Raw genomic sequence first — 67,069 nt, 5'->3', positions numbered from 1 at the left:
CTGGGTTTCGCGGGTGCGGGATGGCACGGCTTTCCTGTGCGGCGTGGACGGCAGTCCCTCGCGGTCGTCGGCGGCGCCGGCACCGTCTGTCTTCAGCAGGGTGGCGATTGGATCCCGCGTGGTTTTGTTCTCCCTATAGAAGCTTTTTCACTTGAGGTCATCCCGATTGTTTATTTTTGGTTTTACTCCCCTTGCCAGGGGCTGAGTTACCAAAAATATCTTTATTACTGATCTAGAGAAAGAATCACCCATGGCTGATTCTGGGGCCTGGTGTTAGCGAGGGGCCCGCTGCGTCGTCTGTGCAGCTTATGTAGAAATTCCTCAACTTTCCCTGGATCATTAGTGAAGAGCCTGGCTTTTCCCCGCTTTACGGCCCGCACGTCTTATCGCAGATGGGCGCTGGGGCCGGTGCAGACGTCCTCCCGGCCTGGCGCTTCCGCTGGTCCGTGGATCTACTTTTGTGCCAATACCATATAGTTCTTTTTTTAATTCTTTTTTTCATTTATGCATGCATGCAAGAGCTGGGGTGCAAGCCAGAGGTGCAGGGGTGAGAGGATTCCCCAGACACAGAGTGGGGGGCAGAACAGGCGGATCCACTGAAATCCACTGCTGAGGGGAGCAGCGAGCGAGGGGAGCGCCCAGGGGGCGGAGAGGGCAGGTCTGTACGGTGTGAAAGCCCCTGCTGGGGAGGCCTTGGGGCACCCAAATGACACATGGATGTGGGTGGAGGAGCACGCCCCACAGGTGTGGTGAGACTGGGTGGGGCCACAGCTCTGTGGCAGAGCCCACGGCCCCGCCCCAGCACCGCCCTGCCAGACCCTCCGAGGAGGCCCGTGCGCCGGCTCCCGCTCACCTGCCCCGCAGGCTGGGCCCACAGGAAGAGACGCCCACTCTCTCCAGCCAGGGCCTGTTCTGTTCTGTCTGCGTCCTGTGGACGAAGGTCGGCCACAGGGCCCTGGGCAGGGGCCAGCACTTTCCGGACTGAGGGACACTGAGGGGGTGGTGCCCCATTGACACCCCCTCTGTCCTGCGCCCTCAGGAGTGAGCTGTGTCTTGGGGCCACCACTGCCCTGTTCACAGGCTCAGGATGGTGCAGACACCCAGCTGCGTGGCTGTGAGACGCTAGGAGGGCCCGGGCCTGCCGGGATCGGGGCCGCCAGCACCGTAGCCCCTCAGAGGGGGGTGGTTACACTCTGGTCTCTGTCCCTTCAGGTGTGCGTGATTCAGGGAGGCCTGGGCCCGCACGGTGTGTGTAGTGTCGGCCAAGACCGGAGGAGGCAGAGCTGCAGAGCTGCAGGGCTGTGCGGCGGGGGCACCCTGAGATGCACGGGCTGGGCTGCCACGGTCGTCAGCAACTGACCTGATGAAAAAAGGCGGCCCACAGCAAATCGCCGTCCACACTCAGGCACACATGGGTGAACTTGTGACGTCACCTGGAGCCCCCCCCGTGCGTGAGGGGTACCCCAACTCCCCCTGCCAGCTGCTGCTCTGCAGACTGAAGCTTTTCTTCTTTCCTCATCTAGAAAATTCCCAGCATTCTGCCTTGGCCTATGAGTCAGGGCTCCCCAGAGAAGCAGAACCCAAACACGGTGACTCGACAAGGAGAGATTTCTTACAAGGAATCGGTTCATGCACTGTGGAGGCTGTGCCCCAAATCTGCAGCTGGGAAGAGCTGAAGCTGCTGTCCAAATTCCAAGAGGTTGCTGCAGACCCCTCCCTGCCCTGGCGGATGCGCCTTTGGCTCCACCCAGGCCTTCACCTGATTGGGTGCGGCCCACCTGGCCAGGGAGGGCAAGCTGCTTCTCTGAAACTCCTGACACAGGTGTTTATGTCACCCTCCAAGACTCACAGAAGCACCCAGAGTCATCGCTATCGCACAGGCGGGTGGTGCAGCACAGTCCAGAGGACCCAGCAATGCCCCATCTGGCTGGTCTCTGGCTGGGGTCTGGCTGTCTGACTTTGTTCAGTCGGGAATCCCGTGTCCAACCCAGTGGCAGGACAGGGTGTCTGGGGGTGGGGGCTCTCCGTCCCTCTTGCTGCTCCCCCAGCCTCAGAACTACCTTCAGAGTCAGGGCCACTCAGGAACCCCAGGGGTGCAGTCTCTACTGGTCTCACCTGCATGAGATCCCTCCACTGCCCCACCTTGGGCTCCCACGCAGCTCTCAGCCTGCAGCACCCCAGCTGCAGCTCCCCCCCGGACTCCTGGCCCCACTTCACCCCTCTACCCCCTGGCCCCATGTGGCCTCACTGACTGAGCTGCACCTTTACTGTGTATCTTCCATGCCCTCCTGACCCCAATCTCAAGGGTGGCACTGGCCAGATCGCCCACAACTGCGTCCCCACCTGTTCCCAGGCAGGCATGCAGTAGGTGCCCAGGGAACACGGCTGAGAGGGCTGAGAGGCCATCGACGTTCTGGCCTGGGCCTGTCAGCTGAGGCCCCACAAACCCTGGGTCTGAGCCCACTTCACTGCTGGCTCTGCCCTGGGGCCCCCAGACGTCTCTGGAAGCCTGGACAGCAGGGGGAGCAGAAGGGGGTGGCCCTATGTAATGGTCTGGCCTAGCATGGGGGCTCGGCGCAGGCCCCCCAGGTAAGGAAAGTGAATCTTTGAGGCAACATCTAGAGTCCAGAAGATTCTGGCAGCGTGTGCATGGGACCCGCCTCTACCCACCCCCACAGGGTCTGCACCAGGGCCCAGGGCCATGTTTCTTACCCCAACCAGCTGGGCCGGGAGCTCGGAAGTGAGGGTCCAGCTGCCAGAGGCATGAACTGGGAGCTGTGGGGGTCTGGTCACAGAGATGGTGTAGGGCGTACGGGAGAGATTTGGGGAGGAGCATCTGAACTGAGAATGGAAATTCACCCTCAGGGAGCTAAGAAGAGTGGAGGTTCAGCCCAGGGGCTGAGAACCCAGGGGCTGGCACTGGAACCCCGTGTCAGCCCCCAGAGCAAAGCAGCTTCATCTCTCTGCCACGCGGGGCGCGGGGTGCAGAGCTGGTGACAGCATCACGAGCCGGGACAGCAGAGCAGTGAGGCCCACGCCCGGGAGTCCTGGGCCCGCGAAGCGAGGGTGGCCGTGCCTGCCAGCACGACCTTCCTCCCGGGGCGAGCCCACAGGCAGGCTGGGGACAGCTCTGGGCACTCTGGCCAGCCAGAACCCTCCGGAAGCCGCAGCTCCATCCCCGTGGGCGCCAGGGCCGCCGTTCTCTGAGCAGGGGCACCCGGCCACGTCTGTTTGCTGGGCCAGCAGCTGGCGAGGGAGCGGGCAGAGCACCGAGTGTTGGGCTCCCTCAGGCAGACAGGCTGCGCTGGGCACTGCCCGCTTCTTCTAGGCCCCTGAGGCCCAGGCACCCCGCAGCCTGTTCCCGGAGGCACCTGTGTCTGGGAGGACCACTCTGCTCCGTGAGGGGCACGCGAGCCAGGTGACCAGCCGGGGCTGCGCGGTCAGTTACAGCTGTCTCTCTGCCTGGGTGATCAAAGATTCAGGGTACAGACCCCAGCGTGAGGTTAGGGGTGCAAGAAACACGGAGACCGAGCATGGGGGGGCTATCTGGGGAGAACAGGGTTGAGTCAAAGGTAAGAGGAAGGAGAAGCGGGGAGAAAGCAAGAGAAGTCGGGTAGCTGGACTGGCCAGACACAGCCTCGGGGAGACAGACGGGCACAGGCCCCGGGAGTCAGACAGACACGCGGACACACGCCCGGGCCAAGTCGCCCCGAGCCACCTTTCCGCCGCAGGATCGTGCTTTCTGGAAGAGTCCAGGGGAGCGTGGGCTCAGGAAAGGGGGGAGTTACACCTCCAGGTGGCGGCGCGCAGGGCAGGCGGGGAGAGCAGCCTGGCCCCCAGGGGAGGACCTCCCTCCTGGGGGCTCCCTGAAGACCCGAGAGGCACAGGGAGGGTCCCCCTGGTCAGCGGTCATTGCTTGAGGGAAAGGCAGACCCGGGGAGCAGCGGCAGAAGTGCCCAGGCTCCAGGGCCCCCCAGCAGGCCGCCTTGGGGGTCACAACAGAGGGGGTGGTATCCCGGGGCAGGTGAGAGTCAGGCCGGGCTCTCCTGGTGGCAACAGGGCAGGTGAGGCCCCGGGCCGAGCGCCCGCCCTGCTGGCAGCTGCTGTTCTCATGACACATTTATAATTCGTTGATTTTGTGCCAAGGCGCTGGGGACCAAGGAGCCCCGGACACGCGTTTCTAAAGCAGGAACCGCTGCTCCCTCCAGCGGCCAGGAGACTCTGAGGGTCCTTAGAGAGGGGCCGCCTTCTCTGCCCCCGCCCGCCCGCAGCCCCTGGACTCCGGGCCGCAGGGCCAGGGTGGCGCAAACGCAGCCAACCGCATCTCCGGTCTCATCCTGCCCCCTGGTGTCAGGCCGAGACTCCCGGCTCCGCGAGGACCCAGCAAGGACTCGGCAACCCCACTCAAGGCGCAGGGACCCCCACACACACACCATGTGGGGGTGAAGCAGGGCAGGTGCCCCAAATCCTGATGCCCCCACCTCCCTGCTATGGGCTCAAAGCAAGTCATGGCCCCTCTTGTGCCCCTCTTGTGCGGCAGGAGCCCCATCTGCTGGAGGCTGCAGGCATCAGGTGAGCTCCCAAAACCCAGAGCGCCCTGGGCTGCGCCATCCGGGCTCAGACTGCATCCTGGCTACTCAGCAGGCAGCCGGGGCCTGCTCGGACATGGGTCCTGCCCCCACCGCCACCCCCCTGCGCCGGCCGCTGGGCAGGCTGAGGGCCTCGTCCCTGCAGTCCCTGGTGCTGGCCCTCACGGAGCAGAGTGGTCCTCCCAGACACAGGCGCCTCCGGGAACAGGCTGCGGGGTGCCTGGGCCTCAGGGGCCTAGAAGAAGCGGGCAGTGCCCAGCGCAGCCTGTCTGCCTGAGGGAGCCCAACACTCGGTGCTCTGCCCGCTCCCTCGCCAGCTGCTGGCCCAGCAAACAGACGTGGCCGGGTGCCCCTGCTCAGAGAACGGCGGCCCTGGCGCCCACGGGGATGGAGCTGCGGCTTCCGGAGGCTTCTGGCTGGCCAGAGTGCCCAGAGCTGTCCCCAGCCTGCCTGTGGGCTCGCCCCGGGAGGAAGGTCGTGCTGGCAGGCACGGCCACCCTCGCCTCGCGGGCCCTGCCTTTTCTCAGCGAGAGAGAAATGTTCTTTCGACTAATTTTTAATTCACTAACATTTTTTGCTTTTCTCGCTGCGCGGCTGCAGGCTGGGGGCTGCTGGTGCTGGGGTTCTGATATCGCGCTGCTCCAAAGGGGGCGGCGAGAGGCCGGGGCGCCCCCCCACATGGCGGGGAACAGCCCCCCACTGTCCTGCAGTGACTGGAGTGCCCGGCCCGGCCCCCAGCCCCGTCCCTCGCAGGCCAGTGGGGACCCCTGGCAGGCCCCCGCCCCGGGCCACACGGGGTCTGCCCCGCGCAGAGATGCTGGCCCCTCACAAGCCGACGCTGTCCCCCCGCTTGGCACCCAGCCTCGGGAAAGGCGTCTGTCGAGGTCAGCCGGCTTTGATGGCCCCCGCGTGGGCGGGAGGCCTTGGGGCGGTAGGCGTGTCCACGCGGGGACAGCTGCCGCCTGAGCTTCCCAGCCCGGCCTTTCCAGCCGTCTGTGGAAACTGCCGCAGGAGGCGGTGCCGGCGCGGGAACAGCGGGGCGCTGCTGAGGCCTGTGGCCCAGCCCCAGGGACGCGCCCCTCCTGGCCTTCACCCCTGCCCGGTGGCTTTTACTGCGGACACTTTGAACATGGGTCAGGGGCACGGCACCGCGCCTGGGGGCCGGCCAGGTGGGCAGAGTGGGCTGAGCTGCCGGATGGGGGTCTTCTGAGGGGGCCGGGCCAGCACATCAGAAGAGATATGGCTCCCTGACTTTGCAGGCTCCACCACCCCAGCTTCTGCTCCCCGCAGCCAGGGCGGGGGGAGGGGGGTGTGGGCGAAGGGCCGAGCAGCCCAGACAACGCTGCCAGCCTGTTCCCTCCTTCGTGTGCACATGGGGCGACCTGGCCCTGCCCCCATGGAGCCTGGGTCGCCTGCTGGGTCCCAGACTGTGCTGGGTGCCCAGGGAGGGCTGGCTCCAAGCGAAGGGGGCCGCCCAGGGGCTGCCTCCATGGTCATCAGTCAATCGCCTGCCCCGCCTCTGCGAATGCGCCCCAAGGAGACGCAGGCCCCAGGCTCAGGAGCGCCCTGGCAGACGTCACCTGTCTGGGAGAACGAGGCTCAGCCTCGGGCAGCTCCACACTCCCCCCAGCCTGCGGCCGCGGCTCCCCTGTGGCTGGCCCATCTGCCCTTCCCCAGAGGAGGCCCCGAGCGAAGACCACAGCTCTCCCCAGTGCCCGCCAGAGTCCCCAGGGCACCCAGACATGCGCTGGTCTCAGGGGTGAGGCTGTGCAGGCTGAGTCATAAGGTCTTGTGTGTGTGTGTGTGTAGTGTGTGTGTAGTGTGTGAGGGGTAGGTCTTTATCCTCCTCCCATACCTTGAGCACTCATTTCTTTTCAGTGCTGCATATTACTCCTCCGTCCGGTTAGGCCCATTTATCCACTTGCCTGTGATGGGCATCTTGGCAGCTCCCAGGCGCCGGGAATTGGGAACGAAGCTGCTCTTGACACCCGAGCGCCAGGAAGAGTCGGCCTCAGATCAGCTCTGGGGATCGATGTGTGAGCACATGGGTGCCCCCAAAGCAGGGCCCCATCCCTAGCTGGAATCTGAAGCAAAACCCCTTTGGGTGACATTGGGGCAGAGCGAGGCAGGACCAGTGGAAGATTCCCGCCCACCTCCAGCGAGGGAGCACCCGCTGCTCTCGCCCCGGGCCTTCTTGCTTTCTCTCTCCCTTTAAAAAGCCCCCCTTGGGCCTCCCCTCAGGGCTCAGTGGTTGAGCGCTGGGCTGCGAAGCTGCCTGCAGCCTCTGCAGCACCAGTTCGATCCGCAGCCACGGGGTGAGGGTCCCCCATGGCGCACAGACCTCTCCTGCCGCCCGCTGCTCCCCTCAGCAGTGTCCTTCGGTCCTTCTGCCTGCTCTGCTCCCCGCTCTGGCTCTGGTGGATTCTCTCACCCTCCCGCGCTTCTGACTGTATCCAGTGCTTGTATAAATAAATAAATCTTTAAAAATAAATAAATAAAATAAAAAGCCCCCTTTTCCTTTAACCCTGACGAGGGTCGAGCGTGGGGCCATCCCTAAGCCCCCAGGCCCCCATGTTCCGGCTGGGGTCCACCTGCTCGCGCCGGGCAGCACCTACTAGCCTCCCCTCGAGGTGGGCCTCCCAGCTATATTACACTCTCGATCTTGATCCCAGAAGCCTGGGACAAACGCAAGCACCAGGACCGCAGAACAGCCACCACCGACGGTCACAGCCCAGCTGCTGTGGCAACAGGCCGCGGGGGACCAGTGTGGGGTGCTGCAGCCTGGAATTCGCAGGACCTGGGCACTGCCTGGGTGTGGGCAGGGATAGGGCAGCTGTCAAGGATGCCGGCCTGGGCAGCGGGGCTGCAGAGACCACACACATAGACAGGGGAGCAAGGAAAGGCCAAGGGCTCTCCTGGGGCGCTAAGCCCCAGGTGGCAGCAAGAGGCCGAGCCACCGTCGGCAGGCGCCGGCCACGCAGAGTACGTGAGTTGACACTGGCACAAATGGCTGGAGCCAGATGGACTCGTGGCAGTCGAGTTCCAATTAATGAGGACTCGGAGCTGGGAAGTTTCTGAAATAAAGCTACTGAACCCACCTTATTACGAAGCCAATTCCAGGGGCAACGGGACCACGTCGGTGTTTCATACAGCGTGACTTTGCTTCTACAGCCGGCAGCGAGTCCACCAGTTGCTTTTTCAAACCGTTCCCTGCCGGTCACACACGTGTCTTTTCCCTCCCGGTAGACCTTGTGGATTGCACGGGGAGACGCACAAACTGGGGTGGGAAGGAGGCTAGGACAGCCAGGCAGGTGCGTGTGCACTTGTGCGCACATGCATAAATGTGTGTGTGCGTGTATGTGCGTGCACTGTGTACCTGCATGCAATTGTGCATGTGTGATCCTGAGCATGTGTGTGCACGGTGTGTATATACATGTGAGGGGGTGCGCGTGTGTGCATGTGCACACTAGCTCGGCCAAAAGCACAGCCTCCGCCGGGAAGCACTTTCCTCAGGACAGAAGCGTGCTGGGCACAGGAGCCCAGGGGGACTGCAGAGCTCTCACTTTTGCGCACTCAAAAGAGGCATTGACTGTACTTTCAGGCTATGGGGGTGTCGCCGCACAGGAGCAGAGCACAGGGGCACTCTCTGAGGAGAATGTGGGCCACCTCCACCGGGGAAGGCTGCGGGGAGGCCCCCAGGCCCGTGAGGACAGGGTCAAGAGTCCACTTTTCAGCGGGCACGGTTGAGCTGGGAGACCTCATGCTGGTGGTGAGCGGCCTGGTGTAAGGATGCCCACCTGTTAAAAAGCAGCTATGATGTTTAAACAAGGGGCTCCAAGCACACACACGGGCTGCACGGCGTCCACGCGAAGCAGCTCCAGGTGCGGAGTCAGGCTGCTCCTGGACAGGTGGCCGGCGGCTGGGTCACAGAGGACAGCCCTGGGTCCTTAGGCCAATGTTCTTTCCTGAGGCTCCCGCCAGAGCCCTGGGAGTTGGCGCGCGCAATGTTTAAGGTCAAGGCTGGACTGCACTGTGACTTTCTAAACTCTTAAAGCTGAAAAAGGGGGCACCTCCTTTCATGCACCTCCCAGAGCTGCCGAGGGTCAGCAGGGGGCGAGGAGCTTTGGAAAGGGGACCAGGCTGAGCCCCCGTGACCCCCGAGTATGAGCAAGCTGCTACCCAGCCAGGGTGGGGACTGATGAACAGGCTGACGTTTGTACTTGGGGTTGGTCGAGTCCTCCTCAGCCTCCTATCTGAGACGCCATCTTTAGCAGCGTACCTGGAGTGGTGGAGAGCTGGCGTGAGCATGAGGGGAGCAGCTTCACCTCAGCACGAGGCCTGGTGGTAGTAGGACTCTAGGGTGGAACCAGGGGCACGCAGGCTCCCCACTATTATGACTGACGCTGTTGAATTAAAGGGGTTTGTAATTGCTCACCGGTGAGCATTTATTAGGCTAATAGTGAACCTGTTAGCAGAAGCATAGCCTGGTGGCCCATGTTAGAGTATTTAGTAGACGTTTCCATGTGCCATGGAATAATAGTTTTTTAATTAAAACTGGAATGGCGGCTAATCTATTGCTAAGACTATCCAGCTTATTAATCAGTGTGAGTTTATTGTACTAATAGATATATATTCGTATACTTAATACTTCCTGAAATAATAGTAAGATGATAACAAAAATAATAGGAAAAACATAGACCAACATTTTAAAGGAATGGGACTCAGGGTCAGGGAGGCCTGGCAAGGGCGCTCACACATTCTCTCCCACCATTTGCACCCACCTTCAGGCTGCCCCACCCCTATACCCCCAAAGGAAGATGTATCTGGCCCTGCCACAGCCCCGAGCCACCGCCCTGATGCTGCCCTTCCTGCCTTCCTGCCACGCTCTCCTCCAGGGAGCGCCCGGTAGGAGGAACAGTGAGGAGCAACCCTGCGCCAGCAGGTGGGAGATGGTGGACCTTTCCAGACTCTGCCCCTCAGCAGGGGCTGATGGAGAAGGGCTGGGGCTTTGGCAGTTAGACCAGGGGTATCTGTGGAGAAGCCACCATCTTGCCACCCACAACTTCAGCTTGCACCTCAGTCTCTGCTCAGCGGACACTCTCTGGTAGTACAGACAGCTTCGGGCCATGCGCTGGCCTGTGAGTCCTCTCCCCCTGTCTCCCCCTCCCCGTCCCGCTGGCACCTCTCCTGTTTCTCACTGTCTGTGTAAAGAAATCCCGTGACTGTTGTTTCTGCCCATGTGTCTGATTTGGGTTGTGTCTGCGTAAGTATGTGGGTGAGCGCCCACCAGCTGGACCAACCTGGAGGCCCCCAGTTTGCTGTTTCAGTTTGGTGCCAAAAAAAGAGAAGTAAAATTACACCCAACGTGCAACGCAAACCTTCATCTTCCCATCACACGTCCGAGCCCAACATTTCCACGGGCACCATCTGTACCCATTTCTGCATCCTCCAGAGCCCCAACAGCACCACAAACAGGAAGCCCAGGGGCACAAACAGCCCCCTTAGCTTTTCTTGTGACTTAACCCCCATGGGGGCCCGCGTGCACGGGCAGCTGTGCTCCTCGCTGCTCCCCCTGGACCGGTTCTCCCCTCCGGGCCTGGTGAGGCGCCTGCACCCACCGCGAAGTGGCCAGGCTGTGGTTCGCCTGCGCAGGCGAGCAGCTGCCAAGCTGCCCGCACAAAGGGGAAATTAAATGTAGGCTCAGATTTAAAAAAAAATTTTTTTTCCACAAAAATTAAAATTGTGAAAATCAAAAATTAAAAGCCAAACTCGAAACCAAGTTTGTTTCTCCTCCGCTGCACGGACTCAGTCAAATTCCCAGCGCGGGGAGCGACGCGGGCTGACACCGCCCGGCACCTCGGGCTCCGGGGGAGGAGGCGACGCAAGGGCCCCCCTAAACCCTCCCTGGCGCCCGCGGAGGTCTCCCCTTCCCTCTCGGGACTAGGGGCTCCCGGCGGGAGGGGCTCCTCCTCGGCACCCCCGGCGGTGCGCACTTCAGGGCCCGAGACGCGGCCCGGCCTTCAGCGGGCGGGGGCGACGAGGCAACCGGGGGGCCCCGCTGGGAGACCCCGCCTTGGCCGGGGCTGCGCGGCCTCTTCCGCCGCGGCTCGGAGCGGCCCCAGCGCCGCCCAAGGCTCCTCCCCGCGGCCCGCACCCCGGGCCTCAGGCCTTGTGTGGCCGCCGCCTCCGGGACGCGCGCCAGCCCCGGGCGACCTCCCGCCAAGCCCCCACGGACAGGGCGGCCCACGGACAGACGGCGGCCTCGCGGCCCGCGAAGCGCCCCGCACGGCCCCGGCCGCCGGCCCCGCTCCAAGATGGCGCCCCGCACGGCCAGGGCCGCCCGCGCGCCGCGCCCGCAGAGCCGCTTTGTTGGGTCACGTGAGGGCCGCGCGCGGCGATTGGCCGCCCGCTGGTGACGTCAGACGCCCGCGCGGCGGCCTCGGCCCGGCTCGCGGCGGTGCGGGCGCGCGTCCGGCCTGGCGCGGGGCCTCGGCGGCGGCGCGGGCGGCGGCGCCGCTCACACCCATGAGGAGCCGCAAGGTGAGCGCCGGGGCCGGGGCCGCCCGCGAGGTGGGCTCGCGCCGCGGGGCCGGGGAGCGGACGAGCCGCGTCGGGCCGAGGGCGGCCGCCGCCCGGGCCTCTGCGCTGGGATGGGGCCGCGGGCCCCGCCCCGCCACCCCGACCCCGCCCCGCGACCCCGACCCCGCCCCGCGACCCCGACCCCCGCCGACCCCCGGCCCCGACCCCGACCCCCCCCGACCCCCGACCCCGGCCCGCGACCCCGCCCCGGCCCCGGCCCTCCAGCCCTCAGCTCCGCCCCGCGACCCCGGCTCGCCCCGCGCGGGGAGAGGGTCGGGCTGCGGGGCGCGGCGCGGCGGGCCCCCTGCCCCGGGCCCTGACACCCCGACACCACGGGGGCGGCGGGGCCCCTCGGGAGTCGGCGAAGCGCGCGGCGCGCGTGGGGGCCCCGCACCCCGGGGTGGCGGAGGGCCGGGCGGCCGGGGCGGGGTCTCACCGCGCGCCCCAGCTCGCAGGTGCCGTGCGCTCCTCGGCGCGCCTGCGGGCCCGCAGCTGCTCCGCCAGGTTGGCCTCCGCCCCGGACGTCGCGGCCGCCGCGCCCGCCAGGCCCGCATGCCAGGTGAGGGGGCGGGGGGGGGCGGGGGGGCGGGACTCGCTCACCCCGCGACGGCTGGGCCGGGCTGGGCTCTGCTCCCCGCGCTGCGCGGGTGCCCTCCCTGGGCCGCGTATCGCGGGGGACGCGAGCGGGCGGGACTGGAGGCAGGGGGTGCCCTCCGCCCCCGGCAGGCAACGCAGCGCCCAGGGGCGGGGTGGCCTCTGGCTGCTCTCCTGGCCCTGGAGCCGGCTGGCTCTTCCTCATGGCCCCCTCCCCGCAGCCCTCTTCCTCACACAGAGCTGCCGACCGGCGGGCCTCCAAGAAGTTCAAGTGCGACAGAGGCCACCTGGCCAGATCGGAGTTACCGGAGCCGGTGCCTAAGGGTGCTGGTGCTGCTCTGCCTGAAGTGTCCCCAGACACCCCTTGTAAGAATGAGCCCCTGGAGCTTGCAGAAGACAGGGCACTGCCCCCCCAAAATGGAGCCGACCCCTCCGCACAGCAGGAGGCCAGTGGCCTTCCCCTGGGCAGCAGCCGAGCCAGCAGCGAGGCCAGCGCCACAGGGACTGAGGACGGCCCAGCCCCGCCAGCGACCGATGCCGAGTCTGGAGAGGTCGAGAGCGGCTGCCTCTCGGGGGACGACCCGGTGCCGGAGGCCCCACCCCAGGGGTCCCCGCTGCAGATGGACAACAGCGTCTTTCTGGACGACGACAGCAATCAGCCCATGCCCGTGAGCCGCTTCTTCGGAAACGTGGAGCTCATGCAGGTAGGCGGTGCCGTCGGGGCTTCCGCCTCACTCCAGCGGGTCCCCCAGCTCACGGAGCTCGAGCCTCCACCCAAGGGCGAGTGCACTGGTGCATGCAGGGCCCCGCGGGAGAGGGAGGCCTCTGCCGATGTGGGGCACCCAGCTGGGGGTCAGGCCGGAGCGAGGCTTTCCTTGTGGACGCCCCTTTCCTTGTTGACCCACCGTCTGCTCCTTCTTACTCGTGAGCCCGATGGGGACGAGCGCACAGATGTTGGGGCCCGACCTGGGCGGCGGGGCAGGGCTGGCTGTGAACGGGCGCCTTCTCCCCAGGACCTGCCACCGGCCGCCTCTTCGTGCCCCTCCATGAGCAGGCGCGAGTTCAGGAAAATGCACTTCAGAGCCAAGGACGACGACGAGGACGAGGACGGCGCCGAGGTGTGAGGTGCGGCGGCAGGGACAGGACTGTGGGGCCTGAACCCCAGATGGAGGACTGTGGGGCCTGAACCCCAGATGGCGTGTCCCTGCTCAGGCCGCGCCGGCCGTGGAAGCCGGGGTGCAGACAGGGCGGCGCGACGGCTCGGCCGCGGTGGCGGGGTCACGAGGCCTCGGAAGGAAACTAGAGCGGTCTGGTTTTGACGGCAGCAGGTTTAGTTTCCATTATCAAAACTTGATCATTCTTGTGATTAATTCGATGCCAGTTCTTAAAGAACTCACTTTTATTTCTGTACCTGAAGCTAATGTTTACCTTGGAAACTTTGCAAAGTACAGACGAGAAAGAAATAAAATATATTTTAAAAATGTTTTCTAAGAAGTCTCCTGCCCTGAACCGTTCCTTTCTAAAGGGGAGAGCGCGGCCCGCCTGTGGGGCCGGGTCTGCCTTTGCAGCCCGGGGCAACCAGAGAGGCGCGGTGAGCAGAGCGCGGGACGCCCTGTGGCTCCCAGGGAGGTGTTACCCCACGAGCTGCTCTCCAGGGACTAGCCCTTTCAGCCCCCCACGCACACAGGAGCATCTGGGGGTGCACTTGTGCCTGTGGAGTGGGGTGCTCACCTCCAGGTCCACAGTCACACCTGGCAGCCCCGACACCTGTTTAGTCTTCCCAGAAGTAGGCCCTGGCTCCTCTGCAGCAGCAGCTGGAGGGAGTGGGGCTGAATTCCAAGGACTCCTCACGCCCATCCCGAGGGGCTGCCACAGTGAAAGATGCCCCTGGTGTGTCCTCAGTGCTTGCCACAGTGACAGGAGCCGGTGTCAGGGATGGCAGAGACCAGGTACGCACATCTCCAGAGGAGCATCCCGGAGGGGCCTGCCCCAGGGGCGGTGGGAGAGCTGTGGGGAGCAGGAAGGGGGCCGCTTAACGGGCCGGCAGCGCCTCAGCCACAGGCGTGTCTCAGGAGGCAGAGACGCGTGTCACAGAGCAGGTAATTTGGGGGCACCATGCGGTGAGGTGCCCAAGTAGAGGTTTTGGGTCTGGCCCCTGGACAGTGAGTTCCCAGCAGCCACCCTGCCGACAGCTGACCCTGCCTAAGTGGCCTTGGGCCTAGGGACCCGGCTGACCTGTTGGAGCGTGCTTGTGGAGGCTGGGGCGGGCCAGCGGCCCTCTGCCAGGTGAGGTGACTAGGCAACCACTACCCGTCCTGCACCCAATTGGGAGGGGGCGCCTGGGGCCAGGCTCTGCAGGAAGCACCCAGGGGAGTAGTGCGGGGCCTCCTGTGAGCTCCAGCCCCCACGCCCCAGGGCTGGGCCTGCTGGGCACTGTCCAGTGTGAGACGTGCAGGCCCCACCCCACTTTCTCCGGGCCCCTCGCAACTCAGCTGGGAACGAGATTTTTGGCTTCTGGCCTCTTGGAGAAGTGAAGCCAGAAGAAATCAGGTGGGGGGAAGGTGGGCAGGAGCTGAGAGCCCTGCAGGCAGCGGCCACAGAGAAGGACCAGTGCCGTGTGCACAGAAGCCCATCCGCCCCCCGTGGAGCGGGAGGGTCCCTCACCATCCCTGGGACCGAACAACCTTTCTTACTCCACACATGGAGTGGGCCGAGCTCCAGAGTTCCTGGGCCCGTGTGGGAGCCGCTGAGAGGAAGCAGGCGCCCTGACAGCTGCGTCCACACCCCCTCTGGCCTAGCAGACGCCACACACCTGAGCCCCGACGGCGGGCTTCCCTGAGTGCAGGGGTCCCGAGAGGTGCTTCTGTAGTCGGGGAGCAAATGGGGCCACTGGGGTCAATTTTTTTCAAATCATGGATCTTTATTTTCATCCCTATTAGCTGTTCACATAAAGCGCCAACTTTCCTGAATTTTTCAAAAATATTTTGTTATTTCATACATACGTATAAAAATGCAAATGTTACAAAACGTCCAACTTTCAAAAGTGAATTTTTTTTTTACATTTTAAAAGGACACGTTTATCCAGAAAGGGAGGAAGAGGAACCTGCACAGCGACCGGGGGGGGGGGGGGGGGGGGTGCGAGGGCTCCTCAAAAGTGAATTTTTAAAAAGTATAAAATATGCCCCTTTTTCAGAAACTTCAAGTATTATCAACACATGATTCCAAACAGCCCCCGGTGGGCCTGCCCCTCCGCAGCTGTCCTGTGCGTTCTGGGGTACAAAGCAACCCCTGAGGGTCACAGCACAGCTGAGCATTCAGGAGCCTGCAGAGGTGGGCGGAGGCCCCCCCATCCCAGGGCAGAGTCGGGACACTGGGCTCCGCCCAGCGCAGCGGGTGCAGAGAGCTGCTGCGGGCGGTGAGCGGCCCCTGCTCGGAGGAGCACCCCGCTCCCCGGGACACGGGCCCCTGCAGCATAAAAGCAGGTTCAGAAATGCCCTACGTCACCTTTGCAGAAAGACGTAAGTTTTTTTTGGAAACTACCGGCGGTGGGACCCTGAAGCGGCCCCTGCCGGCCCCCGCCACGCGGTCAGCGATGCTGGGGAGCCGGCCGCTTCCTCCTGCGCGCCTCCTGGGGCCTGTAGACCCTGGCGGGGTCGCAGCTGAGGCCATGGGTGGTCTTCTTGTGGCAGGCGATGTGGACCAGCTTCAGGTTCTCGCAGGTGAAAAGCAGGCCGTAGAAATACTCCCAGTCGACCTCCCTCCCGTTCTGGTCCCTGACAGCCGCGGCCAGGGCAGGCACGACCGTCCGCTTCTTTTCTATTCTGCAAAGCAAGGTCAGGGCCAGTCACCGCCGCCAGCTCCCCGCTCGGCCCGCTCGGCCTCAGCCAGCTGAGCCGGTCCCAACCGGGTGGCCAGAGGCGAAGGAGGAGCACGTCCTCTGCGGACGGGGCTGGCGGGAGGTGGGCACCCAGGGGCCCCACGGGCATGGTCCAGCGGGTGGTCCCGGCAGGGCTGGCCCTGGAGCAGCACTGGTGGGCGCTGGAGATGCCCCCAGAGTCTCGGTGTCCCGCCCAGTGAGGCCACACCTGCCCGGTCTCACCTTTAAAATTTTCTAATACTGAAGAACACAGAGGAAAGCTGGCGTCAGCCCTGTTCCCACAATTGCTCCCACGGCTGACGGGACCCTGTGCCCGAGGCCGCACCCTCCCGCCTGACCGCGTGCGGCGCGCATGGGCGTGTCTGCAAGAGCTGGCCCGGCTCCGTGCGAGCGTGTAGTGTTTACACGCTCCCAACGCCGGAGCCGCGAGTCTGAGCGAGACGGGGTGAGAAGTCTCCCGAGGCGGCTGTGCCCAGGTGGGGGGAGGCGCCCTCGCTGGGGGCTGAGCGAAGGGCACCTGAAGGAGGCGCGCTGTGCTCAAGGAAAGAAGGGGTTCCGGGCGGCAGACAAGGCGTGGCCAGACGGGGCTCCCGGGACGCTCAGGCCGGGGAGGGGGCCCGAGCCACAGGGAAGGAATGAGGCCTCGACGGTCACGTCTTCACGATCTTCAAACCCTGGCCTCTGGCCCAGCTCTGGCACAGGCGCGCCCTCCCAGGGGGCAGGGGCCGGGAGCCGCGCCGTCCACTGGCGCGACTCTGCGGGGCCCTGGGCGGGGACGGGCCCTCCGGCCCCCCCAGCCTGTGCCCTCTCCTCCTGCCTTCCACCTGCGTCCCGTCTCTCGCCCTTTCAGACACCGGGACACGGAGCCGCCGCTTCCGAGGCCCCTGAGCCTCCCCGCAGACTAACAGAACCCAGGAGGGCCGTGGGTCCCTCCAATCGGCAGCCACGCTGGCCAGAGGTGTGACCCTGGGCCCCGCCACCTGTGGGTGGTGTGGGGGCGCAGTCTGGGGCTGGCGGGGCCTCCAGGGGGGCAGCGCGGGACCTGAGCTCAACTGTAGACTGGCTGGGCACAGAGACCCCATGGTGGGGGACCCCGCATCTTGTGCCGGGGTGATGTGCTATGAGAACACATGGCTGAGGAACACAGTGGGCAGCAGGAGCGCCCGAGGCTGCCACCTTCTCAAGCAGGAGCGGGGACAAGATAAGCGTTTCCTTATGCTCAAGGGAGAGCTGTAGCTTAAGGGAACTTTCTGCTCTTTTGTCCAGAACAGACCGTCCTACAGCCCACCTGGGACAAGATCCACCGGCCGAGACTTGTGCCTGTCGAGGCAGGGGATGCCCCGTGACCTCCCTGTCCCTGCCCGTGAGCGCCCCAATTTGCCCGCGGGTGGAGCAGGTGAGGGGGACACTGGTGGGCGGGGGCTGGGCCAGCTCCTGCAGAGCCGCCGCCCCCGGTCGGGGTGGAAATCACTGTGCCCGTGAACCTCCGGCTCCATCACCCACATGCTGGGCCTTAGGAGCCCACGGCCACTGGGGGGACAAGCCGACAGCACCCCGGGGCACAGACCCAGCTCCCGGTCATGTGACACTCACACGTGGTCCAGGTTCCAGGTGCTGAAAAGGACGCGGCTCTCGCGGTTGCCGTAGGGGTTGATGGAGTGTCTGGACGCGCAGCCGTCCGCGTCAAAGGGGCCCTGGGGCGAGAGCGCACGTGGGCCGGGTGGGTCTGCAGCACGGGCACCGCCCAGCCCCACCACCACAGGCGCCTGGTCCACGGGGCGACTCACCTGGCAGGAGAACCAGCCCTCGGGCGTGCAGAGCCGGCCGCCCGCCTCCGCGCTCCTGTCGAAGTAGCTGCCGTTGTACTGCGCGGCCCGCAGTTTCTGGGCCATGGCGTCCACGACCCGCTGGTAGGCCTCCCGCGCCCGCACCCCCTCCACGGAGGCGTGTGCGCTCACCTGCAGCAGCCAGGAGCAGGGTGAGGGCTCCGGCCCGTGCAGGGCCCACCCCTCATGTCCCAGTACGAGCCTGCGTGAGGCGCCCGAGCGCAACCCCGAAGTGCCTCTGGGCCGGAAGCTGGGGCGCAGTGAGGGTTGTCCCGGCACCCATCCCCCGGGCTCCCACACCACCCCCTTACCGTCCCCCGGGGGCTCCCGTCTCCCCAGGGGCTCCCGCTGCAGCAGGGACACACCGGGAGGCCAGGGCGGGACGGCCAGGACCTCGCTCTGGGCCCAGCGCCGCGCAGCCGGAACCCACCTCCCTCAGGTAGCTGCGGATGCGGCTCTCGCAGCTGTACCTCAGGTAGCTGCACTTGCTCCTGAAACGGGCCTCCAAGCCTGCCGGGGAGAAGGGAGGGTGGCGGGGCCCGCAGGGCAGCTGGCGGCCGCTCCCTCTAGCAAGTTCCGGTAGCGCCCCTGGGTGTGTTTGCTGGCAAGGTCCTCTGGGCCCCCAGCGTGGAGTGTCCCAGAGGCCAGCAAGGGGCTTCTGCCGGCAGCAACTCGCGCCTCCTTTCCCGCCAGGCTGTCCCCCCTTCCACGAGGCCGACGGCCGCCCCTCAGGTGGCGATGACCACGGCTGGTGGTGGCTGAGCCCCGGGGACTCCGCGCTGCGTGAACCGGCCAGGCCCAGGGGACGCTCTGCCCGCGCCACCGCTCGGAGCCCGGGCGGCACAAGTGGGGGCCGGCGTCCCCGGGGTGGTCACTCAGGGCTGGGACACCCGGGCGCCCTCCCCCGCGGGGGGCAGGCGGTGACCCGAGGCCAGGGCGGGGTGCGGGCGCCGCGTGGGGACAGGGCTGCAGACGGGGCCCGCGAGGGGACGCTGACCCGCGAGCTGGCGCTGACCCCGTCGAGGGCGACTCCGGCTCGCCGCGTTCGCGCCGCTGCGGGCCGACCGGGGCCGACCGGGCCGGGCCCGCCACGCGTGGGGGAGCCCCGTCCCCAGGCACCTTCAAACCAGGCCGGGTCCTGGGCGCGGGTCTCGGCGGCGATGTTCCCGCTGGCGCTCAGCAGCAGGTCGGCCAGGAGCTTGCGCCGCAGCGGGGCGCGCTCGTCCGCCAGCAGCTGCCGCGCGGCCCGGACCAGCCCCGCGTGCGGCCGGTGGAAGGCGCCGAGCAGGCGGCGGAGGTCGCTCGCGTCTGCGGGGCGGAGAGGCCGTCGGCGGGCGCCGGGTCCCCGCCAGGCCCGGTGGGGCGACCCCCGCGACGCCCCCGCGCGCGACGCCCCCGCGCCCCCCGCCCCCGCGCCGGGCGGGCCACTCACAGCCCTGCCAGGTCTGGCCCTCGGCGAGCAGCAGCAGCTCCGCGTGGGCGGGCGCGCGCCGGAAGCCGTCGGGGGTCAGCTCCGCGCCGTCCTCGCTGCGGCACAGGCGGGCGCCGCGCTCGGGGACCTGCGGGCGGGAGGGCGGGCGTCGCGCCGGGCCGCGGGGGGGGCGGGGGGCGGGCGCGGGGGGCCCAATCGGTGGCGGGAGAGCCCCGGGAACGCGCGCCGGGGCGGGTGCGCGGCGGCCGGGCGCCCCGCGGGAACGAAGCCCGCGCCCCGCGCCCGGCGTCCCCCGCCCGGCGCCCCCCGCCCGGCGCCCCCGCGCACCTGCAGCAGGCGGCAGCCCTTCCGCAGCACCTCCGCGGGGCTCCGGCCCGCCACCCCGAACTTCTGGGTCCCGAGCAGGGCCCGCAGCTTGAAGGTCCTGAGCTTCCGGGGCGCAGCGCGCATCCTGGGGGGGCCGCGAGTGCGCACGGTGGGCTCCGCCCACGGGACCGGGCCCAGGCCCGAAACTGCACCGCCCAGAAGGCCCGGGACGCGGGCCCGCGCGGAACCCCCTTCCTCGGTAGACCGGGGCAGCGGGGCGCGGCCAGCGCGCGGCTCCGCCCGCTGAACTACATTACCCAGAAGCCCGGGCAGCGGCGCGCCGGCTGCGCAGGCGCAGGGGCGGCGCGCAGGCGCGGGGGGCCGGGCCGCCGGGCCTGGTTGTCATGAGAGCGGCGGCCGCGGCGCGGCTGAGGGGCGCGGGCGGCGCGGGCGGCTCCTCGGCTGCCTCCGCCGCTGCGGCTCGGGGGTGCGGGCCGGCCCGCGCCGGCGGGGAAGACGCCGCCTGAGCTCCGCCGGGGCGCGCCGAGGCCGGGCTGCCCGCGCGGTGGGGCCGGGGCCGGCGGGCCGCCGTCCAGGAGGTACCGCGGCCGCGTTCCGAGCCGGGCGCCGCGGAAGGGCCGGGGCGCTCCCCCGACCCGGCTCCCCCGGCCCGGCCCGGCCGAGGGGGGCCCGCGGCGTCGGGCTGGGGCCGCACAGCCGCGCTGCTGGGGTGCGGCTCCGCGCGGGGCGGGGGGGCCGGGGCCCCGGCCGGGCTCTGCCCCCCGCGCTCCCGGGGCCGGCGCCGCGGGAACTGGCGCCCCCGCCCCGGCGGCCCCAGGACCCGAGCCCCCAGCGCCGGGGCCCCCCAGGTGAGCGCCGGGGGCCGAGGACGGGCCGCCGGGCCCCGCGCGCGTCCCGGGGCGCTGCAGGCGCGAGGGAGCGAGTCCCAGCCCCGCGCCCCGGGCCGCGCCCCCCGCGCCAGGCGTTCCCCTGCCCGGGCGGGCGCTGCGAGCAGCACCGGGCCCCGCCCTCCCGAGACGACCCCGCGCGCGGTCGGGCCTCCCTCCGGGCCAGGGGTCCGACCTCGGGGTCCACACCCGGGCGGCGGGCGAGGTCAGAGGCCTGAGCCCGCCGGGCGGAGACGGCCCCCCAGGCCGCCCTGGCCGGCCTTTCCCTGCGCGGGCTCCTCGTCTCCGAGTGGAGGTGACAAAACCCACATCAGAGGTTTTGTGCGGGCGCGAACCCGAGCCGAGCGCTGAGCCGGGTCCTGGCACCCGGCGCTGGAAAGAGAGCGCCCGGGAGCAAGGCCTGCCAGGGGAGCCCCGCGCGGGCATCTCAGGTTTTTAGAACTTCAGACCTGCCAGCTCGTCTGTGTAGTAGATGCCCTGAGTTAGAGCCCGTCTTCCAGGCAGGACGGCGAGTCGCAGACCCCGCTCTGAGAAGCGCTGGCGGGATGGGGGCGTCAGCAGGGGTGGGCTGGTCGGTAGAGCTCGGGCTGAAAGTGTGAGGGTTGTCGGGTGGGAGCCAGGAGCCTCCTCCCGTCCCCTGGCTTGGGCAGGGCATGGATGGCAGCAGCCTGGGTGGTCCAGGGCTCCTGGGACGGGAGTGCTGGCCTGGGTGTGGGTGTGTCCAGAAACGACAGGGGCATCGAGGACAGGCAGGACCGCGGGGAGGGGGCTGACCACGATTCGGCATTTCAAAGGCCTCCCCCGCCCTGACAGCCCAGCAGGCAGGATGCCGCACAAGATTGGATTTGTGGTCGTCAGCTCATCTGGGCATGAGGACGGCTTCAGCGCCCGGGAACTCATGATCCACGCGCCCACCGTCAGCGGGTGGCGGTCCCCGAGGTGGGCTGGGGGCAGGGGCGGAGGGAGGAGGGTGCTGACAGCATGCGGGCTTCTTGCACCCCAGCTCCGGATTGTTTTTTTTTTTTTAGAGATTGATTGATTTATTTATACAAGCACTGGGTACAGTCAGAGGCGCAGGAAGGTGAGAGAATTCACCAGAGACAGAGCTGAGAGTAGAACAGGCAGACTGACGAAGGACACTGCTGAGGGGAGCAGCGGGCGGCAGGAGAGGTCTGCGCGCCATGCGGGACCCTCCTCCGGTGGCCAGGGAGCAGCCGGGGATCGAACCAGCACTGCAGAGGCTGCGGGCAGCTTCGCTACCCAGCGCTCAACTGCTGTGCCACCAGGGAGGCCCCCCGATTGTTTTCTTTTCTTGAGCTTGCTTTGTCAGAATGCAGTGTGTGATCCGGGTAACACACTTGTCAGGATGGCAGATCCTCCGCTGACAAGGCTGCGGCCACACACCTGCCGGCAGCCAGGCCGTGCTGACATCTGGAAATCCCCATAGTTGTCATGTGATCGGGCGGGAAAAGCAAACGTATTTGCTTTCAGGTTTTGCCAATTTCCACAAGAAATTGTTCTTCAGATGGTGGAGAGATGTCGGATAAGGAAACTGCAGTTACTGGCACACCAGTATATGATCTCAAGCAAAATCGAGTTCTATGTGAGCGAGAGCCTGCCGGAGTATTTCGTTCCTTACCAAGCAGAGCGCTTCCGAAGACTCGGGTGAGCGGACAGCTCCGTGTGGGGTGGCGCTGGCCCCCAGGGCCCCGCTCGGGCAGGGAGGGGCAGTGAGGAGCTGTGCGTCCCCCGGCCCAGGCTGTGACAGTCCCCTCTCTCGGGGCTCTGCGTGTCAGGCTTCCCCCGGGACCTGGCAGCCACATCCTTATGCCCCGCGCGGCTTGGCAGGAACAGCACCGACGTGGGCTGGCAGGTTCGCCTCCGGCTGCCTCCTTAGATCTTCTCCGCTTAGAAGACCTTCCTTTAAGCCTGCCGGTGGGGGGCCAGGGCACGGTGGGACTCCCATGCGACACAGGTGCCGCCCTATCTTCCAGCTACGTCTCGCTCTGTGACAACGAGAAGACGGGCTGCCGCGCCCGCGAGCTGAAGTCGGTGTACGTGGACGCCGTGGGGCAGTTTCTGAAGCTGATCCTTCACCAAAACCACGTCAACAAGTACAACATCTACAATCAGGTGCGGGGCTTCTGCAGCTCTGCTCCCCTCCACAGAGTCTCCTTCCGGGGTGTCAGCTAAGGGCCTCTGGGGCAGTACTGTCCCTTGGGAGCCTCAGGGACCTGTGGCCCCCGCACTGGGATGTGGCTGGTCCACCAGACGTGTCGTAAGCCAGCTCAGGCACAGAGGTGGCCCCCAGGGCAGCAGACGATGGCACCTGGGCCTTTTCTGCCCCAACCCCCACACACTCGCTGGTAACTCGCTTCCGTGGCCCCGGCTGCAGGGACCCTCGGAGGGAGGGCGAGACCCCGGGCCTGAGAGACGAGCCTCGTTCACTTGGGTCTCGGCCTCACCTCCCAATCTGCCAGGATCACAGGAGGTGCCCCGTAGCCCCTAGAGCACTGGTCAGTGCATGGCGTAGTCCAGCTGGAGGGTTTTGGCTACTGTCGTAGCATCTTTAAACGTCAAGGTGGTGTTTTGGCTCCACGTTACACCGTTTATGTGCATGACTTACAAAACCCGCTAGTCCTGTATCTTAGCGTGCTCCCTTACAGCTAACACCCCTTCCCGCCTGCCACCAGCAGGTCAGCGGGCGGTCCAGGGGCTAGGCCACCTGCCAGCTCGGCTCTCTCGTAGGTCGCCCTGGTCGCGATTAACATCATCGGGGACCCGGTGGATTTCGGAGACGAAGGCCACGTCGTAAGTGCGGGGAGGTCGACTCCAAAGGGCTCTCTGGCTTTGCCGCAAACGGTTCCTTGCAGACCTTTCTCCAGGTGGCTCACGGCCGCACAGGCAGTGCGTGGGGCAGTGCGTGTGCTCACCCTGCTGTCGCAGGAGAGCCCAGCCGTCCCTCCCAAAGGCTGGGGGCTTGGTGTCAGGTCACCCCTAGTTTTGGGGTTCTTCTCTTCCTCTGAGATGCTGAGCAGAATATTTGCTCCCGAGACCTCTAGGGAGAAGCTGATCGACCACTACCTGGGGCGCAGCGCAGAGGACCCGGCGCTGGAGGGGACATGCTCCGCGTAAGGCCTCCCCACCTCCCCGTGGGCGGTCAGTCCGCGCCGCCCCTTGCGCCACAGTGTTGATTCATGCCCACTAGTTTTCCTAATCACGGGTGACTTGAGGCGCTTCTCCCCGGTTCAGCTCCAGCTGTTCTCTCTTGAGGGCCACGGCCCGGCTCCTGCAGCTCCCGCGCTGGCCTCTCCCCCAGCACAACCACTCAAGCCCACCCCTCCCCGGCGTGTTTCCTTCACGAGGTTGCTCCGCTCTGTGGCATCTGGCAGGGAGTCCCAGTGCCCTCTCGCCACCCTCTTGCTGGCCCACACGCGGCTCTTGATGTGATCCTACACGCGTGGGTAGTGGCGCCTCCTGCCTCTGGTGCTGAGCAGCAGCGCTTGTCTGAGGCCTGTTAGGAGGCACGCCGTGCCGCTGGTGGCCGCCAGGGGGCGCCCCGCTGGCCCGGGAATTCACCTCCCCGCCACACAGATTCACTGTCTTGGGGTTTTGGATAAAGACACGAGGTCTGTTTAGTGTCCAGGCACTCAGGCCGCCTGGACTCGAGTGGACAGATAATCCGGGTAAAGTGGCTAACGAGGATCTGGGCCTGCTCCTCAGGCACTGCCCCTGCTGCGGGCGCCTGCCCCATGGGGGGCCTGAGAGGTGCCGTGGCCTGTGTCCGGTTGCACTTTGGATTATACACATGTGCCAGCTAGACTTCTTGATAAGTAACGCTCTAATCAAAGCGTCTCTTTATATGCAGACGTCGAGGCGAAGCTGGCCAGTCACCACCTAGAGACGCAGGTGGGGCCCGGGGCTCTGACAGCTGCCCGGGCCACGTGGTCAGTCTTGTGGCCAGCGCTGCTGTTGCAGCCGCTGCCCTGAGAGAGCCAACACCTCCCCGCAGGCGGGAAGGCACGCGGGAGCCGGTGCTGCTCCTGGAAGGACTCTCCTGAGCCCTGCAGGGCTTGCACGCGGCTCCCCCTCTGTCGCCGCCATGTGCGCTGACCTCATGCGCATGCTGTGGGCCAGAACAGCACAGTCTACACGCAGGCCGTGTGCTCGCTGACTGAGTGAGCGCATCTACCCAGGGCCCAGCCGCCCAGGGGCGCAGGGGAGCCAGTGTCAGGGCGCAGCTTCTCAGTCAGACAGACCTGCCTGCCCAGAAGAGCCATGGTCCTGCCGCCCGTACCCCATGCCCCTGCCCTTGTGTCTTCTCTGGCCGGGCACGCTCCCCCATCAGGCCTGGCTGGGGCCCCTCCCGACTGTCTCCACGGCCCACCGTGCAGCCACAGGGGTGGAGCCAGTCTGAAGCGCTGGCTTCTCCTCCTCAGGAAGTCTGACTACATCTCTCCACTCGACGACCTGGCCTTCGACATGTACCAGGACCCCGAGGTGGCGCAGATCATACGCAGGCTGGACGAGCGGAAGCACGAAGCTGTCCAGAAGGAGCGCTACGACCACGCCAAGAAGCTGAAGCAGGCCATCGCTGACCTGCAGAAGGTGGTCCCCAATACCTCCTCCCGGGCCGTCCAGGTGGGACCCCCACATGCTTGAAGCGGAGAGGCGTGGGGGGGGTTCATGGGAGCTGAGCACAGTCTGGTGCCAGGCTGGGGAGTGTCAGGGCAGAGCCCGGCACACTCGCGTCCTCCTTGGCCGTGGGGGGCACGCGTGGCAGGAAAGTGAGATGACCGTGAACTCGAGGTGCTTTTTAGATGTGGACACAGCCGGGGCAGGGGCTCCGGCCCTTTAGTTTTCCGGCCGCCAGGCGGCATGCATCTTTTGAACCGCTGGCGGGTCGCACTGCAGGTGGGCGAGCGTCTGGGCCGGTACGAGGTGGAGAAGCGCTGCGCCGTGGAGCAGGAGGACTACGACCTGGCCAAGGAGAAGAAGCAGCAGATGGAGCGCTACCGCGCCCAGGTGTACCAGCAGCTGCAGCTGCACGACCTGGTGGGCGCCGAGCTGGTGGGCACGGGGCCGGGGCCCGGGCTGGTGGGGAGGAAAGCCTAGGGGGCTCGTATGGCCCTCACCCACACGAGCCTCTGTGATGCCCAGGACTGTCCACTGGTCACTTCAGCTGGGTGCTGGCCAGGTGGGGGTGTGTGGCCGGTGCCGGCAGGGGACCCACACTAAGGAAGCAGGGGGCGAGCCAGGCCTGGGGATGCAGCGCCTGTTTCCTGTTGGGACCGTGAACCGGTGGCAACAGCCCTGCCCGCACCCTCGAGGTGCCCCCACTGCCACCCAACCACAGCGTAGCCTTGTCACCGGAGGCCAAGGCCCTGCACCCGGGGGTGGGTAAGCTCACGGGGACGCTCAGCTCTGACCACGGCCCTGCCAGCCCAAAGGTGCGAGCGGGGACAGGCCACAGCCTCTGTGCCTCAGTGTCCCTGCCATGTCTGGGTGGAGGGGACAGGCGGGGTTCCTTATGTCCCCACACCTGCCGCGTGCCCCACATGCATAGACCACAGTGGCGATGACAGGCCAGACATACTGCGTCTGCAGGCGGGGGCGGCAGTGCTCATTTTGAGCCTTAGTCTGCTTGGGCTGCTGTACACCCCATCCCCGCTCCAGGGCCCCTGCTGGGTGCGCATGCCCACAGGCAGGCATCTGCAGGGCACCCGCGGCCCTTGGGGGCTGCTCTCTGAGCTCTGGTTGGCCGGGCACGAGGCGGGCAGGGCTGCTGTGGCGATGACACTGGGAACTGAACGCCCCGTTTTTCCCCAGATTCGAAGGCCTTCTGATTTGCCCTTGCAGCCCCTGGCACACCCCAGCAGCCCTCGCCTCCAGCAGCCGGCGCTGTCGCCACCCCCGCGGGAAGGCAAGGCACTGGGAAGGCGGCTCGACCAGCCTTTACTTCAGGAAGAGCCCGCAGCGCATGCCCCAGACGAGTTTCCTCCGCGGGCCGCAGCAGAGCCACCACCTGCCGCAGACCACCCACTCCGGACCCAGGTGGGCAGCTCGGGGTCAGGTGTGTGCAGTGTACTCAGCAGACACACGGCGAGGACCGGGCGGTATATACCAGCCTGCCCCTTCCTGCCGCGTCCCAGGCCAGGTCAGCTTGCTCTCAGCCCGCCCCAAGGCCCCACTGGGCGGCAGCCGTGCTGGGCGGCCACGCATCAGCCCCCAGTGGTGGTCTTGGACACGAATTATGCTTCATACCTCAGCTTTCCTCTCCCGCATGCATAGACACTGTTTAGAGGCGTTTCGGGAGCAGATGAGTGTGTTTGTGAAACACCCACGTGAACCACCTTGGCAGAAGCACAGTCCCAGTCACGTGTGCAGTGGCTGCGCTTATTAGGCTGCTAGCACTCACGAGGGGCTTAAGTAGTTGTGTGGGTTTCAGGCTCAGTTTGACCCAGGCGCTCCGCCATGGAAACCTGGTTTCCCCCGCCCGGATGCTGCTGTTCTGCCTCACATTGGGGCCAGCCACTGTCACGTGGCTCACCACTTCAGCCGGTGTGGCTGCTGGGGGGGAGAGGGGCATGGGCCCTTCTGAGCAAACATCCTTCTCTTGGTGGCCTTAGTCACAAGCCCGCCTCAAGGAGCTTCTCAGGACCTCCCTGCAGCTTCTGGTCTGCATGTCTATGTGGCAGTGCCTGGGGGCAGGAAGGAGGGGCACCAGGGGGCACAGGTGCATCCCTGCAACCAGGAGCCTGGGGTACACGAGCAGGTGTCTGCTGCCCACCATGGCCCCACACGTCCCAATGCCCTGGACACCTCATCCTGAAGTCATTGCTCTAAGCTGGGCTTATGCTTCCATTTAAAATACCGGTTTTTCTCTGCATGGCGTCTTGAGGGACTTTATGATTCAGTAAATTTAGTAACGTGAGAAACAGATTGTCACTCGGGGCATCCTCGGTGTCCCAACGAGTGCCATGTGAATGCACAGCCGCCCCTCTGCCAGCACGTGGGGCCCGCGCCAGACCAGGGCAGGGCATCCCCACCGCATCGGGAAGCTGCCCGCTCACCCATCTCACTGTGCCGTCTCCCCGTGCGAGCATCGGCCTTGGAGGCCGGGGTCCGTCTGGGCTCAGTGCCTGGGCCTGTGGGTGCTCGGTCAGTGTCGGCTGGCATCATGGGCGAGTGGCCGGAAGCTGCCAGCCCTGAGGCTCCCCAGAGAAAGACGGCCCCAGGGCATGCACCCCGACTGCTTGTGACGGCCTAAGGAGAGGTCAGTCCCGACCCGGCCGTGCTGGCGTCAGAAGACAGGGCTGTCAGACCCTTGAGTCCAGAGCAGGGGGCCTGCGGTGGGCAGCGTCCAGCTGGGCCCCCAGGGTGCTGTAGCCGCCCACCCTTCCTCGCCCACAGCCCGAGCCCCTGCCCTACGATGAGCGGCCTCTTCCTGCCACGCGCAAGCAGCCCCCACCGGCAGCACCCGTGGAGCCAGAGAAGAGCGAGGCCGAGGCCAGCGAGGCGCCCAGAGGCGCGGTGGGGGAGCCCGAGCCCCTGACAGAGAAGGCCTGGCGGGAGGCCAGCCCTGCCGTCGAGGTGCTGGGCGAGGCCCTGGTGAGCGGGCACCCCTGGCCGTCCCTCCCCCTCACTGGGAAAGCGCCATGGGGGTCACTGACCACATGAGGTGGCAGACCCTGAGCCGGGACATGGGCCCGCGGGTGTGGGCTTCGGGTCTGGGCCCGCCCCAGTGTCCCCCGCGCCTGGAAGGGACCCGCGGCACCTGTCCGGAGCAGCATCCCCAGCGAGAGCCTGTGGTCACGTCCACAGGCCCCGGTTTCCAGGGCTCCCCGGGGCTGCGGTGCTGGCCCGTTGTACCGTGGCCTTCCGTCTCCCCAGCAGGAGCGGGATTTCTCTAGGCCCGCCTCTACTCCACGGAAGCCTTGTCGGGACAGAGGCTTGTGTGCGCGTGGAGCAAACCAGGCGGGGGCTGGTGTGGGGGCTGGCGTGGGGCGGGCCGGAGCCCCAGTGAAGGGTCGCCCTCGGCAGGTGGCCGGGGCCTACTCCAGGACGTGGTCGTTCCGCGAGGACGCGCTGCTCGCCCTGTACAAGCGGCTGGCGGAGGAGCCTGTGGGCGCCCCGCGGGAAGACCTCAGGAGCGCCCTGCGAGCCGCCGTGTTCCTCGTCAGAAGGGCCATCGCGGACATCGTCACCCCGGTGAGTCCCACGCCTGCGGCAGGAGACAGCAGCCCTGGTGGCACTGGGCACCCAGCGCCCGGGGCGGGGTGGGGCCTCCAGGGGGTGCCCTCGCAGCCTGCTGACGTTGACGCAGCTCCCCGCACACCCGCCTCGCTGCCCGGCCTGTGACGGCCTCCCTTGTGGGTGCACTTCCCTTAGGTCTTTCAGGCGTCTCTGAAGCTGCTGAAGATGCTCATCACCCAGTACATCCCCAAGCACAAGCTGAGCAAGCTGGAGACGACGCATTGCGTGGAGCGGACCCTGCCCGCGCTGCTCGCCAGGACCGGCGACTCCTCCGCGCGCCTCCGCGCCCTGGCCGCCCGCTTCATCGAGGTACAGGTCGGGTCCTGCCCGCCGGTGCCCGCTCGGGACGCTGAACACCACCCCCCACCACACCCCCCTCCGCCCCGTGACCTCCCAGTTCTCACAGCATCTGTGTGGTGCGTGTGTGGCGCCGGGGGAGGACCCGGAGCCATCCGGTTCTCTGGGGAGTGTCGCTTCCAGACGAGGAGCCCCGGGCCCCTCTCGCTTGGGAGCTGCTGGGGGAGGGAACGGGAGAAAGAGACGTGGTTTGGCAGCAGGGGCCGGGCCAGGCCAGGCCGGCAGCCGGGGCGCCTCACACCGCATCAGTCCTGGGGCCGGCCCTTCGCTGCTTGTTTTTGAGCCGAGTGGAGTCCGAGTCGCTCGGGAGAGCCGAGGGGCCTCTGCTGGAGGTCACAGCCGCGCCGCCCGCCTGACGGCCAGCGTGTGCCAGTCCTGCCCCTGCCGGCGCTCCGCCGGTCTCCGCGTGCAGGTGGGCCGGGGAGCCCCGGGTGGCAGCTCTCACGGCAGAACTCATTCTTTAGGATTTTAAAAATTGGAAAACTTTTTTCCTGAGGCCAGGAAGTCCTGAGAAAAGACAGCTCAGGGCCTGCACCCGGCGCTCTGTAAAGCTCAGGAGCCCGGGTGGGGCTCGCCCCTCGGCTTCTGCTGGCGGCCCTTCCGCCTCCCTGTTGTCGGGCTTGCCACGGCCCTTCCTCTGTCCCTGTTTTTTTCCTCAGGGTTTGCTTTGAGGGTCACGCTTAGTTGTAATAAGTTGCCTCTAGCGTTTTCCAGTAAAGAGATAACAAATCCTGTTGGTTTTTACAGGAAATGGCCTTGTTTAAGGAAGTCAGGTCTCTCCAAATCGTTCCCTCTTACTTGGTGCAGCCGCTAAGAGCAAACACCTCCACGCACCTGGCGATGGGTCAGATGGACCTCCTGGCCCGGCTGCTGAAAGACCTGGGCACCGACAGCTCCGGCTTCACCCTGGACGCCGTGATGAAGGTGAGTGCTGGGGCCACGGCCGCCTCCACGCCCAGGGCCTGGTGTCTGTCTAGCAAGGCTTTGTTGGGGGGGGGGGGGTGTAGGTGAGTGGATGATGGTTTGTGAACGGCAGGGGGGGTGGATGGGGCAGCATGGGTGGAGTGTGCAGGGGGATGGCTTTGGAGAGAGATGATTGTTTGATTGTTTCGTCTAATAGGTGAGGACCCCCTGGTCTTTCTGCCTTTGTTAAATTCTGTTCCCGCAGCTTATTCCATTAGTGGGCGGGAGTGTTATGAAAAAGTGTCTCTTGTTATGTTAATGAGGTTAACTTTGGGGAAACCTGCGGGGCAGTGGTTGCCCAGGAAACCAGCTTCCGTGGAGGGTTGAAATTCCCAGTCCCAACCCCAGCCTCTGTTGCGAGGAGAGGAGCTGGGGTCAGTAGGGGCTGGGGCCGCCCTGAAGGCCCGAGGGGCTGGCGCCCTCCAGTCCGGGGTTGCTGACGGGAGCCTTGAAGGCAGTGGCCCTGTGCCCAGCCCCCCCCCCCCCACCAGCCCCTGCCTCAGGCGCCTTTGTCACAAATCTGTGTTGAGCCAGAGGCCTGAGTCCTGTGGGGGCAGGAAGGCAGAGGGCAGGATCTCTGTGACCAGGCAGACGGGTGAAGCAGGAGTGCTGGCGCCCTCGGTGGCTTTTCAGGCTTTTATTGGGATTTACCAGGCGCGGCGGTCCTCCTAGTCCCTGGCAAAGTCTTCACTCTTCCTGGGCTCCCTGGCGTTCTCTTGGGGCCTCTGCGTCTCTCCTGGTTCTCTTCTGCTCTCTTGCTTGTTCTCTTGCTCTCATTCTGCTGCTGGCGACCCCGTGACGCCGACCTTAAAAGCCCAGTCTCAGCTCAGGTATACCTGTTACAGGGCGGGAAGAGGGGCACCCCAAATCCCCCAAACCTGCCTGCTCTAAATGGGTTCTGCCATTCGCCTCATAAACACAAAACGTATGATACTTTAATGAAAAAGGAACTTTAATACGATTAGGAAACAACACAGGAAAGGCAAAGGATATAGTCTTCAAATCAAACACCCAAAGTGACCCGTCCCCTTGTGGGTAAAAGTCCATCCAAATGGGATTGGCCCAGAGCAAGGCCCCAAAGCCTGCCACAGTCTTAAGCACCTTCCAGTGGGGACCCACAGAAAAGGGTCAGAAACAACCACACGAGTCTGGAGGGAAAAGAGCAAAGTCAACATCAAGATAAAACCCACCATGGTCACCTCCCCACGGGTCTCACCCACATCTGTGTCACCCCGTCCACGACCACAAGGCAAGTGTAGTTTCTTCACGTGTCTCTAGGCTCCATGTGCCTCCTCCAGGGCTCCTTCTGGCTCCATCCTGCTCCTTCCTTCCTCAGTCTCCTCTTCAGCTTCTTCTCTCCCTGCCCAGCTCCACCCTCCCTTGGGTGGGGCAGGAAACCTGGAACCTCCCCCTTTCCTGAGGATCCCCTGTTACAGACCCACCTACGTACGCCCACACCCCACTCCAGGTGCCCGCCATCAAGCTTAATGGCGGGAGGGCAGAAGAGCCTGATACTTTACTTACCCTACAGTCCACTCTGCAAATCCTGCAGCCTCGGGGGACCTGGGACCTCAGACTCGGGCCTTCCCAGTCCGTCAGAAGCAGAGGGGAGCCCGACTGGGAAGGCCCGAGTCTAAGGCAGGCACCCGGCCTGCTAGGCGCCCGCCAGCCTGGGGCCAAGGCCAGAGCTGCAGCGGGGTGGGTCTGGGAGGCCACACCCTCCTGTGAGCTTGCACTTGGGGGTCAGGGCAAGTGGGGTCTGCACACCTCCTAGATCTGACGAAGCTGGCTGGTGGGGGTGGCCTCAGCATCCCTAGCCCCCCACTGCTGCTGGAGTTGCGGTGCAGGACACCCCCTACACAACAATCCCGGACCACGTGTGGGGAGATAGTTTCAGCGCAAGGAGAACAAGTCGTCTCCGTGCTTCCACCGTGCTGGAAGCCAGGTTGTGCAGGCGTGCCCACCCTCGGGGCCTGCGCGGCCCTCACGTCCCCTGCCCGCCCTTCCGGGCAGAGCTGTGGGAGCCCACACGGCTCCTCCCCAACCCGCGGCCCGACCCACCCTGGCCCCGGGCTGCCATCGCTCATTCCGGCCTCACGGCAGGCTCTCCCCAGGCCTGTTCTCACTCAGACGTCTGACGTGGACGCTGCAATAACCCCCAACACTTGCTCCGCTGGGCTTCCTGGCTCCCCAGGCCCCTGCCCTCTCACGCCCGTCCTCTCCCCTCTCAGCGCCTCTGCCCTGCCCTGCTCGCTCAGCCTGTCGGGGCCATGCACCGGCCTCGCCTCTGCCGTGCACACCCAGTCCTGCCGGACTCGTCCACCTCACACTGTTCAGAGTGACCTGGACCCTCTCCTGACGCTGCCTCCCCTCCCGAGGCGCCCTCGGTGCTCCCTGTGGGGGCAGGAAGCCCCCACTCCCCGTGTTCTAGTTCCATTCCCACCCTTCGCTGACCGCTTCTCAGCCCTGCCGCTCCGCGTGCTCCTATGTGTGCAGGGCCTCAGCTGGGCCACCTGCCCCCCTCCCCGCCCGTTCCGTGGCGGGCGTGTGGCTAGACCCTGCCCGGGACCGCTGCCTTGCCCCAGCCAGGCCACCACCGCCTCACCTGCTCTGTTGGCTCCTGGGGGCCTCCCCCTCCCCCACTCACCACTGAGGCCCTGCCTGCGCCCCCAGCTCTGGACAGCTGCCTTAACACCCCCAGGTCACACGCAGGCTCCCGCCTGGCTCCCAGAACCTGCCTTTGACTCTGCAGACTGAAGTTCCTTCCTGAGTTGGCCAAAGCGGCCCTCCTGGCCCAGACAGGCCCACACCTGAGCTGCACCTGCTCTAGCACGGCGCCCCACAGCCTGCGGCCGCCTCCCAAGTACAACCCGCTGCCGCCACCCTGCCCCCGCATCCACCTCCCCTTTCCTCCACGGTGCTGTGAGCCGCCCCAGGTGTGCCCTCATATGCCACACGTGCGTGCACACTGCCCTCACACAGCTCACCGCATGCACACACAGCTCCCCACATGCACACGTGTGCACGCGGCTCACCACATGTACATGCACACGCCCACACGGCTCACCTCATGCATACGTGTGCACGCTGCTCACCACATGTACATGCACACGCCCACACGGCTCACCTCATGCATACGTGTGCACGCTGCTCACCACATGTACATGCACACGCCCACACGGCTCACCACATGCACACACACCCTGCACACAGGGCCACCACCCGGCAGGAGCACTCAGCACTTGAGGAGACCGCCCCCGCGGGCTGGCGCACTTGCTTTGTTTATTAAACACTCTGGAGCCCAGTCACCGTCAAGCCGGGGTGGGGACGGTGAGGGGTCCCTCTCCTGACGGTGGCCTCACCTCCCAAGGCGCCCCGCGTTTGGGGCGTTTCATAGTGTCTGCGAAGCTGTGGAGGACAGAGGCAACGAGGCCCGCCGCTGCTGAGAAGGGCCCGCCCTCCGACAGCGTCGTGTGTGTGTGTGTGTGTGTGTGTGTGTGCGCGCGCGCGCGCACACACGCGAGCTGGGATGGCCTTTGAGCTCGCGGGGATTCTGTGTCTTCTTAGTTTTCACATCTTTATAACGTTCGTGATCTCTGTCACGTTGTTCCTTCGAGAGTCATAATGCGCCCCCCACCCCCCACCCCCAGTTCGCAGCCAGCGCCCTGGAGCACCGTGTGTTCGAGGTGCGGGAGACGGCGGTCAGGATCATCCTGGACATGTACAGGCAGCACCGGGCCTCCGTGCTTGACTACCTGCCCCCGGAGGACGCCAGCACGCGCAAGAACGTCCTCTACAAGACCATCTTCGAGGGGTTTGCGAGGATAGATGGCAGGCCTACTGAGGCCGAGGTCAGGGTGAGTCGCGGTGCGAGGGTCGAGGCCCCCATGCTGGCTCTGGGGGGCGTGGGTAAAGGACCGTCCTGGGCCCGGGGTGGCCTGCTCTCCCCCGGGAGCCTGTGGGCGCGGGCCCCCCAGGACGACCAGTTCTCTGATGAGCAAACACTGAACAGGCGGTTTCATCTGAGCCCTGGTCCAAAGCTGGACAGTGCGGGTGCGGCCGGGGGCAGACTGTGCCACCGCCGTGGCCCACGCAGGGATTTGGCTCCCAATCCCTAAAGAGCTGTCCTAATGGGACATAATTTTCCCACCAGGCACAGAAAAAGGCGGCCACGGAAGAAGCAGAAAAACGGAAGCGAGCAGAAATGAAGGCCTTGCAGGGGCAGCTGGCGGCGCTGAAGGAGACGCAGGCCGGAGCCCAGGTTGGAGCCCAGCCCCCACCCCCAGGGCTGTGTGCGCGGCCGTCGCTTCTGAGTCAACTGGCGGTAGATGGAAGGGACTGACCCTAGATGGGCCGCAGGCCACGCGGCAGGCGCTGCTGGCCAGCTGGGCCTGAGCACGTGCTGTGGGCATTACACAACACGGCCTTTGAGATCAAGTGTAATAACGAGAAATTCTGGTTTCTGGAGTAACGTTTTGCTTCAGTGCGGTCAGAATTGGCATTTGCTTTCGTCACACCAGTAACAAATCTTCAGTTAGACGGACGCCCGGCCACTGCCCAGCCAGGGATAAGCGTCGGACGGCCGTGCGGGCCAGCCTCTGCGCACCGGCGCCGGTCTGGAGAGCTCACGTGTGGCTCCCGGTCATAAGCTGGGGAGCGCCAGGGCGGACGGGGTGGGCCCGCGCAGGGCCGCCACGTGCCCTCGGCCCCGTGTCCCCGGCACTGGTGTCGGGCGACAGGTGGGGATGGAGGGGCTGGGCCGGCGCCTTTCTGTGGCCCGGACAAGGGGGCGTGGGACCTGGAGAAGCCCCAGATTCTGGGGAAGCCCCAACCTGTGAGCCAGGTAGGGGTGCATAGGGCAGCCGAGCCCCCAGAACAGGACGGGCACTGAGGTGGGGGAAGACCTGGAGGAGGGGCCTGGGGGTTTGGGGGGGAGGGGCTGTGAGAAGGGGCTGCAGGTGACCCCCCGCCTCGCCACAGCCCTTCCAGAGTCGCGTCTGTTTGTCGAAATCCTAGAACTAAACCCTTTCAGGGTCCACATGCATCCTGGGGCGAACCTTGCTCCCGCTGCAACCGCATGTCACTCATTTTCCCATTTTTCTGTCTTAGGTGGAAGACGGCAGGGTGGTGAAGTCCGCGCATCCAGGTGGGTCTTGAGGGGCTGCCGGGCTGGTGCGCTGTGCCCTCGGGGAGGGTCTCCAGAGGCTCACCGGCCCGCGCTCCCCACCTCCTTTTTTCCAGATGCTCAAGGAAGGAAAGCAGCCCCGCCCAGCGCACCGGAAGTGCTAGATAATCACTACCTGGACAAGTGAGTCGCTGCTGCCCAGGCCTGCTGGGAGCCAGAGCTGCCCCCTACCCGCTGCCCACAGTCCCTCTCGGTTACTTTCTAAACTAGGAAAGCCCCTTCCGACCCGTGATCCTCTCGCCCAAGGTCCTCACCTGGTCTAGATCGTGGCGGGGGCGGGATGACACGCCTGCCGCCTGCTCCTGCTGCCGGGAGTGGAGGATCCGCCTTGGGTACGACACCCTCTCTGTGGGGCTGCAGTTAGGGCTGAGGCCCGAGCTGGCCGAGCTCAGACACCCACAGGGTGAGGCTGCGCCTTAGGGCACCTCAGCCCACCCTGGAGGAAGGCCGCCCCGGGCCTGAGGCCTCTGACCTCCCTGTCTCCCCCCATCTCTCCAGCCTGTGCATCTTCTGCGGGGAGAGGAGCGAAGCCTTCACAGAGGAGGGCCTGGACCTGCACTACTGGAAGCACTGCCTCATGCTGACCCGCTGTGACCACTGCAAACAGGTCAGTTTGGGTGGCCACCATGCGTGGGCCTCGGTGGCGGAGGAGATGCCCTGGGCAGGCAATTGAGTGCATAGTGCCCGTCGTTTGGGGCTGACTTTCCTGTTTGTGGGGCATAACACCGCCCTACACACAACCACACGTCCAGCTCAGGGACTAGCACAAGGAGACTTGACTGAGCGGCCACCGCCATCCTGGCATGCCGCCCGCGCCGACACGTAGGGTGCTGCCCCCCTAACCTGGGCACCCAATGTGGGGGCGCCACTGCCTGGCCAGCCCTTTAGCCACGAGGGTTTGGGGCTGGTCAGCGTGAGGCTGCCATAGCCAATGTCGCTGCAGACGCCTGTCTGGGTCCCGGCACCAGACATGCCCCTTGTGGAGTGCAGGCCCGCGGCAGGCCACGGCATCCCCCACCCCCTCCCCTCGCCTGTCCATGTCTGAGGGTCTCGAGGGATGGACACACTGCCCCGCGTTCCCGACTAGGTGATCCTCTTCAAGGGGGTGTTTCTCGGCCTGTTCACGATACTCACCCCAACCCTGTTCCAGTGTCCTGGCTGAACAGGCCTCCCGATAAAGCAGTAGACTAAGGGGGCAAGCGTGACCCTGGTCCACTCCGGGACCCTCTGGAGGAGCGGACCACATCCCTGGACCTGGCCATGCAGACCCCAGGCCCTGGTCTGTGCCTGCCCTCCCTGGGGTGTGCAGCAGCCTGAATGTGGAGGCACAGGCGCCAGCCAGTGGCTCCTGCCAAAGCAGCCAGAGACGCCCAGCCTCCCACAACCCTACCTGCTCAGCCCTTCCCAGCAGGGAGCCAGGGTCTGGGCACCCAGGTCCCCTAGGCACCGCCAGGCAGTCCTGACCTCACACAGGCCAGGCAGCGCCAGAGATGGCTGCTGGCTACTCAGGTCACGGGCCGCGGGCGAGGGGCCCCTGGCAGACCTGAGCCGTGGGCACAGTAGCAGTGGGGGAGAGGTGGGCCCCCTGCTGCATCCGCTGCCCTCAGCCGCCTGCTCCGCCCCGCGCCCGCCGCCCAGGTGGTGGAGATCGCCAGCCTGACAGAGCACCTGCTGACGGAGTGCGACCGGAAGGATGACTTCAGCAAGTGCTACCGCTGCAGCGAGGCCGTCCCGAAGGAGGAGCTGCCCCGGCACATCAAGATGAAGGAGTGCACCCGTGAGTGTGCAGCCCGCCCCCCGCCCGGCACCCACTGCCCCCACTCCCGGGGCTGCCAGGTGTGGGTCTCCACGGCCACTCAGTCTTGTCTCCCTGAAACCAATACAGCTGCCAAACCAGAGAAGCTGGCGAACCGCTGCCCCCTGTGCCACGAGAACTTCGCGCCGGGAGAGGAGGTGAGCCCCTCTGGGCGGGGGCGCCGGGGCCCGTGTGGGCTCCGCCTCTGCGCACGTCAGTCTCGGGTCACTGGGGTCTCTGGCCACTGTCAGCAGTGGACACGGCCCCGAATACCCACACCCCATACTCTGCTCCCCCGTGTCAGCCGTGCCGTGACACCTGCCGTGAGATGGGCCGCCCCCGCCCCGCCCCCGACGGCCTGCCGCTTCGGTTGGCCTAACCCCCGAGCCCGGGGGGGGCCCAACCCCTCACATGCCCCTGCCCAGTCGGGGGTCCCCTGACCCATCTGCCATCTTCTGTTGCTCAGAAGTAGCCACAGGGAGGGGCATGTACAAGATGACTTGTTGGGGAACCCCCGGGCTGTGCTGGTCCCTGGCTGATGTGGCGCCTGCCTCCTGATTCCAGGCGTGGAAGGCTCACCTGATGGGCCCCGCCGGCTGCACCATGAACCTGCGCAAGACGTACCTGCTGCACAGGGCGCCCCTGCCGCTACCTGGTAAGCCGAGGGGCTCGCTCCCTCCAGTCCATGTGGCCCCAGGATGCCCCGGCCTGTCCCACTGCTTCCTTAGCGAGGTGGCTCGTCCTGGGACAGAAATTCTCACCAGCACCAAACTAGGGCTGCTCCCCAACTATGGGCGCAGAGCTGACAAGCCAGACTTGGGGTGTCTGGGTGCACAGCCAGGCCTTGCTGTCCTTCTGTGCACCTGCTTGGAGCTGGAGAAACCAGAGGCCCCTGCAGGCCCCCAGCCGTGGTCACAGGCCAAGCAACGCTTGCTGGGGGCTGTTCCCCGCAGACAGGACACGGCACAGAAATGCCGAGTTCCATTAGAAGGTTGCTCCTGACCCAGAGACGGGGGCACCCTTGTTTGTAGGGGCGTGTGAGAAAGGGACTCTGACCAGGCTCCCTGGCGGGTGCGCGCGGTGAGGCACTGCTGGGCCGTCCATCGGTGGTCCATCTGCTTCGCTTTGGGGTGACTTCGCCGGGGCTCTGCGCTCCGGGTGGTGCCGGGAGCCCAGGCCAGCAGCGCCAAGTCCCGTGTCTGTGCTCTCTGCAGGGAAAAGCCCGGCAGCGACCAAAGCAGGGCCCTCAGGGTCAAAGGTCAGCAGCAAGATCCCCACCCCAAAGGGAGGCCTGAATAAGAGTTCCGGCCGGACACAGACCAAGCGATGACGTGACCCACCGCCGTGGCCTTTGTCCCCTCGGGGGCTGAGCACGTCTCCCGATCCGGAGCCCACCTCTGGCAACCCCACGCCCCGGCCCCACCGCCGCGGCTCTGGCCACATTTGTCCTCACGTGGCGGCCGAGCGCATCGCTGACCAAGAGCCCGCCTCCCAGAGCCACCTCGGCCTGCCCCACCTCCGGCCTCCAGGCTGCCCACCTGTTCGGGCCTCGGGGTCCAACCCCGGAAGGGAAACGGTTCTGTGTGGCGCACACTGGAGTCCATCCCACAAGCTTGCTGGGGCTGCTGACAAGGCCAAGGGGTCCCCCTAGAGCGTCCCTGCAGGCTCTGGCACACTGTCTCCATGGTGTAGACCCACCAGACGTGCCCCTGGCCATGAGGGGACAGGAGTGGGGTAGCATGTCTCCCCGTGCCTGTCCCCACAGGCACTGTGCACTAGGCCTGGCGGGACGGCCTCAGTCGAGCCTGCTTCCACCTGCACAGGAGATAGAGGGTTGCCCCCTCACGCCCTCCCCAGACGCCTGCCACAGCGCCCGCTACCACTCCGCGTCCAGGTGGGCAGAGGCTCACAGGGCCTCGCTCCGCAGCCTTTCCTCAGGGAGCTTCCACCCTTTACACACGTGACGTTCTTACAAATAAATGATGAAATGACCTTCCTGCTGGTGACGCTGGCTCCCGCCTCTGCGTCATCCGAGCAGCCACTTCTCAGCCCAAGGTGAGCCCGCGCGTTCTCGCCTGCCTCGGTTAGCCTTCCCCCGGAGCCAGTGATGCCAGCGGCCTGGTCGGCCGCACCTCCCTCTTGAGCCCGCATGTCCGTGGAATTGAGAGTTTGCTTTGCTCTGACACTTTGTCCGTGCTTAAAACACCAAAACGTGACAAAAGCCAACCTCAGGACCCCGGCCAGCCCTCCAGTCCCAGGGAAACAGGTCAGTCTGCTCCCCAGTGGGCGGCAGTGAGGAAAGAGCTCATTGGCCTGAAATCCGGATACAAAACCCCCGCCCCAAAGAGGGGCCTGTGCTCCCCACAGCCAAGTCGATGGGAGAGCCCAAGAGGGTGGGCCTGCCCGCGCCACCCCAAGTGCCAGCCAGCGACGCGTGGAGTGGATGAGCCCTGCGCCCGGCACTGCACGGACACACACCTTTAAATCCCAGCCAGGTGGGACAACAAAATTCAGAAAGACTAATGGCTGCCGAGGCACGTGCGCTGGGTGTGCTGTAGCACTGTGAGTTTGCACTAACCCGTCTCCATTTCTGGTGAACGAACACCTCAAATGGTTGACCCAAGAAACCGGGGAAGGATAAGATTCACCAAAGCTCACCAGGCGGAGCGGCGTGCGGGTGCCGAGGGGACCCGCCGATGCTTTCTGCTTGGAAAGGTACTGACTGCACCGCTAGCCCAGGTCGGACACTGTGTGAACAGGAGATGTTAACCATGATGCCCGGCTCTTCTCCCAAAGCTTGTGAGAGAGATAAATATGTGATGTTTTCTATATTAACTTAGAGATTTGTAAGATTATTTAATTTTTAACGACTGACAAATTGGGTGCATTTAAAACAATGTAATCTTGGCTACAGAAGAATCACGTGTTTATGTTGAAACGATTCCGAGGAGGAGGGAGGCCGTGGAGGGCTCCACAGTTACACGCTTCAAGGGACAGAGAATAAAGGGTGAAAAATTTCAAAGGAACTGTGACACCGCTTGGCCACTCACGAAGAAGTGTCTAGATTTGGAGCTGTAATTAGTAACTGAACTTTCACTCATAAACGTGGATGTTTAACAATATTTATTTCTATTATTTTCGTATTTTAAAACAGCCTATTAAATGATCTAATTTAAAAGAACTGCGTCTGTAACCTTGCCGTTAGGGAACAGATGTGAATACTTTCAGTGAAAATTGGTGACTATTTAATGCTTTTTTTTATAGAGGCATGTTGCTTGTTTGTTTGTTTGTTTTGTTTATACCAGCGCTGGGCACAGTCAGAAGCGCGGGAGGGCGAGAGGATCCCCCAGAGCCCGAGCGGGGAGCAGAGCAGGCAGAAGGACCGAAGGACACTGCTGAGGGGAGCAGCGGGCGGCAGGAGGGGTCTGCGCGCCATGGGGGACCCTCCTCCAGGGGCCGGGGAGCAGCGGGGATCGAACCGACGGTTTAGAGGCCGCGGGCAGCTTCCCCGCCCAGCGCTCGGCCGCCGCGCCCCGGGGCGGCCCCCGTTTCGTGTTCCAACGCGGGTCTCTCTCCGTCCTCACCTCGGGCGCGGGACGGGCTCTAGGCGGTGCGGTGGCCGCTGCTCAGGGCCCGGGGCGAGCTCGCCCGAGCGGCGGAGACGACGCGGGGCTCCCCGCGGGCCTCGTCGCTTTCCTTGAAGACCATCAAGGGCCGCCGGCGACTTGGGGGCGCCTCCCTCCCCCCCACCCCCCCCACACCCCCCCCCCGTCCCTGCGGGTCACGCCCCCGGGTCACCCCCCCGCGGGTCCCCGCCCACGGCGGCGCCCTCCCCAGATAGGCCGCTGGTTGCTGGTAAAATGCCCGGCTGCTTCGACCTGAAGATGGGGAGCCCGCGGGGCTCCTGGGGGGCACACAGCGGCGCCCCCAGCCTGGAGCGCCGGGGCCCAGGCCCGGGGGCGGCGGGAGGGCGCGCGCAGGCGCGGCCCGCCGGCGGGGAGAGCGCCCCTCTCCGTGGTTCAGGTGGCGACGCTCTGGCGCCGAGCGGCGTCTCGGTGGCGTCTTCCGGGCGTGGCCGGAAGTGACGCTGCCCGAGCGCGCCGCGCGCGGCGGCGGGAGCGGCGGTGCCATGGCGGCCGCGGCGCCCGAGGCCTGGCCCGAGCTGGAGCTGGCGGAGCGGGAGCGGCGGCGGGAGCTGCTCCTGACGGGGCCCGCGCTGGAGGAGCGGGTGCGGGCGGCGGGCGGGCGCCTGCCGCCGCGGCTCTTCACGCTGCCGCTCCTGCACTACCTGGAGGTGAGCGGCTGCGGCAGCCTGCGCGAGCCGGGCCCGGGCCTGGCGCGGGGCCTCCCGCGGCTGCAGAGCCTGGTGCTGCGGCGCAACGCGCTGGGGCCCGGCCTGAGCCCCGAGCTGGGGCCGCTGCCCGCGCTGCGCGTGCTCGACCTGTCGGGCAACGCGCTGGAGGAGCTGCCGCCGGGCCGCGGCCTGGGCCCCGCCGAGCCGCCGGGCCTCCCGCAGCTGCAGAGCCTCAACCTCAGCGGCAACCGGCTGCGCGAGCTGCCCGCCGACCTGGCGCGCTGCGCCCCGCGCCTGCAGACGCTCAACCTCACCGGCAACCGGCTGCACGCCTTCCCGGCCGCGCTCTTCGGGCCCGGCGCCCTGCCCCTGCTCAGCGAGCTGGCGGCGGCCGACAACTGCCTCCGGGAGCTCAGCCCCGACATCGCCCACCTGCCCTCGCTCAAGGTCAGTGGGGCCGCGGGGCGGGGCGGGGCGGGGCCCGGCCCCCGTGGCGGCGGGAGGGCGCGCCGGCCCCGGACGCTCCTGTGGGCTGGGGCGGCGGCTCGGGTCGCCTTCCCCGGGTTCGCGGCCGGACTTGAAGGCCTAAGACGCCGTTCGGTCTCCGCGAGCTTCTCCCTCGGGTCCGAGGCAGGTCCAGAGCAGGGATCCGGGCCGCTCCTGGTCTGTCTCCACGTGTTTGTGAAAGGACTGAACCTGGGGTCCCGGGCACACCCAGACAGGGAGACTTGACGTGAGCGGAGCTGGCATGAGGAGGCCACCGTGGGGATGTTTCACTTAACGTGTTGTTGGGTTTTCAGGAAGGCCAGGGGGTCGCCCCAATAGACAGTAATTTGGGTTCCCCTTAGACCCTCGCCATCTGGGCCTGCGTGGGGTCTTGAGGCCCCAGTGCTGCGGGGCTGGTGTTGTTGAGCGCGAGACTAGTCCTGTGTTTCTCCTGGTCTGGAGTTTAGGTGCTTTTAAGCAATAAAACGGCGTGTTTGTTTGTGGTGGCATTTGCCCTCAAGGCATGGTGGCTCCGGCCCGAATGCTTGTCCATGCGGGGGTACATCAAGGCGCGAGATGGAGGCTCTAGATCCCTTTCATAACTGGGGCTTGTGAGACTCCAAATCAGCTGTCCTGTGTGCCCGCCCGAGCAGAGGCATCTCCCCCCTGCGTGTGCCTCCTGCCACCCCTGCCTCAGAAGTCCCCGGCCTTGGAAGGTGGCCCCTCTGCTGGCTCTGTGCCTTCGGTGGTGCTGATCGTGACCACGGGTCTTGGGAGGAGGCCGGATCCCCACTCGTGATGGAAGGTTCTTTCACGTGGGCCGAGAGTTTCTTGTCTCTGTGGTGCAGACAGCACAGCAGGGGCCTGCCTCCCTGTCCCCAGCCGGAGTGGATGCCTGTGCGCAGGGAGGGGTCATCCAGCCCTGAAGTCTTGCTGCTGGAGCTGCCCCTAGCCGGGCCACCCTCCTCCCTGCGCCTTTGCCCCACCTGTGGACCAGCCCCCACCTAGAGGGGCGCTTAGCTTGTGGCTGGGCTGTCCTCATCCCTGCCACCCCGCTGTGCACGGGAGTCCAGGGGAGGGAGACAGTGTCCACCGCCTTGAAGGGGACAGCGCAGGTGGCTGCGCGCCGAGGGGTTGTGGCGATGGCAGGCAGCGGGGGCCCGGGGAGTGGCAGCTGTGCCCTAGGAGACCCTAGGCTGCATTCTGACGTGTCCTGGGTCTCCCCCAGATGCTGGACCTCGCCAATAACCAGCTGAGCGAGATCCCCGCGGAGCTGGCCGACTGCCCCAAGCTCAAGGAGGTCAACTTCCGGGGGAACAGGCTGCGGGACAAGCGCCTGGAGAAGATGGTGAGCGGCTGCCGGACCAGGCCCATCCTGGAGTACCTGCGCGCCGGGGGCCGCAAGCAGCGGCGGGAGCGCAAGAGGCAGGAGAGCGGCGAGGGTGAGGGTGAGGTGGAGGCCGCCGCCAGGCTCCTCCTGCGGGTCCTGCATGTGGCCGAGAACCCCGCCCCGCTGACCGTCCGCGTGAGCCCCGAGGTCAAGGCCGTCCGGCCATTCTTCGTGGGCGCTGTCGTGAGGGGCATGGACCTGCAGGCCGGGAACGCGCTCAAGCGCTTCCTCAGCGCTCAGGTACTGCCGGGCCCCGGGCCGGGGACTCTGGGAGGGCATGGCGCGGTGCTGGCGCTTCTGCGCACACGGACTCCCCCGGGCTTGGTGGGTGTGCGGCGGGGGCGGGGGGCGCCCATCCCGTGCCTCCTGCTCGGCCTCGCCTGGACAGCGCCTCGGACTTCGCCCTGCGCGGCGGGCCTTCTGGGCGGTGTGGTAAATTGCAGCGTGGCTTTGTGCGAGAACAGGCGCGCCTGCTCCCCGGTGACTTGGCCCTGAGGTGTTCGGGCGAATTTCCAGTATTTTGCCGTGAAGCCCCAGACTCAGAGCAGAGAGCACGACCGCGCGGGAGGCTGCGGTGTGGGGGGAGCTGCCGGGTGTCGGGAGCCCCAGCTGGGGCGGGGCGGGGGTGGGGCGCGGGGTGCCTTCCCCAGTCCAAGTCGTGCGTCCCAGAGGGAGAGAGGAGCCTGCTCACCAGCTGGGGAAGCTGCCGCCACGGAGTAACCGCGTGGCGCGGGCGAGGCCATATGGGGGGGGGCCGCGGTGCAGGCCTGCCCAGCTGGCGCCCCCTGTTGCAGACGAGGCTGCACGAGGACCTGTGCGAGAGGAGGACGGCGGCCACCATCGCCACCCACGACCTCGGCGCCGTCCGGAGGCCCCTGCTCTACAGTGCCCGCCCGCCGCGGGACCTCACGGTGAGCGCGGGCGCCCGCGGGTCGGTGCCACCTTCCTGGCGTCAGCGATGCCCAGGCCGGCGGCGAGCAATTTAAAGCCGGCTCGGCCCTGGCGCGGGGAGGGCGGGCGTGTGGCGGCGGGAGGCCGTCCGAAAGCGCTCTCCTCCGCTGACTCGTTCTTTGCGCCGAGCCTGCGGCTTCTGCCCCGGTGGCGAGCCCTCCTCTGGGGGCTGGCTGGTGTGGGCCGCTCGGGCTGGTCCTGCCCCGGTCTGCTGAATTCTGTGCAGTGCCCCAGTGACCCCCACGTGGGCGGTGGCCCTCTGTGCCGGCTGCACCCCACAACCTGCTCCCGCTGGCGGCCCGCCCCCCTCAGCCTCTGTGGGCCATGGACACGCTGTGTGTTGCGTGGGTCGACAGTTGAGCTCAGCCCGCCACGAGCTCGCGTCCCCGGAGGGACCTCTGGCCCCACGTGTCACTGCCAAGGGCAGTTGTGTCGCTCTGGGTCACCTGCCGAGGAGCCTGGGACTGGAGCCGCGTTAGCAGCAGCCCGGCCCGTGCGCCCAGGCTCCTGCCACCCGCGACGTGTTGACGTGCATGTCCCCGTAGATTGTCCCGCTGGGGCGGAGGGAGGTGCGAGCCCAGGACCTGGTGCGGCAGCTCCAGCTGGAGGCAGAGGAGCACCGCAAGCAGAAGAAGAGGCAGAACGTCTCGGGCCTGCACAGGTGGGCGCCCGGCCGCCGTGGGTGGGCTCGGGGTCCGGAGGGCACTGCGGGGCCAGCCCGAGTGGAGACCCAGCGCTTTGCCCCCGGCTACCACGCACCGTCCAGGCAAGCCCTAAACTGCGGAGCGGGAAGGCTTCTCCTTCCAGGTGTGAAGCCACCCCTTGTCGCCCAAACCTCAGTCCCCTGCCGGGAAAGAGAGGCGGGGCCTCCGCCTGCGGTCAGTCCAGTGGGTGCAGGGCGCTGCTATCTCCTGTGCTGGCTGGCATCATCCCACGGGAGGAGGTGCCCCCGGGTGCCACATGCCCCAGCGGTCAGAGGATGCGTGGTCTCATGGGCTCAGACACGAAGGCCCTCGGACCCCCCACTTGGGCCACCATTTGCCACCCACCCAGCTCAGGCTTCACACGGGCGGGTCCCACGAGCCCTCGATCATAAGGAACTTCCGTCCCGTCGACCCTCGAGGTGTCTCTTCCCGTCGTCGTGCCTGTGATCCGGGGCTCCTTCCCCAGGTACCTCCACTTGCTGGATGGCGAGGAGCTCTTCCCCTGCCTCGTGGACGCAGACGGCGACGTGATCTCCTTCCCGCCGATCACCAACAGCGAGAAGACGAAGGTCAGTGGCGCCGAGGCCCTGAGCTCAGCGTGTCCACGCCGGGCCTGCCGCTGCGCCCGGCGGACAGTGGCCCCCGCGTGGGCAGGGCCTAGACCCGAGCTGGCCCTTCGCCTGCACGTCCGGGCGGGGTGGGCGCTGTGCCACCGACGTCCGCCTCTCACCACCGCGTTTACTGAAACCTTTTTAATTTTTTTGAAGATTAAGAAGACAACTTGTGATTTGTTTTTGGAAGTGACAAGCGCTACGAGCCTGCAAGTGTGTAAAGACGTCATGGACGCCCTCGTTCTGGTGAGTGACCCCCAGGCCTCGGGCTCCGGCTGGGACAGGGGGTGGGGGTGGGGGTGGGCAGCAGGCTGCAGCAGTTCGCCTGGCCTGGGCACCTCGCAGCTCCTCAAAAACGTGGTTTTCTTTTGCAGAAAATGGCAGAACTCAACGGGAGCACAGAGGAAGGCTCGCCCCCAGCCCCCGAGGCAGATGCCACCTCTGCTCAACCTCCGGGGCCGGGGCCCAACCCAGGTGCTGACAGGGAGGAGCCTGCGCCCCTGCTGGTGGAGCAGGTCCGCGTGGAGGACACGGAGGGGCAGCTGAAGGTGGTGTACCCGTCCAGGACCGACCTGGCTGGGGCCGCCCCCCACGTGGCCGTGATCCGCTGACGAGCCGCCACGGGGCCTCGCCTGTCCCGGGGCCCTGACAGATGCTTAGCGCCTCGGCGTCACTTTCGAGGCACCCTTTGTCTGGCAAGGCGACCCAGGTGCCACCTGTGCCCGCGCATCTGCCCCCCGCCAGCCCACCCGGCTCCTTAGGAGGCGGGCCCAGCACCAGCTCAGCCGGCCCGGAGGTGCTGCGGGCCGGAGACGCCGCAGATGACTCCACGGGGCGGAGACACCATGTCGGTCCTCAGAGGGAAGCGAGAGGACAGGCCGCACAGCCATCTGCCCTGAAGGAGCGTCTTTGGGCCGCACGCCGGCCGCAGCAGGGGGCCGCCGCGTGTCTTCAGCCTGCGGGAAGCCATCTTCCTACGCGAGGCGTTTCTTCCCGGGCTGGTGGGCGCGAGCGGCCACTGGTAGCTGCGCTGGCGGGCGGGGTGGGAGGGACGGGCACCAAACACAGGCTCCTGGGGACGCTTGGTTCTCAGTGTTTCCGGCTACGGCTGCCGGCTCACCCACGGGCGGCAGCACAGGACAGTCGCCCACCCCCACCCCCGGGCGCCGAGACGCCGGGCCTTGCTGACCTCATCGTTCCGGGTCTGGCCGGCCTGCGGGAGGCACCCTCCGTGGTCTGTGGCGCCTCCCGAGAGCTGCGCGCGGTGCCCCTGCCGGGCGGGTGTGCTGTGCAGAGAGCGGACGCTGTCCGGGGAGCCCCCGCGGTAGCCCTCAGGACGCTGCTGGGCACACGTGACAGCGGGCAGCGCAGCCGCCGGTGCTGGGGGCGGGCGTGCGTCCAGCGGGGCCTTGGTGGCCCTGTCGCCGGCCCTCCTGGTGTAACTTGGTTGTGTGTGAGACTTGGAACATGTTCAGCTTACAAGCAAAAGCCTCTGCCGACCTGTCACTCCCGCTCGCGTGAGGGACGTTTGGTCAGAACACCGCGGTGCCCCGGAGCCAGCCTTTCCTGCCGGTGGGCTGGGGCTGGGCTGGTAGCTTCTGAGGGGAAATGCCCCCACCCCTCCCCACCCCAGCTTTGCCAGCAGGGTGAGAGGCACATCCCAGGGAAGTCCTGGACCCCGGGGTCCTGGGCCATCTTCTCTGCATCCTGCCTCCCACCCCACCTCTACCTCAAGCAAGGGCTGGGTCTAGGCCCCCATTCAGAGGCTGTGCGGGGAAGTCAAGTCACCTGCTCTAGCAGGTCATCTTGTTCCAGAATCTCCTATGGGAAGGCAGGTGGCATCTTCTCCCGGGGGCCACATCTCTGGGAGGCTCCCACGGAGGTGCACCCCAAGGGCCTGTCTATGGGCTCCCCTGCAAGGGCTGGGCAGCAGGCCCTATGTCAGGGAACTGGCGTTCCACCCTGCGGCCTGCTGAGCATGGACACGGGCATGCCCAGCCAGTCCAGGCCAGACACCAGCATCAGCTGCTGCCATCCACCACCACCCCTCAGCAGGCCTGCCCTCCCCAGGGGCGGGGTCCACGGGATCTCTACCCCTCCTGCCATCTTGGCCTAGCCCCTCCGGATTCTGAGGTGTGCTTAGGGCCTCCTGGGCCCTAACAGCCCAGCTTTGGCCCCTGAAACCTAGACTTGCTATGTGGCCTCTGATCTCGAGCCCTCGTTGCCCATCCAGCTGGAGTGAGGGCCACTCTCCTGAGGTGGGGCCTGCAGCACCTGGCTGCTGCAGGTGAGACCAGCCCTTGCAGAGCAACCAGGAGGCCAGATACAGGCTCCTGCGGGCTAGACTGGGACAAGTCCACTCATATTCTGGCCCTCGGGTCAATCCCAGGGCCCAGCCAGGGGCTCCCAAGGCCCAGAGCTGTATGGGAGCAGCGCATGCCCTTCCCTTAGGCCCCTGGCCACACTCATGGCCGCCAGCACTCACTCTGAGTAACACCCGGCCTGAGGGGCCATCGCCTGGCCCTCTTACCAAATAGTGACCATGAGGTGCACAGGGCACCTGAGAAGCTGGTCCACCCCCGCCCTTTCTGGAGAGGCAGGCAGACGAGAACAGGGTGCACTTGGAGGAGAGGCCACGCGGGGCGGGAGGCAAGGCCTACTCTGCCTGGGCCGGGGTCTCCGCTCCCGGGAGCGTGGGCGGGCTCCCTCAGCCGGCCTTGCACGGCAGAGCCAAAGACCACAGAGCTGGGCACAATACCCACTGGGGGGTCCCCACCCCGCCCGGCCCTTGGACAGGGAGGGAAGGGTGACCCCCTGCACTGGGCTCGGGGGAGGTCTGGGGACGGGCTGAGAGCCAGGCCTGGGTGTGTCCTGCAGCTCCTGCCCAGGCTGGGCCCAGCCTTGTGCCATGCGTGCCCCCAGGTAGCTCTGTGTGCGGGCATGTGCCTGAGTCGGGGTGGTGGCCGCTGAGCATGCTGGGCCCCCGAGGTCCTGGTGCTTCACTGCTGGGGTGCAGGGCCTGCTCAGTGGCCATGGACGTGGTGGAGGAGTCCTAAAAGGGGCCATGTACTCGGAGCCCCCCCAGCCCACGCCCGAGGGAGTGCAGCCAGCCCAAGCGTGCTCGCTGGGCACACTACTTGCATTTGTGCACGTAGTAGCCGGTGGTGTAGCCCAGGATGAAGACGGCGCACAGCAGTGCCAGCGCACTCAGCACCTTCACGGTGGTGCCCAGCTTGCACAGCCTCCCGGAGATCCTGGCAGGGGGAGGCACGTGAGTCTCAGGCAGACCCACCCCCCACCATGCACCCTGGGCATGGACGGGTGACCTGACACCGGCAGGCATGGCGTGGGGGCCTCACCCATCCCAGCGGGAGCTCTGGATGGTGCCGGATGCAACCGCCATGCCAACCTCCTCCAGGCCGCTGTCCTGCCACCGGCTGTACTGGACGCCGCTCTCCCGGGGCTGCATGCCGGCGGCGGGGCTGCTGTTGACTGCACCGGGGGCTCTGCCTGGGCGGGAGGCAGCTCAGCGGCCCGGGGTCAGCCTGTAGTCAAGGTGGGCTCCCACCCCTGGGTTCAGCTGCCAGCTGAGCCCCGCCCTCAGGAATGTGAGAGGCCCATTTGCTCCCCGCCCGCTCCCCAGGGGCCCTGCACGCTTGGCTGCTGCCACCTGAGAGGTGGCTGTGGGTCCTCGCCAGGGCCCAGCCTGAACAGCGCCTGCCTTTCCGCCCCCTTCCTGAACGGATAAGCCCAGGGCAGTCTCTGCAGCTGGGAGAAGGGGGTGGGGGAGCTCTTAGGTTCTGGCTGGTGGGGAGAGGCCAGGCCCGTGGGCCTCCAGCCGGTCACGGCAGCCCTCCCCTCCCCTCCCCTCCCGACGCCTGTGGGGGGAGCCCGGCTGGGGCCAGGGGCCCAGGACTGGGGCGGCCGCAGCCAGGCCCTGCACTTCTGGGGGCTGAGGCTTTGCTCGGGGCCCCCCCGCAGAGGCACTGACCTTGCTCCCAGGCAGTCCTGGACCCGGGTTTAAAGGCACAGCGGGCGGCTTAGAGACTCCTGCCCCGGGCCCTTCTGACGCCCCCCAGCGCCCAAGGCGCCCCGTCCCAGGCTCAGGCCAGCAGGGGGGAGGACGGGGCTTGTCTGGCGGCCACAGCGCCTGCTTGTCAGGTGGGGCCTGGCCCCGCGCAGCCGCCAGGCCGGTCTGGGCCCAGGGGAGGCCAGGGGAGGCCAGGGCTGGCCGGGCGGCAGCAGGGGAGCCGGGGGCTGGCTCTTGGCCGCCCGCCTGCGCCCGCCCCTCCCGGGCGGGACCGCTCGGCGCAGTGACGCCCCGAGGATGGCCACGGCGGGGCAAGCCCAGCTCGGGCCCCGCCGTCCAGGACAAGCCCAGCTCGGGCCCCGCCGTCCAGGACAAGCCCAGCTCGGGCCCCGCCGTCCAGGACAAGCCCAGCTCGGGCCCCGCCGTCCAGGACAAGCCCAGCTCGGGCCCCGCCGTCCAGGACAAGCCCAGCTCGGGCCCCGCCGTCCAGGACAAGCCCAGCTCGGGCCCCGCCGCCCCAGCCCACCGGGCGGGAGAGAGCCGCCCCGCGGCCCGAGGCGCTGCTGCCCCGGCCCCGGCCACCCGCTCCTCGCCTCCCCGCGAGGGCGGGCGCCGCAGCCGCACGTGGCGCCCGAGTCCGGGGCCCCGCCCGGGCCGTCTCCGGGCCGCCCCGACGGCCGCCGCGAGGCGCTCGGCGGGCGCAGCCCGGGCTCCTTCCCGCGCACGGCCAGGCCGGGGCGCGCGCGGCTCTCAGGCCTGCGGCGGACCGGCCCGTCCCGGCAGGACCAGCCCGGCGAGCGCGGGCCCCGCCCGGCCCGAGCCCCAGGGCAGCCCCGCGGCGGGGCGCCCGTGCCCGCGGCCTGGGGGGACCGTCCTCCCGCCCGGCCCGGCAGGGGGAGGCCCGGGGTCCCCCGGCGGCACCTCAGCCGCTGGTCTCCGCGGGTGAGGCCCGGGTCTCCCCCGGGGCGGCCCGCGCCCAGCCCGCGCCCCCGCCGCGGGCCCCACCCACCTCCTCGCGGGCCGCGCGCCGGCCGGTCTCGCCCGCCGCCTCCCGCCGCGGGGCTGCGATGAGGGGGCGGGGCTGCGCGGAGGGGCGGGGCTGCGCGGGGGCGGGGCTGCGCGGAGGGGCGGGGCCTAGAGGGGCGGGGCCGGCGGGCGCGGAGCTCGGCCACAGGCGACCGCCCCGACGGCCGACGGCCGAGGCCGGGCGCCCCGAGGGCCGGGTCTCGGTGGGGCGGGTCTCGGTGGGGCGGGTCTCGGTGGAGCGGGCCCGGGGGCAGGGCCTGCCGGGTCGGGTGGCTTCGGGCCGGGCAGGAGGCGCGGCTGGGGGACGGGACGGGGACCGCGGGGCAGCGGGAGGGAGGGAGGGGCGCCCACGCCGCCGCCCCCCAACCCGCCTCCAGGCCCGCGGCCAGGGGCCCAGCAGGGCAGGGCGACCCCGCGGAGCGGGCCCGGGCGGGCGTGGGGACGGCGCCGGCGCGCGGCCTCCGGCGGCTGCTGACCGCCCGGGGACCCCGGGCTGCCCGTGAGCAGACACCCCACTCGGTTCCGCAGCCCTCCCCGGAGGGGTCCCGCTTGGGCCGCTGTGCTGACCCCCGAAGTGAGTGTGAAATGGGGGTGTCAAGGCGCCCCGGCCACTCTTGAGAGGCGGTGAGACGGTGCAAGAGGGTTTAATTCTGAACCCGAGAGGAGGGGGGGCGGCCGGGGGCGGCCTGCCCGGGTCGGGCCTGCTGGCAGGCGGGGCTCCCGCTGGCCTACTTGGGGGCCGGCTTCTTGGACTTGCTGGGGGTGGATATGACCTCCGACTGGTGCAGGGGGGGCACCTTGACCCCCTTCTGTTTCAGCTGGTTGTAGTATTCGGACCTCTCCGTGATGATGGTCTAGGAGAGAGGAGCTCCTGGGGGGCGCCGCTCTGCACCCCGCCCTGCTCCCAGCCCGGGGCTGTGGGTGGCACTGCCACCTGTAGAGGGGGCGCGCCGGGCTCTGCGGTGCCCCCCCCCAGCCACGGGGGTGAGGCGAAGCCACGGAACTCTGCGGGGGACCTCACAGCCCTCTGGGTCAGTGCACCCCGCACCCGCGCCTCGCCGCTCCCTCCCCTGCCTTCCCCTTCCCTTTTCCCCCTCCTGCACCTTCCCAGGCCACAGCGGCCCCCCACCAGGGCCCTGTGCAGGAGCAGCATCAGCCGGGGCACACCCCCCTCCAAGAGGCAAGGGCCAGGTCCCAGAGACACCAAAGAGGATGCTCGGGCGGAGCCCAGAGCACCCCAGTGCCAAGCAGGGCCCACACAGGGCACCTGTCAGAGGTCTTGCCTCAGAGCCCCGCTGAGCTTCGAAGGTGAGCAGGCCTCCCACACACAGAAGGACCAGACAGACCAGTCAGCTGGGCAGACAGCACAGCCCGCAGGCAGTGGAGACGCACCCACCGCCCCACCGCAGGCCTTGTGGCTGTCACAGCACCGGGCCCTCTGCTGGGCTGGAGCAACACCAGCGTGGGGGCGTCTGAGCTCTGCAGTGCGGTGCCCACAGATGCCACGCCGAGGTGTTGAGAAGCATCGGTCGGAGGCGGCGTGGGACGAGCCCCAGGACACTCCTGCCACAGGCCCACACAGCCTACCCCCTGCACCCAGGGGTGCTGCTGCTCTGGGTCGCCGCCTACTGACAGAGGCGCTCTGGTGCTGCACCCAGGGTCCCTGCGGGGCCGAGGCAGCCAGAGTAAGAATGGAGGTCCCAGCACGCAGACCAGGTGGTCCCCACCTCCTGGCGGTTCCGGCGCGGAGCCGGGGGAGGCAGCCCGGCTCTGGCTGTACCTGCAAGGCCTCCAGGATGTCGCTGTCAGAGATCTCGCTGTTCATGGACTTGGCCCCGGTGGTGCTGAAGGTGGCCTGGATGATCTTACTTCTGAGCCTTTCAAGCTGCGAGCAGAGAGCGACCAGGTAGCCCCGGCCAGGGGAGGGCCCGGCCCCACACCGCCCCTGCGCGGCCCAGCTCCCGTGGGCTCTTCACCCCCAACGCCCGCTGTGGCTGCAGATGGCTAAAGCGGGACACTGGCCCTGCTGCCTGCATGTCTTTGCTGCCAGGCAAGTGAGCTCAGTGCTGAGAACCCACTGGCAATAAGCCCCCACTCGGGCAGACAGAGCAAGGCCAAGCACAGACCTGAGGTCTGAGACTGCCCTGCAAAATCTGAGCCTGCCAGTGTGCCCGCGGGGAAAGCCAGTCTCTTCACCCCACCGATGGCCACAGGGCTGGCTGCGGAGTAACAGGCAAGGCGAAGGCGGCGGAGAGGCCCAGGGCCGCCTTGCGGGAGCTGTTCGGGCGACCAGACGGCCGTGCAGCCACAAGGGGCCGCTGCGGGGCGGCCAACACGCCTGTGACCTGGGCCAGGCCAGCACGGGGGCTTCTGAGACTCGGCGCCCGCTGACAGGGCGCCAGCAGGAGGGTGCGGGGGTGGAGCGCTGCAGGGGTGGGGGCACAGAGCCTGCTCCCGAAGCTCTTGGCGGAGGTCACTGCTGCCTGGGTTGGCCGGCGCACCCGGGTCTCTCACAGAGAGGCTGCCGAAGCCCAGGCCAAGACGCCCCACCCCGCCACCCCCAGCCCAGGCCCGGCTCCAGAGCAGATGCAGGCGCCGAGACCCAGGCCGCACAGACCCAGCCTGACCCTCACGTCCCTCGTCCGTCCTGCTGCTGTTTCGTGTACAGTGCCGACCCCTGACGGGATCCGCTCTGCTGCTGGGCCTGAGGACGCTGCCCCCCTCCGGCCTCCCCCCACACGGTGGCATACCCGGGAGTGGAAGCTCTCCAGGGCCACGCTGGCCTGCTGTTCGGCCTGCTGGACCATCTCGTGCTTGTTCTGCATCTCCTCCTGCAGGTGCTTCCACCGCTGCAGGTGATTCTGCTGCAGGTCTGCCTGCTCCTGCAGCTGGCTGACCTTGGCCTCCAGCTCCGAGATGGTGTGGTCCCGCGTCCTCAGCTCCAGCTCCAGCTCCAGCACTTGCTGGACAGACAGCGAGGGGAGGGGGAGGAAGGACAGAGCCGGGCGCACACCCCGTCCACGAGCCCCTCCCCTCCTCCCCCAGGGGGAGACTCTGACTGGCTCCTCGGGCCAGAACTGGCGCGGCCCAAGGAAGCGGCGACTCTGTGGGCCCCGTCGCCCGCCTCCCCTGCCTCGGCAGGGGTGCAGCCCAGCGCCGCCACCAGCCTGGCTCACCTGCCGGAGGAGCAGGTTGTCCTTCTCGACCAGCCCCAGCATCTCCTCGTGCTTCTTGTCCTCCCGCAGGTTGGAGAACTGGAAGCAGACAAGGGCTGGGCGCGGGGCTCGCGGGACTGAACGCGGGTCTGCCGCTCTCCCCGGCCCTCCGCCAGGTGGAGGTGGGGCTTTCGGGGAGGGCGCAGGGCGCACCCAGGCACTGGGAAGCCGGAAAGTAGGTGCAGCCGGCGCACCTCACACAGCCCCGGGGTCTCCGAAACGCTGGGCGCGGGGGCGTCAGGGGGGCTGACGGAACGCGCTCCCAGAAGCCAAGCGCTGCAGGCTCGCCCCTGCCCCTCTCCCAGCTGGCAGGAGACTGGATGTCTCGGGCCCAGGGGATGCCAGGCCCAGGTGAGGTGGAGAGCCCAGACGCAGGGGTCTGGCACTGAGCTTGGAGATCCCGCGCCGCCCACGGGCTCCAGAAAGCCAGGCCTCTCCGTGGCAGGCAAGAGATCGTCCCGGGGCCTCTCCCCGAACCACGAGACGGGGCGGAAACTGCCCCGCGAGCCGCGCGTGGGAACGCCCCTCCGGAGGTGCCAGCGGCTCGCCCACCAAGTGCGGACCGAGGACCACGGCACCCACGGGGAACCGGCGGCGAGCGCAGGAGTCAAGAGAGCGCAACCGACCTCTCCGCGGGTCGGAGCGGGCTGCAGCTGTGAAGCCAGAAACGATGAGGCGAGACCGTCAAGACCTCGGAAGAGCCTGGAAGTCGGGTGGAACGAGGGTGGAGCTCAGGGGCGGCTGCTGATCAAGGGGGGGTGGGAGGACCAGGTGCAGGGACGCCAGGACAGAGGCCCGGGAGCAGAGGCGGAGGAAAGGCCAGCGGGCCAGCGGGCACATTCCCGAGCCACGGACCGCGCTTCAGCTGCCCTCAAGCGCCCACGCCAATGACAACAGGCCCTCGGGAGGCTCCGCTTGGCACATTTTCCCAACACCAGGGACAAAGACAGGACCCTGCGATTTCCCAGAGAGGCGCCAGCAACCCCCAAGAGGTTCGTGCACAAAAGCACAAGCATTAGGATGCCGGGGCGTGCGCTGCATGTCTGCACAACGCAGGTGGGAAACACTCTCCAGACTAATTCAACATCGGCATCCCGTGAACGCAGAGGATAAGGACTGGGCAGACAGGCTGCCCCACAACTGCACCCAGAAGCTGTGCTCCAACACCAACAGAGGGGCAGGGGAAGAAAGTGCCAGGTGTTGGGGGAGCAGGTGTGGGGGAGCAGGCATGGGTGAGCAGGCGTGGAGTGAGCAGGTGTGGGACAGCAGGTGTGGGGGGAGCAGGTGCGGGATGAGCAGGTGTGGAGGAGCAGGTATGGGACAGCAGGTGTGGGATGAGCAGGTGTGGGGGAGCAGGTGTGGGACAGCATGTGTGGGGGAGCAGGTGTGGGACAGCGGGTGTGGGGGAGCAGGTGTGGGGGAGCAGGTGGGGGACAGCAGGTAGGGGACAGCAGGTGTGGGGGAGCAGGTGGGAGACAGCAGGTGGGGGGAGCAGGTGTGGGACAGCAGGTGTGGGACAGCAGGTGTGGGGAGCAGGTGTGGGACAGCAGGTGTGGGCAGCAGGTGTGGGGGAGCAGGTGGGGGGAGCAGGTGGGGGGAGCAGGTGTGGGGGAGCAGGTGGGGACAGTAGGTGGGGGGAGCAGGTGTGGGACAGCAGGTGGGGGTAACAGGTGGGGGGCAGCAGGTGTGGGGGAGCAGGTGTGGGGAGCAGGTGGGGGACAGCAGGTGGGGGACAGCAGGTGGGAGACAGCAGGTGTGGGGGAGCAGGTGGGGGGAGCAGATGGGGGGAGCAGGTGTGGGGGAGCAGGTGGGGGACAGCAGGTGGGGGACAGCAGGTGGGGGACAGCAGGTGGGGGACAGCAGGTGGGGGACAGCAGGTGTGGGGGAGCAGGTGGGGGGGAGCAGGTGGGGGGGGAGCAGGTGGGGGACAGCAGGTGTGGCACAGCAGGTGTGGGAGGCGGCGCTGTGGACTGTGGTTTCGCGTCTGGATACTATTTCACACCAGATCGGCGGGGCCCTCGCTGTGGGTGGGGAAGCTCTAAGCACGCGCCAGTGGAGAACATTCTAGAACGGCGGGAAGCGTGCGATCTGAAGATCCAGACAGATCCCAAAGAAGAGCGGGCGGCGCGGGCGCGGCTCCCGGCTCCGGGTGCCCGCGGGCTCTGGTTCTGCGCCCCGGGGCGGCCGGCGGGGCGCGGCGCACCTTGTGGGACATGGCCTGCAGCTGGAGCTTCCGCTCGCGCAGCTCCTTCTCCAGCATCTGGTTGTCCATGGCGGCCTTCTGCAGCTGGGCCTCCTGGAAGTCCACTTGCCGCTGGAGAGACGTGATGGCGCCTGAGGGGGCGGCGGGCCGGGGTCAGGGCCGGGGTCAGGGCAGGGGCGCGGGCTGGCTGGGTCCGGCGCGGGTCCTCCCTCCAGCTCAGGGGGGGGCCTGAGGGGCGGGGGCAGAGGGGCGGGGCCACAGAGCTGGGGCGGGGCAGAGGGAGGAGCCACAGAGCCGGGGCGGGGCAGAGGGAGGAGCCACAGAGCTGGGGCGGGGCAGAGGGAGGAGCCACAGAGCCGGGGCGGGGGCATAGGGGCGGGGCCACAGAGCCGGGGCGGGGGCAGAGGGGCCGGGGCGGGGCTGGGTTAGGGGCCGCGGGGTCCGGGCGGGCGCGGCGGGGCGGGGCGGGCGGGGGTTTTGGGGGGCCTGCCGGCCGGCCCGCGCCCACCGACGGCCAGCGAGTATCTGCTCCTGGCGACCTCCAGCTGCAGCTGCAGCTCGCGGAAGGCCTGCTCGTACTCCTGCAGCTGCGCCATCAGCTCCTGCTCGAAGGCGTCGTCCGGGCACTCGGGGGGCCCCGCGCCCGGCCCGCCCGGCGCCCCGCCGTCGCCCTCCGCCTCCTCCGCCAGCTCCGCCGCGCGCTCCTCCGCCGCCGCCGCCCCGGCCTCGCCCGCGGGCCCGCCCGCCTGCTCCGGGCGCGGCGGCTCCTCGCGGGGGCCCGCGTCCGCGTCGCTGGCCCTGCCGCCCGCGGGGCGCTCCTCCTGCGGGGGACGGCGGGGCGGGGCCCGGGGGTGAGGCTGGGGACCGGCGCGGCGCGGGAAGGGGTCGCCCTCGGGGTCCCGGCCGGGGCGGGGCGGGGCCGGGTGGGCGTGGCTGGGGGCCGGGTGGGCGTGCCCGGTGCAGGGTGGGCGGGGCGTGGTCGGGCCGGTGGGCGGGGCCGGGACAGGCGGGGCGTGGGCGGGGCCGGGTGGGCGGGGCGGGGCCGGGACAGGCGGGGCGTGGGCGGGCAGGTGGGCGTGGCCGGGACAGGCGGGGCGTGGGCGGGCCGGTGGGCGGGGCGGGGCGTGAGTGGGCGGGGCCTGCCTGCTGCCAGCGCCCCAGCTCCTCCTCCTCACTGACGAAGGACTTGGTGACGCTCAGCTTCGCGGGCAGCTTCCACCGGGACTCGGGGGGCTGCTGGGTTGGAGCCCCGCGTGAGCCTGCGTCCAGCCGGCCGGCAGGGCCCCCAGGAGATGCGCCGAAACCCCGACCTCCCCGAGGGGGTGACAGCCCCCGGGGGCACCCTTCCTCCTCCTGGGGTGCTGTTTCAGTGGGCGGGGGCACAGTGACCCCCAGGGATGAGCATGTGCATGTGGGGGACTCCGGGAGCATCGGGTCACGCCCAGTCACACACCCTCGCAGGCCCGAGCTCACAGCTGTCCCAGCCCTGGGGACCCCAGAACCCGGAGCGGAAACGCACGGTTTCAGGCCACTCCCTGCTGCCCGCCCCGCTGGCCCCCATGGGTGTCTGGGGAGCTTTCCCTGGAGGTGCCCGGGGGGCTCTGTGATGCTCTCAAGCCGCCACCCTGCTCGCGTGTCCCCCGCACATAGTAGGTCTGTGTCCTCAGGTGTGAAAGAAATTAGGAGCAGAAAAGAGGAAGCGGCTGTCCTGGGCCGCCCGGCGCCCCCCGAGTGTCGCGGGAGGTGGGCCGCCCCGGAAACAGAGCTGCGGCCGCTCCCGCTCTGCCCCTTCCCCTGCTCACCACCGTGTCCTGGCCTTTGCTCCTGAGGAGGCACTTCAGGTGCTTCTTCAGCATCTCCTTCTCGCCCTGCAGCTCCAAGAGCTCTTCGTCTTTCTTCTGAACCTGCGCCTCCAGCTGGGACAGGCGCTGGACCTCCGCCTCCAGCAAGACCAGGCTGTGGTCCTGCAGGACAGGGCAGCCCTGTGTCCCCCGCTGCACGCGGTGCCGCCAGCCACCCGCAGAGCCGCAGCCCAGCCCAGGGGAAGGCCTGGCACCCGGGGCCCCGGCAGCCCAGGCCCAAGAGGTCCTCTTCTTCACTGCAGCCACGCCCTGCTGAAGCACCCCAAGATCTCCACCCTGGGAGACTGGTGGCAGGCCTCTCCCCACTTCAGCCTGGATCCTCGCCAGCCCCCCAATTGTAACTGAGGACACCGGCCTTCTAGGTCACCCCTGACTTAACCAGCTTGGAAGAGAGTCAGATCCTCTGTCTCGCCCCCAACCTTCCATCCCCAAAATCTCAGTGCCCTCAATTCTTCGTATTGGAGACACAGTAAAGATGTTTCCGGATAAACAGAAATGAAAGTTTTTGATCGGCAGATCGGAGTCAGAGAAATCCGAACAGGAATTCTTCAGGCCGGAGAGGTAGTGATTCCAGACAGAGTCCTGGAAGAAGAGATGACTGGAAAGTCCTCTCAGGGTCTGGAAATTAAGTGATACACTTCTGCGTCGTCCATGAATCAAAGAAAGTAAGAGAATATTTTCATCTGAGTGGCAGTGAACGTTGGACAAAGCAAAACTTGTGGGGTGCAGCTAAAGCTTGATTAAGGGCAGATTTATCACCTCGAGTGGACCTGCCCGGGGAAACCGTGGAAGTGAACGGTCTGAGCAGTCACCTCAAGAACGCAGACGAGGACCTGGACGTTACACGCAGAACATGGACAAGAGGGACGTACGACAAGTGCAAGAGTGAACGACACAGGGAGGGAGAGGCGAGCAGGCTGCAGACGGCACAGCAGCTGACCCGCGGGGGGCCGTGGGGCGTCTTCCCAGGAGTAACCACGCAGAGGCCGCGTCTTCGCACAGGCCGTGCGCGTCCTGCACTGTGGCAAACCAGCCCCGAGGCTGGAAGGAGCCAATCCCTTCCCCTGGGGCCGCGGAGTTCACACGGCGCAAGTGTCCAGAGTGTCTCCTCTCCGCGGGAGAAGGGCTCACTGGTGCCAGTTCCAAGGCAGTGAAGGGAGAGAGGGAGGGGGAGGGAGGGAGAGGGAGGGGGAGATCCCTAAGGACAACCGAGCTGCTGGAGGCAGCCGAGCCTGCAGCCCTTCCCTGTAAGTCCCACCCAACTCTTCGCATTAGCAACAGCACCGCAGAGAACACCCTTTTGCATCTACCCGTGTGACTCTAACCAACTTGACCCCCAGGCTAGTTCCCCAGAGTGGAACTGCTTGGTCACAGGTGGCAACATTTCAAACTGTGAAATCGCAACAGATGGCAGAAGAGTTTTGGGAAAAGGGTGAAATGGTCACTCCCTGACCCACACGACCGGGACCCCGCAAGTCCCCGGGGGCACCCCCGACCCCCCCACATCTGTGTTACTTGTTTCCACAAGCTTCACCAGGCCAAGCCAACCAAGAGAAGTTGATTCTAAGAAGCGGCTTTTACATCGATAAACCGCTGTGAGACTGGCGAGGGATCGCCGGGGGAGGCCCGGCCGGCGGGGCCGGCGCGGGAGGAACAGCGCGAACACACGGGCCCTGGCGCGTGGGAAGACGCACCCGCGAGGACACGGCCCTACGAACAAAACGGAAGTTGCCAAAACTAAAATGGGGGGAAAGGAAATCTGAATATCTGAAAAGGGGCTGAATTTCTTTGACAAGCTGCCAAGAAACCTCCCAGCACAGCTTCAGGCTTGACGCGGCAGCAGCGATCTCGCTGGGCTTTTCCGGGGAAGAGACACAGCGAGGCGGAGCGGCTTCCTGCCCTGTTTTGCTGCGAGGCCAGAAGAGCGGAGTCCGGAACGCAGCCGTGGGACTCACAAGCCGGGCCTGGCCGGGGCCTCTCTCCGGGTCAGCACAGAGTCACGAGAGTCCGCGGACGCGCCGGCGCAGCTGGTTGTTACTATTTGGGAGAAAAGGTCTCCCGGGCGGAATGACTGAGCAAAGGGCGCTGGGGACCGTTGGAAGGTAAGCGCCAGGCCGGTGCAAAGGTCGGCCCCCGGGGCCTCCCCGGCTGCGCGGGGTTCAAGGCAGCGCTAGCAAGCCATCGCCAGCACGAGTTCGATCCCCGGCCGGCCAGGGAGTGACCCACAGGGCGCAGCAGACCCCTCCGGTCTCCCCGCTGCTCCCCTCAGCAGTGAATTTCGGTAGATCCGCCTGTTCTGCTCCCCCCTCTGTCTCTGGTGAATCCTCTCAACCCCCGCACTCCAGCCTGCACCCCAGTTCTTGCATGCATACATAAATAAATCTTAAAAAACAAACAAACCACTGCCAGCCCCCCTGAGAGGTTACCAGAGGGGAGGGGCGGGGAACTCGGACGCTGGGAGACAGTGGGGTGGAGGCAGAGAGGTCTGGATTAGCTGACCCTGGCGGGCAGATACACGTGCCGATTCTCAGGAATGGAACTCGGGGGACGCCATCAAGCAGAGTGGGGGTGATAGGCTGCCTCCCTGGGGTGAGGGTGCACGGGCCAGACCCACGAAAGCTGGTCTCGGGAGCCCAAGAGGGTGCGCCCCGTGGGCACCGCGAGCCGCGGGCTCCTACCTTCTCGTGGATGACGGAGATGTACCAGGGCACCTGCCTCCCGGGCCAGCTGTGCTCCAGGTCCGGGCTGCGGGCCGCGGGGCTGTGCAGGCTGCGGAACTCGCAGGCGCTCTTGCTGGAGGGAAGGGGGCGCCCTGGGGGAGCAGGCAGGGTGGCCATGGCCCTGGGGACGCAGTCCCCGCGACCCCTCGCGTCCCCGCCAGGCTGCCCCCTCCACCCCCCCCCCCGCCCGCCCCCAGCCTCACCACCCCGCCCGGCCCCGGCCCGCGGCGCGTGCTGCGAGGAGGGAGCCTCTGGTCACTAGAGGTTCCGGGAACCCGGAGACAGGACGAGAGCCGCCCCAGCTGCCCGGGCAGGGCCATCCTGGACGCTGCCCGCCCCCCGCCTCAGCGTCCCATCGCTAGACAGAGGGGCCTCTCCTCGGTGCCGGCCGCCGCGGCCCGGGCTCTGGGTTCGGGCCGAGGGGCGTCTGGCCTGGGCGCCCCTCTGGTGCACGACTGTTCACGGGGCAGCGCTCGCGGGTCTCCCCGTTCTGGGGGCTGCGCTGCCCGGGGGCCCGGCTCAGGGGCAGGGGGCCAGGCTGAGCCCCTGGCATGACCAGGCTGGCCTGGGGAGGGGCCCTGGCCGGGCCGCTGTGGAGCGGCCCCTGGGGCGCGCTGCCCTCACCATCCGGCGGCTGCCTGGGGGGCAGGTCCTCCGTGGTCTTCAAGGCGGGAACGTCCCTGCACAGCTGCCCGGGCAGAGGGGCTGTCGTGGCCGGGCCTGTGGGGTGAGGTGGGCGCCGTGACGTCTGTCACACCCCTGTGCCCCGCGCGCTGCTGGTTCCGGGCGGGTCCGGGAGACGCCTCGGGCGCGCACAAACTGAGACAAGGCTGCGTCCTCCCCCCACCATCGCTGTGTCCCCCCCAAACAACCGGGGCAGCTGCCCATGGAAGTGTCCCTCCCCGGGAAGGACAGACCCCGTGCCCCTCTCCCCCCGGGGGCAGGGTCTGCTTCCTCCAAGCCCTCATGCCCAGAGCTGGCCGAGACCCACGCCAGCCCCGGGCGAGGCCTCGGGCCCAGAGGACACGCGTGCGTGGAAATGCGCTGCTCGGGGCTGGGGGCCCGTCTGGGTGGCCGCCTGGTGACCGCTGAGGGCCCGGTGCCCCTTGCGGCGCCTCACGCTCCGGGTGTGGGCTCAGGCGAGTCGGCTGCCTGTGCGCGGCAGGGCCGGCTCCTGGGCGCGCTCCCTGAGGTTTCCGGGAGCTTCAGCCACCCACGCCCCGCCCTGCTGACTCGGGGGGTGAGAGGCCGGCAGGGCAGGTGAGGCAGCAGCAGGGGCGGTGAGGGGGGGCCCTGCCTCCAGGGCCAGTGGCCGCCCCGCCTGGGCCTGATGGCCGCGCCGCTGACGGGACCCGGCTCCCGGGGGGCCTTACCGAACAGGGTCATGGACGTGGCCCTGGTGCTAAACTGGGGGCAGCCAGGCCGCATGAGGAACAGGTGCCGCAGCCCCTCCAGCTTGGCAGCGAAGCAGGCGTCCTCGGAGCCGGAGTCCTGCCTGAGCTTGATTTGGGGGGACGGGCCAGTCACAGGACAGACCAGTGGGTGCTCTCGGTGGAGGGCGGGCCCGAGGTGCTGCGCCCCTGCGCCCCGTCCTGGCCTTCCCCTCACCCCCAGCACCAGCGGGGGTGCCCCAGGAGCCTGGTGGGCTCCCCAGGGGCCCTCAGCCCAGGGCGACGCTTCCCTTCGGGGTCTCCTCCCCTCCCGCTCCGCGCCGTTGCTGGAGCCCCAGGGAAGGAGCAGGCTCCGGCCCGGCCACCGCATCCAGCCCACGGGAGCTCCAGGCCGCCACCCGCGTTCATCGGAGGCCCAGCCGACCCCCAGGCGGGCGCCCCGGGCCGTACCGTCACCCTGCAGTGCGGGCTGCGGGCCTGGGCCTGCCTGCTCAGGGAGCTCGACTCCTGCTCGCAGACCCGGGAGTCCCGGCTGGCCATGTCCTGCAGCGCCTTCAGGCCGCGGGCCATCAGCCGGGGGGCACTGTTCTGCCTGCAGGGCGCGCCTCCTCTGCCGGGGATCATGGGGCGGCCGGGCGGCGGCCCAAGGCTGGCCCGGCAGGCCGTGGCCGGCTCCTGCAGCCCTCTCGGCCTGGAGCCCGCTGCCCGGGAGCGCGGCCTGCCGCGGGGACAGCAGCGGGAAACACGCCAGGAGCGGCCGGGCCTCCAGAGGCCCCCGCCGGTGGGGCCCGGGACAGTGTGTGGCATCACAGATGTCTCCATAGAAACAGGGCATGTCACGTACCTCCAGGAAGACGAGAGTCTGCGAGTCGGCTTCCTTGCTCGCGGGGCGGGAGCGGGAGCTGCCCCTCCACGTCAGGATGTCGCTGCCCCAAAGGCGCCTGCGGCCTCAGCAGCCCCTCCCCCGCCCCTGGCCCTCCGTGGGCTGGTGCCCCCCGATCTAAAGCCTGACCCTTGTCGGCGGCTCTGGTGAGGACAGTTAACACCCCGGGTTAAAGGCCACAATCTAGAAGCACTTCTTAGCACCCGAAGACGACACTCTCTGGACACCAGGATTGGGGTGGGGACCCCTGGCTTAGAAGCCCCTCCATTTGTACATGTGTGCAACTGGGAGTGTCTCCCCAACTTGAGAAGGTAATTTGAGCCCCAAGAAGAAAGGAAGCACCGCTGTTCATCACTCTTGAAGTTCATTCAGGGCGCCTCGGACGTGGGCTCCCCCCGTGCTGGGGTCTCCGGACAGGACTCGGGTGCCGGCAGGGACACCCGCCCCCTGACAGAGGCTCTGACACTGCCCCGCGTACCCCCTGGGGGAGGCCAGGCCCGGTGTCAGTTCCTGGGGCCAGTTCCCCCAGGCCTTTGTTCCTCCAGGATCATTCGAGTTGCGTGTGGGTCACGGTGCGGCCGGCCCGCGGGAGAGCAGCGCGGCACGGGGCCCCCCAGGGAGGCGATGACGGGCCTCGGCCGAGGCGGCGTCGTGCGATGGTGTCAGGTGGGTTTCCCTGCGAGGCGCGGGTGTGGCCGACACCGTGTGCAGACGCCGTCTTCACGCTCTGCTGGGACGGGGGCGCTAAGAGTTTCCAACTACAGTTGTGGAATCGTCTGCGTCCCCCTTAACTCTTAATCATGAAAAAGAAAGTTTCCTTCTTCCGGGCCAGAGAGAGACACTCGTGTGATCCGGCCGTGCTGCACTCGGGGCGGGGGGGGGGGGGGCAGGCCCCAGAGGGTGGGGGCGGTGCTGGGGTGGCTTCACCTGCTCTGTGAACATTGGTCTAAACGTTTTCCAGCATAATTTTAAACTTTTCTGGCCAGAGCCAAGTTCTCCATACTTTGCTGGTCGAGATTCAGCCTATGGTCCCGGGGGTGCTGCTAGAAGTGTCCTTCCTGAGGGGGTCTCTAAGATTCTGTGGTCCCCTGGTCATTGCACAGAAAGCTTGTTTCCTGCCACAATGACCTTAGAACAGGGTCTGCTCAGTCCTGGGAGTCGGGGGTCCTGTGTCCAGTCCTCTGATCACACGTGTCGGCTCATGGACGGCCATGGACGGTCCACTTCTAGTCATCGCACCTTCAAGGTTGGCAGGACTGCCAGAGCACGTGGTTCCCAAGATGCCCGTGCGAGGAGGGGTGGGGGAAGCAGTCAGAACCTCTGGGCCTCTGTGGTCAGGGCTCTGTCCTCTGCCTGGACTCCCACATCAGGCCAGGTGCTCCTGGGAAGGCTGTCGAGGGCCCTGCCAACACTTTCTCAGTAACCTTAGAGACTGGTGAAAACCTCGGGGCGGGAATATTTCCTTTCAGTTACGTCTGTGTGGTGACTATGCCATCTGCAAAGTGGAAATCCACACTCCAGGTATCAGTTCAGTCGCAGAGTTCTTTGTTTTGGTCATTTGCATTGTACACATTTTTGACGGCACAGTGGATGACCTTTTGGGGTCACATTAATATGTTATGTCGCCTAAATTGTCGTAAACAATGTCTGTTAGCTCTGCAGCATGTGAAACGAGTTAGTTCCTAATTCCTGGCATCTGGCAAAACTCACCTGTCCTTGATGAAGTGGATGAAAGGGGAGAGAGGACTCCCCGGGAGGGGCTGGGCACATGTCCTAGAGGCCATGGACCTCCCCAAGTGAAGCAATAAACCTGGGGGAGCCAGGTTGACCAGCTGGCGGGTCCTCACCTGTGCACTCACAGCTGCATGACACGAACCAAAGCTGATGCACAGGGTGAAGCAACAATAACGGGGTTTATTCACACAGGGGTGAGAAAGGGAGAGAGAAATCACCGGCTGGCAAGTAGCCAGAGACTAGCTGTCCTGCCCAGGTGGCATCCACTAAGCAGAGGCTAAGGTCCAAGCCAAAGCCACCTGTGGCAAGATGGCTGCTTCTCTACAGACACAACCCCTCACTGCCATTTAACACCTGCCCGGGGGAGGAGTCGGGAGAGCTCCACCTTCCACCAGCGAGTTGGCCCTGAGCACCACCCTCGGGCTCAGAGTTCGCTCCTCTCTGCTCTTCTTACACTAGGGGTCCCGTGGGGCCAAGCCCTGTAGCCTGTGCCTGTCCACCTCCCCAGCAGAGGAGGCATGTGCGGCTCCTGTCAGGTCCTGGTTTCCCCCTAATCTGCACAGACGCCCTCTGTGCCCGAGGAGAGCAGTCACCGCGGCGGGGCCACAGAGAGCAGACGGCGGGGCCGTCCCCCTGCCACGGGGTGCGACCTCAGGTCGTCTTGCTTGACTTCCTTTCAGCCCGATGTCTTTTGATGAAGACGCAGGTCTCCCCGGAGGCCCAGAAGGTCTGCCAGCCCCACTCTGCTGGGCCAGCCCCATCCCCGCTTCCAGCCCTGAAGTTCAAGTCTCAGAGGTTTCGAGAGAAATGACAGGAAGCGCTACCGGCTCTGGCCCGGGGAGCCACGGCTGCCTCTCCATTTCCTCGAAATTAGCCGAGAACTGTGAGCACCTGCGAGGCAGGGCCGCTGGGGGAGGGTGCCGGCAGCAGCCATGCTCACCCAAAGGTGCTGTACCTGATTCATTCACCAGAGTCGTCACTGAAACGTGTGCTTTATTATGTTACACAGCCAGAACCTCCCGCCAAAACACAGCTGAGAAAAAACACGTCGCCCCGAGGTCACACATCAGGGGCACGGCTGAGCCAGGCCCGACGCCGCCTGGAGGCGCCCACCACACCGGGAACAGGGCGGGCGGCTCCCGCAGACCTTGCGGCAGTGGCACGCCTGAGCTGGCCGCCATGGCGGGCACAGTCCCGCTGGGACCCAGACCCATGCCCGGGGCACCAACGCCAGCCGGGACTGACGATGTTGGGCGCGGGGGCGCTGGGGGCTGGAGGAGGGGTCCCTCCTGGCCAGCTGCTGCGTCCCCTGTCTCAGCTGCTGGGAAAGCTACACCTTTCTTGATGTTTGAGTTCTGTGGAGCAGGAGTGTCAAACGCGAGGAGCCCCTGATTCTCGCCTTCTCCCCCAAATGTGACCGAGTTCTGCTCAGCAGGAGGCGACGTGTCCAGTCAGCAGAGGGGATGGAGGGAGGGCGAGCGCCTCACCCACCCCGGGGGGCCCGAGGGCACCACTGGGGGCCTCCTGGTCTGTGTGCCCCCCGGCCTGCCCTCCCTTGGGGTCCAGGGTCCTGCCTGGTGCCTCGAGCCCCCACCCCCAGTGCATGGCACGCCTGGGCATCCCGGGGGATGCAGGGCCCCCAGGAGCCTGCAGAGAAGCAGCCAGGGGTGCTCAGCTGAGCCTCTGCCTGGCCGGGGACCCCAGGGCATCAGGGCTGGGCCCGCTACTCCCGAGGTGGTCGGCACACAGGGCACATAGGGGCCCGGCATGGCCCGTCTGCACCTCGGCTTCCAAGTCTCCCCCAGCCCTGGGAGGCACCACACCCAGCAGGCAGGAGCCCGGGTCTGCGGCCCGACGACGCGGCGGCTCTGGGCGTGGTGTGCGTTCTGGGGGCTGCCGGGCCCCCAGCCCTGAGGCCTGTGTCTGATCAGCAGAGATGGCCACCGCCCGCTGGGGTGGGGACCCCGCTCGGCCTCCTCGGCGCCAACGCGCCCATCACCAGGGCGCCCGGGCCCAGCAGACCCTCGCTGCCGCCGCCAAGTGAGCCGGTGAGGTCGCTCTGCCACGTGGTGTCCGCCCCCGCGGCGCTGGACGTCTCACAGGCTGGCCGGACACGGCCCCTCGGCGGCGGGCAGGACCAGTGTGCTGAGCGCGCCCAGGAGCTGCCCCGGCTGCTCTGCGCGGGAGCGCCTGGGCCAAGCCCGGGGGACGGGACTGGACTGGACTGCGGTGCCCACGCTGGCCTGGGGGCTCGGCGGCTTCTGGGTGACGCCAGGGACCCACACCATGGAGACCAGGCAGCTCCGGCGGGCGGCGGCGCAAGGCCGGGGTCGGCGGATTTGGTGCAGACAGGGGCGTCCCACCTGCCCGGAGTGGGGCTTGCGAGGCCCCGCCGCTCTGGGCTCGTGTCGGGATGGGGCCACCGCCCGCGGCAGAGGAGGAGGGAAGCTGCCACGGGGTCCCCACCCCACCGGACGGCCTCCCTGTCTCAGCACCCCCCGAGGACGGGCCTCTCTCCGCAGAGCTGGAAGGGCGGCCTCTGGCCCCCCAGAGGGGCGCTCCCCGGGGGCCTGTCCGAGCTGCACAGCAGCGGCCCCCGGTGGGCAGGCCCGCCCTTCCTCAGCCTCTGTCCGGGAGCAGGCGACAGCCCACCTGGCGGGTCACTCGGCTTCTCAGCGCCCCGGCTGACAGCGCCCCGGGCCGGCTGAGCCGCGAAGGGATGCGAAGATGGAGGTTAAAAAAATAAGCTGACCCGCCGTGTAGAAAAGGGAGCATTTTATCAAATATTAACAAGGTCCCTAGTCCAAGGGGCGCGCCGCCTGCCGCCTGCCGCGTGGCCAGCCGAGTGGGAGGCGCTGCCCTCCCCGGAGCCACCCCACCAGCGCCGCTTACTCTCGGCAGG

At 67.1% G+C, this 67,069-nt stretch overlaps 4 protein-coding genes across 4 annotated transcripts; 2 read left to right on the top strand and 2 right to left on the bottom strand.

The window, feature by feature from the left end:
• Nucleotides 1-15,348: 15,348 nt before the first annotated feature.
• Nucleotides 15,349-19,347, bottom strand: DFFB (DNA fragmentation factor subunit beta; the record flags this gene model as incomplete). The annotated part of the gene is made up of 7 exons (XM_084244048.1): nt 15,349-15,583; nt 17,233-17,333; nt 17,427-17,597; nt 17,896-17,975; nt 18,585-18,773; nt 18,898-19,024; nt 19,225-19,347. The coding sequence occupies 7 exons, from the start codon at nt 19,345-19,347 to the stop codon at nt 15,349-15,351; spliced, it is 1,026 nt and encodes a 341-aa protein (XP_084100174.1).
• A 1,518-nt stretch (nt 19,348-20,865) lies between these two features.
• On the top strand, nt 20,866-37,997 carry CEP104 (centrosomal protein 104; the record flags this gene model as incomplete). The annotated part of the gene is made up of 21 exons (XM_084244047.1): nt 20,866-21,050; nt 21,603-21,776; nt 22,106-22,244; nt 22,860-22,922; nt 23,166-23,242; nt 24,551-24,719; nt 25,026-25,208; nt 25,442-25,561; nt 25,941-26,165; nt 27,525-27,722; nt 28,155-28,322; nt 28,503-28,676; nt 29,472-29,648; nt 33,338-33,544; nt 33,841-33,979; nt 34,929-34,995; nt 35,371-35,479; nt 36,511-36,649; nt 36,758-36,825; nt 37,232-37,322; nt 37,882-37,997. Exons 1-21 carry the CDS (start codon nt 20,938-20,940, stop codon nt 37,995-37,997), a joined length of 2,916 nt encoding a protein of 971 aa, XP_084100173.1. The 5' UTR covers nt 20,866-20,937.
• A 2,781-nt stretch (nt 37,998-40,778) lies between these two features.
• LRRC47 (leucine rich repeat containing 47) lies at nt 40,779-46,561 on the top strand. The gene is made up of 7 exons (XM_084242562.1): nt 40,779-41,408; nt 42,676-43,077; nt 43,632-43,748; nt 44,334-44,449; nt 44,959-45,061; nt 45,260-45,349; nt 45,478-46,561. Exons 1-7 carry the CDS (start codon nt 40,797-40,799, stop codon nt 45,712-45,714), a joined length of 1,677 nt encoding a protein of 558 aa, XP_084098688.1. The 5' UTR covers nt 40,779-40,796; the 3' UTR covers nt 45,715-46,561.
• Nucleotides 46,562-50,887: 4,326 nt separating this feature from the next.
• On the bottom strand, nt 50,888-62,120 carry CCDC27 (coiled-coil domain containing 27; the record flags this gene model as incomplete). Its single annotated transcript, XM_084244046.1, has 12 exons — nt 50,888-51,013; nt 51,940-52,044; nt 52,910-53,122; nt 53,336-53,413; nt 55,578-55,708; nt 56,086-56,398; nt 56,721-56,810; nt 57,380-57,541; nt 60,118-60,251; nt 60,784-60,879; nt 61,533-61,659; nt 62,001-62,120. The coding sequence occupies 12 exons, from the start codon at nt 62,118-62,120 to the stop codon at nt 50,888-50,890; spliced, it is 1,695 nt and encodes a 564-aa protein (XP_084100172.1).
• Nucleotides 62,121-67,069: the final 4,949 nt, after the last annotated feature.

The sequence above is a fragment of the Talpa europaea genome, assembly GCF_964194135.1.
Source record: "Talpa europaea genome assembly, chromosome: 9".
Taxonomy (NCBI): domain Eukaryota; kingdom Metazoa; phylum Chordata; class Mammalia; order Eulipotyphla; family Talpidae; genus Talpa; species Talpa europaea.
The sequence above is the reverse complement of the archived record's forward strand: the minus strand, read 5'-3'. Positions and strand labels throughout refer to the sequence as shown.

Bases quoted from the DNA above. Each gene is read 5' to 3' on its own strand.
- LRRC47 (XM_084242562.1), top strand. From the start codon at position 40,797: ATGGCGGCCGCGGCGCCCGAGGCCTGGCCCGAGCTGGAGCTGGCGGAG. The intron at 41,409-42,675 runs GTCAGTGGGGCC...GGTCTCCCCCAG, and splicing joins CCCACCTGCCCTCGCTCAAG to ATGCTGGACCTCGCCAATAA. The intron at 45,062-45,259 runs GTCAGTGGCGCC...ATTTTTTTGAAG, and splicing joins CCAACAGCGAGAAGACGAAG to ATTAAGAAGACAACTTGTGA.